The 72089-nt window shown below is 39.0% G+C and overlaps 3 protein-coding genes across 3 annotated transcripts; 1 reads left to right on the forward strand and 2 right to left on the reverse strand.

Annotated features, from left to right (window-relative positions):
* Positions 1-11910: 11910 nt before the first annotated feature.
* On the reverse strand, positions 11911-13796 carry LOC121987764 (alpha-1,3-arabinosyltransferase XAT3-like). The gene is made up of 3 exons (XM_042541495.1): positions 13620-13796; positions 13409-13483; positions 11911-13329 (listed from the first exon to the last, which is right to left on the reverse strand). The coding sequence occupies exons 1-3, from the start codon at positions 13750-13752 to the stop codon at positions 12125-12127; spliced, it is 1413 nt and encodes a 470-aa protein (XP_042397429.1). The 5' UTR covers positions 13753-13796; the 3' UTR covers positions 11911-12124.
* Positions 13797-14589: 793 nt separating this feature from the next.
* LOC121985493 (oligoribonuclease-like) lies at positions 14590-24747 on the forward strand. Its single transcript, XM_042538981.1, has 9 exons — positions 14590-14801; positions 15466-15583; positions 15704-15838; positions 16963-17039; positions 17583-17664; positions 17757-17812; positions 20797-20883; positions 22299-22389; positions 24382-24747. Exons 2-9 carry the CDS (start codon positions 15472-15474, stop codon positions 24504-24506), a joined length of 765 nt encoding a protein of 254 aa, XP_042394915.1. The 5' UTR covers positions 14590-14801; positions 15466-15471; the 3' UTR covers positions 24507-24747.
* A 2425-nt stretch (positions 24748-27172) lies between these two features.
* LOC121986960 (protein ROH1-like) lies at positions 27173-28477 on the reverse strand. Its single transcript, XM_042540882.1, has one exon. It carries the CDS (start codon positions 28475-28477, stop codon positions 27173-27175), a length of 1305 nt encoding a protein of 434 aa, XP_042396816.1.
* Positions 28478-72089: the final 43612 nt, after the last annotated feature.

The raw sequence follows: 72089 nt of genomic DNA on the forward strand, positions 1-72089 counted from the left end.
TCATTGAATGGAAGTAGATATTGCTTGGTAATCGTTGATGATTTTACTAGATACACATGGACTTTCTTTTTGAAACATAAGGACCAAACTATAGATATTTTTATTTCCTTTTGTAGAAGAACTGAAAATAAAAAATCGACAACAATTAAAACCATTAGAAGTGATCATGGTGGGGAATTTCAAAATCATAGGTTTTTAGAGTTTTGTCAAGAAAAGGGATATAGGCATGAGTTCTCTACTCCGAGGACCTCACAGCAAAATGAGGTTGTGGAGAGAAAGAACCGAGTCTTACAAGAGGCTGCACGAAGCATGCTCAATGAGTACTCACTACCGAGCTACTTATGGGCTGAAGCTGTGAATACAGCTTGCTATGTGCAAAATCGAGTTTTAATACATAGGTTTTTAGGAAAGACTCCCCATGAACTTTGGTTTGGGAAACCACCTACAATTAAACATCTTAGGGTGTTTGGTTGTAAGGTGTTTATTTTGAACACCAAGGACCATCTTGGGAAGTTCACGGCTAAGGCTGATCAAGGGATACTAGTCGGGTATTCTCTCACCAGCAAAGCCTATCGAGTCTACAACAATAGGACTAAATTGATTGAAGAGTCCTCTGATGTAGCTTTTGAAGAAATCCCTAAATCAAATGATCAATCAAGGGATGTAGGAGAAATTCAACTTGAACTTAGAAATCTAAGTTTGAATGATCAAAATGAAGAAAGAGTCGAGGTTGACTCTGATGACGATGAGCAAAGGCAACAAAGGGCTCCGGTTGATCCCTTGCCTGATATTGAGTCCTTGCCTGTGCCTAGTGAGACCATTCATGAGGCACCACCAACACCAAGACAATCTAGGATAACCACTAGTCATCCCCAAGACCAAATTATGGGAGATATCCAACAAGGGGTTAGGACTAGATCATTCTTTAGAAATGAGTCTAATGAAGTCGCATTGATTTCAGAGATTGAACCAAAATTAGTTGATGAGGCATTGCGCGATCCTGATTGGATCATAGCTATGCAAGATGAGTTAGGTCAATTTGAAAGGAGCCAAGTGTGGGACTTAGTTCCTAGACCTAAGAAGACCACCATTATTGGAACTAAATGGGTCTTCAAAAATAAGTTAAATCAAAAGGGAGAAGTTGTAAGAAACAAGGCAAGACTTGTAGCCAAGGGCTATAGTCAAGTCGAAGGTCTCGATTATGATGAGACTTATGCTCCCGTGGCCCGATTAGAATCCATTCGTTTGATGCTAGCTTTTGCTGCACATAGAGGTTTCAAGCTCTATCAAATGGATGTTAAATCTGCCTTCTTAAATGACTTCATTAAAGAAGAGGTCTATGTTGAACAACCCCCGGGGTTTGTGAATACCGAAGCTCCAAACCACGTGTACAAGCTCAAGAAAGCACTTTATGGGCTTAAACAAGCACCACGAGCTTGGTACGAAAGGTTGTCAACATATTTACTAGAAAAGGGTTTTGTGAGAGGCCAAATAGACCCAACACTATTTCTGCGTGGTGAAAATATTTTTGTAGCCCAAGTATATGTCGATGACATAATTTGTGGCTCAAATAACAAGGGCTATTTGAATGAATTTATTTCTCACATGGAAAGTGAGTTTGAGATGAGTCTAGTAGGAGAATTGACATTCTTCCTTGGACTTGAAATCAAACAAACTCGAGATGACATTTATGTCCATCAGACGAAATACACTCAAGAGATGCTTAGAAAATTCAATATGAGTGACTCTAAGGAAATGTCCACTCCAATGGCGACAAGCACTCGCCTTGACAATGATGAGAGTGGAAAACCAATTGATCTAACGCAATATAGAAGCATGATTGGTAGTCTTCTATATCTCACAGCTAGTCGACCAGACATACTTTTTGCTGTGGGCATGTGCGCTAGATATCAAGTCTGTGCCAAGGAATCTCATTTAATTGCAGTTAAGAGAATTTTGAGATATCTTAAGGGCACAATTCGAGTAGGTCTATGGTACCCTCGTACAGAGTCTTTTGACTTGATAGGCTATACCGATTCCGACTATGCTGGGTGCAAATTGGATCGGAAAAGCACTAGTAGGGGTTGTCAATTTTTAGGTTCATCTTTAGTTAGTTGGTCAAGTCGGAAGCAATATTGTGTGGCTCTCTCCACGACCGAGGCTGAATACATTGCCATGAGAGAGAGTGTATCACAATTGTTGTGGATGATTCACACTCTAGAGGATTATGGACTTTCCTATAAGGGTGTACAAGTGCTATGTGACAACATTAGCACGATCAACCTAACTAAAAATCCAGTCCATCATTCGAGGACCAAACACATTGAGGTGCGTCATCACTTCATAAGAGATCACGTAGCTAGGGGAGACATTGTGCTCACATATGTGGAGTCAAAGTCAAACCTAGCCGACATTTTTACCAAACCCCTTCCGGAGAATGAATTTAGTCATTTAAGGAGGGAGTTGGGAATGTGTTTGGCTCCTTAGGTCATTAGAACTTCACCATGATCAATAAGGACTATTAAAATGACAAGAGTAATTGGTACAATAATTTGGGCAACTTGGGAACATCTCACACAAACTATAAGGTTTAACAAAATATTTTTGTTTGCTAGAAATGGGGTGAGATGCTAGGATCAACCCAATTATTCAAAATGTATCATGCATCCCTTGAATAATTAGGTTGAAGAGACATTAATTGAGTATGGGGAAGGTCATTACATAATTCATGTGTATTTGGCTCCTAGATCTTACTCATATATTCCAACCAAGGAATCTTGGTTGGACTTTTGCCTAGAAATTTTCTAATCATGGTTGATGGTTGATGTGTTGATTGGTATTGTTGCTTGGTTCAAGTCATGACTTTGATTGATAAAACGATAGGGTGTTAAAGGAAATAATAACAACTTGGATATATTTTGACAAACTTGAAACTAAACATAACAAGGATCAAGAATTTCAGCTTTCGTGCCTTGCTTGAAAATTAAGACAAGTTGTTTATATTTTGACAAACTTGAACCTGATCATAGAAATGAGTTTTGAACTCTTAAGGACCAAGAAGACAGAACCCCATATGGTTGGAGTTAGTGTGAGGTTTTTGTTTGATAAGAATCTGAAACCTTAAGACTATAAACAAGTTCAGACCATAACTTTTAGGTAAGAGTTATGCTTGTAGGTTTTAGGCTCTGAACATGGAAGTTTTCCTAGAGAAACTTCCACGAATTATCGAACACAAGTTACTGAAATTACAGCTTTCAGTTACCGGAATTACAACTTTCAGTTACTGAAATTACGGGAGAAATCAGACACTGATCGGTCTACGGACCGATCAAGTCAGTCTAGCACGCTACTGATCCCTTTCTGATCGGTCTACAGACCGATCAGAGAGATCCCTGATTGGTCCGGAGACCGATCAAATCAATTCGGCACAAAAGCCACTGATCAATCTCTGATCGGTCTACCGACCGATCAGGAAGCTCGCTGATCGTACTGATCGTCTCCTGATCGGTCCGTGGACCGATCAGGATGTTCCTGGATCGGTCCAGGGACCGATCAGGAGGCTTCTGACACCTTCTGATCGGACAACCTTCTGATCGGACAACTGTCCGATCATTTCTTCACTGTACACCCATCTAAACCCTTAAAATCTCTCGATCCCTTCTCTTCCTCGTTCACGCGAACCCTAGCCGACTCTCCCCACCAGTCCTCCCTTTTCTCTTCTCTTTGCACGCCGAAGCTCCAGCCCTCGGAAGACCTAGCCTAAAGTTCGAATGGCACCAAGGTACCTTCTTACCTCTATAGAACTTGGCATTGTGTTTTCATTTCTCATCTTCTGTTGTTGTGTTTGTCTCGGTTCTTGATTATTGGTGGCTCCGGTGCTCACTCATTGCCCCATTTTATCCCATTGTATCCCCTTAGGAAGAAACCCACTGATGGTGAGGGAACCTCTAAGGAACCAACCAAGACATCCAAATCTAAAACTCCTGCTGCTCCTTCCCGACCCCAACCAGCTAGTTCCAGTAGATTCCCAAACCGCCAGTCTGAGCAAGCTTTTCAACAAAGGACATTCAAATTACTCCCTTGTAGGTCCGTGGATAGAAAATTCATGGACGAATTTTGCCCACAAGTGTCCGAAATCATAGCATACTACAAACTCGATTCACTAGTCTACTTGGAACGGGATATCAACTATGACTTGGTCTCTGAGTTCTATAATAACCTTCATGAGACTAATGATCAAGGTTTTAAAATAAGAGTTGCTAAGCGGACTCTTGATTTCAGTATCTCATCTTTCTTTGAGTATCTCAATTGTCGGAGGTGTTCCGGTGATGTCTTTTCGATATTTCCTGACTTACCAGATCAGTTACTTCCACCGTTTGATATCTCACCTGACGATATATATGAGTACTTCTTCAGACAGCCTAGACAAGGGCTAGATGAGCTAGATGTTGACTTCCCTACTTTTGCAGCCTTGAGATTATCTCCTCAAGATTACATTCTTTTTAAAATTGTCACGAACTGCCTTCTACCTATCACATCTAAACCATTATCTGAGATCCGATCATATCATTGTCTTATGCTTTATGGTTTGCGTCGGCGTCTCGATTTTGATATCATGTCGAACATCTACTCCTCGATCATATCATATTCTCAGCCTAGCGGCTTCACTATTTATATGCCTTATGGGCATATAATTACTGATTGGCTTGAGACCCTTCAAGTTGATGTCTCTAAGGGTAGAATAATCAAAATGGTCAGACAGGATTGCCGACTTGGGAAACGGGCATTTTCCAAGTCTGGAATCATAGGGCAACATGGGGATGTTCAGTGGAAGGATGGGAGAGCTTTAGGTGAGTTACCACGGGGACCTCCACGACAGGTTGCAGCTGCTCCTGTTGCTGCTCCTCCTGCTGACATTGGCGAGGCGGATCCAGACCTGCGCTGGCAGATCGCTGAGTTGGAGAGCCGATTTGATCGTCACGAGGAGATGGTGACTGCTGAGTTCGATGGACTACGCATACGGATTGACCAGCGCTACGATGACCTGCGCGGGCATATTGACCAGCACTTCGATCGGATGGATGGCACGCTACCCACCTCCGCAGTCTTACCCAGGCTATCCATCCTCCAGCGTGCCGCCTCAGGATTTCACCCTTCCTGCCGATGATGATGATGCTCCTCATGTTGAGGACGTTGATTGATATAGTCTGTGTGTCACCTTGTCTGTATGTATTTTGGATGTTATTTGTGAGTCTGACCTGGATGTTTGCACTTCTGATGCTACTCATATATTTATGCTACTCGGTTTTATATTTGCTTGCTCCTTATTATGCTTCATTTTCTATGTTTTTTTTAATATGCTGTTCCTATGCCATGATTTGATTGTATCTTTTGTCTTTCTTACTGTCATATTGTGACCTTAGAGGGAACTCTAGGTCAGTTAAAAGAATGCAGTATGGATTAAGGGGGAGCCTTTTTAGTTTTTGTCACCTCATTTGCACCTTTTCGGTGTTTGACAAAGGGGGAGAGGATACCTAAGTTTAGAAATGTATGAAAGCTTGATTTTAGGGGAGAGGATAACGGGAAGGATCTTGATTCCCGTCCTTGACTTGGTGGTGTATCCGTCATAGGGGGAGGATCCTGATTTCCCTAAAATTATGGGTATATGAGCATTTCTGATCTAAACTTATGATCTAAACTTAAATCGTGTTGTCAAACAACAAAAAGGGGGAGATTGTTGATACAGTCTGACCTGGATGTTGTTTTGCTGTTGACACTGATTTAAGTTTGTATCAGATAATTAACTCAGATTAATTACTAATCCAGGTTGACTAGGTTGACCTGATTGAAGCAGTTGGAAAGTCCTGGTGAGTGAAGCCAGGTGAAAACCCTAGTGAGTGAAGCTAGGTGCAAGTCCTGGTGAGTGAAGCCAGGTGAAAACCCTAGTGAGTGAAGCTAGGTGCAAGTCCTGGTGAGTGAAGCCGGGCAAGGGAAAATCCAGATGGATCAAGGGTGATCGGACATCTGGTGTTGAAAAGTCCAAGAAGGAAACTTGGCATGCGGAGTCAGAAAGGGTTCGGTAGCTCGTTCTCTAGGACCAGATGAAGTCGGAGAGGGCTAGAGAGCTCATTTCTCCGGACTAGGTCAGAGAGGGCTCGACCCAGACTGAGTCAAGAAGCTGGATCGGTCTGCAGACCGATCAGGAATTGATCAGTGGCTACTGAACGTTTACTGATCGATCTGCAGACCGATCAGAAATGATCGGTCTGCGGACCGATCAGAAATCGATCAGTAGCCCACTGTGATTTTACTGATCGGTCTGCGGACCGATCAGAAATCAATCAGTAGCCTACTGAGATTTTATTGATCGGTCTGGAGACCGATCAGGAGGCTTTAAGCACTGGGACGAGCGACATCTGATCAGTCTGGGGACCGATCAGATTAGTGCCTGATCGGTCGGCAGACCGATCAGAAGCTGCGCACCTTCGGAAAGAGCGACGCCTGATCGGTCTGGGGACCGATCAGATTAGTTCCTGATCGATCTCCAGACCGATCAGAGATGATCCAGAAAGCGTGGTTCGGTCTGCAGACCGACCCACGGTATTGTTTGCTTTGCATGCACTTTTTCTGATTGCCGTATTTGTATTCACCTATCTGTTTTTAACCATTTGCTGTGAGTCTTTCTAGCTTGCAGGTTGCAGGTCACATTCTCATGTTTGGATTCAAATTAAGCTTCATTAAGAGAAGGAAACAAGTACCCTTTTCACTGTAATTTGCTGCAACAGATGCATTTGAGGCATCAACGTTCTCTGACAAAATCTGATTACGATTGGGCTGCTCAGTTTGACCTCTAGCTATTGGTTCGTATCCAGAGACGCCAGTGATTTCCATTGGCATGGGTTCAGAGAATCAGAAGAGGAGGAGGTGTGATTGGCTACGCCTGGCTGGCAGCAGCGATTCTGCGCCAGTGAAGCAGAGAGACATAAGAAGGAAGAAGAGGAGTTCAGAAAGGGAATTCTGAATTCTCTGTCTTTTGTGATCAAGCCTTCGAGAAAGCAAGTTGGTGAAGCTGTGAGCTTTTTGCTGAGAAGGTTGATTGTGCGCTCTCTGCTCTGTTCTCTTCTTCGCGTGGCTGTAAGCTCATCTTAATATTTTTCTCAGCCACTGTAAGTCTTGTGCTTAAATCTATAATCATCTGAGACTTTATTGAGAGGTTGCTCCACCGAGAAGGAGACATCTTTAGCCGGATCTTGTCCGGGGTGTGATCTACCGAAAGATCAAGGAGTCGTCCTCCTTACGGACACGCCGAGGAGTAGGGGCAAGTTATCCCCGAACCTCGTATATCCTTGTGTCTGCTGTGTGTTTGTTTTCTTTCGTTTTAGTTTTTCTACTTCCGCTGTGCTGTGCTAACAAAGTTTTGAAGAAATTTCTGTTTAGTGTTTTTCAAAGAGGCTATTCACCCCCCTCTAGCTATCTAAGATCCCAACAAATGTTGGTACCCAAAGGTTTTTTTATGTGATCAAACAAGTTAGGTTAGGTCTTTTTATGTTTAACCTTGTGTCTAAGTGTACAGAAACTTAGGAGCACAAGGCGTTAAGCAAAAGACACAGCTAGCGAGAAGGACGACATGGGAGAGAGCCGACGGGCTCAGTGCGTCTGAGAGACGAGGTGTTGCGGAAGAGTATGTGGGCAGACGAGAAGGAGGTATGTGGCGTTTCCGAGAGACGAGAAGTCAGAGCGGAAGCTTGCTCGAGGAGAAAGCCGAAAGTTGGGTTCGGGTGAGCCATATTCCGGATGGCCGAAATTATCCAAGCAAGCGGAGCTGGAGCGGAAGACCCGGACCAAAGCAAGCAGAGCCGAAGTTGGAGGCCTTGAGAGAAAGTCAACAGAATGTTGACTTTTCCCTTCGGGGCGCCCAGAACCATTCCGGGCGCTCGGAGTAGTCCGGACGCTCGGAACCCTTCCGAGCTCCCGAAACCCTTCCAAGCGCTCGGAATCCAAGTTTTATCAAGATCAACATGGACTTTAATCGACACATCGGGGATAGAGTTCTATCCCACTCCAGACACCTGAAACCCTTCCAGGCGTCCCGAGCAAGGCTATATAAGCAACCTTGCTCCCAAAGCTAAAAAATAACAAGAAAAAGAGAAACAACACTTGTACACACTTCATTTTCTGTTTAGCTTTCTGTTTCTGAGCGTTCACTGCTGTAAAGAGGCTTCTTCACCTGAAGGAGAATTGTTAGTGCACTTTTTCGTCTTGGATTAACAGCCTCTCCAGTTGTAACCAAGTAAATCCGCTAAGTCTTTGTCTTTTAGTTTCTTAATTATTTTTATATGCAAGTGTTCTTTTAATCAAGTTATTTGTCCGAGAAAGGTTGTTTTGTTTGATTTATGCAGGGGTTATTCACCCCACCTCTAACCGACCGCCGATGGTCCTAACAAGTGGTATCAGAGCAAGAACGTTTCAGGAGGACTAACCGCCGATCGAAACACCGAATCGATGGCCGGATAGAGCATATACCCACCGAAGTTCGAGGGGGAGTTCGCGAGCTGGAAAAAGAGAATGCAAGTATTCTTTAAAATCGATTTTGAATTGCTTTTAATAATGGAGATCAATTTTGTAGCACCCGAAGGTAAGGAAGAATAACAGTGGATGAAGAAGGAGCAGACCGACTACGTGTCAAATGGCTAAGCAGAGTTCTATCTACTGAGCGTCCTACCGCTACAAGAAATCAATTGGATCAGCGTATACAACTCAGCAAAAGAGCTTTGGGAGAAGTTCCTTGAGCTACACGAAGGGACGTCCGAAGCCAAGCTCGCGAGATGAGACTTTCTTCGCAACCAGCTCACCAACCTTCGATTTTAAGAAGATGAAACCATTGCACACCTTCACTCGAGGATTAAGGAGCTCATCACCAGACTTTCGAATCTCGGAGAAAAGGTAAGCAACCGAGATTCGCTAAGGTACACTCTTAATGCATTCCTTAGAAATACAAAATGGGTATCATTAGTAGATGCCTACTATATCTCTAAGGATTTAGAATTTGTTACCTTATAAGAGTTATTTTCAACTTTTGAAGTCCATGAATCGAGATGTGCAGATTCAAAGAAGGAGGCGAAGCACAATATTGCCCTCAAGGCAAAGATGGATGAACTAGATTCAAAATCTTCTTTCGACGACGAGGAAACGACGATGATAGTAAATCAATTTAAAAATCATTTAAATATAGAAAATCTAATCATCTACAGGGTAGAAAGAGAAGAAAAATTAGATGTTGCCACTGCAATGAAGAAGGGTACGTTAAAGACAACTACCCTAAATTGAAGAACAAGGACAAAGGCAAGAACAAGAAGCTCATCCAAACGAACAAGCACAAAAACCTGAAGGCGACGTGGGATGAAACGTCGTCCGAATAAGAAATTGAGGTTTTCTCCAGACTTGCGTTAATGACAAGCTATCAAGATGACGAAAACGAAGCAAGCTCGTCCGAAATGAGAATCGAGAGCATCGATGAAGGGGGAGCGACATCGAAAGAAAGCAGCACTTTAGGGGGAGTTACGAATAACGGGATCGACAAGGTAAGTCAGGTACGATCTCTTCCTCCTGATAAATCATATAAGTTTATAAAATATTTATCAAAGAATTGTTGCAAGCTAGAAAAAAAATAAATAATTAAAATTAATTCTAACCAAATCTTGCCTATTAGAATATTTTGAAAAATTAAAATTAAAAAATAATAAATTGAAAATACAAGTAGAAAACTTGAAAAATCATACATGCTTAAATGTTAAAACCCAAAATTATAGTAGACTAAGCTGGTATCTTAGATTTCATAGGGGTCAAATTAAAAAAATTCCCAAAAGTTATGTATCCCTAAAATTTTTTATTAATCATATAGGAAGAAACCTATATTGGGTTCCAAAAACTTATATAAATTAAAAAATTTAATTAGACTTAAGGCTTTCAGTGAGAAAATTAAATATTTGAATTTCATTAAGAGGGTTTGTCTAGAAAGTGGTTGTTGCTCCAATAACTAAAAAGGTCAAGTGACTCGCCACAAACTGGAAGTCAATTAATGAAATAAAATGTCTAATTGATTAATTAAAAAAGTAATTAATTGTAATTAAATAATATTTTAAAGAGTTACTCAATTTTTTCGGTGTTTTTAACTTAGAATTTTTTTTAAAAAGACTTAAAGTTTTTTTTTTGAAGTATCAACTTTACTTTACCAAAATTATTTCTACAAAATTAGTTTTTGCAAACTTAGGAAATTATTGATATTTTTTTGTGATGTCAAAAATATTTTTTACTTAGAAAATTTTTCTAAAATTATTTTAAGTGCTATCAAATAATTTTCAAAAGTTTCAGAGTTTTTCAAAAACTTGATAAGTTTTTCAAAATATTGAAAATCAAATTTTTTTTAACTAAAAGCTTTCCTATTTTTTTTGAAAAATTTAACCCTTAGTTTTTGGTACTACTCCATTTTTTATGTGATCAAAGGGGGGAGAAGGGAAGATTAAGTCTAAGGGGGAGGTAGTTTAACCTTTTTAAATTTGCGAACTTTAATTACAAATTTATTGCTTTTACTTTATGTTAGTTTACTCTAACTTAACTTGAGTTGCTTACATCAAAAAGGGGGAGATTGTTGGTACCCCAAGGTTATTTTGATGTGATCAAACAAGTTAGGTTAGATCCTGTTGTGTTTAACCTTATGCCTAAGTGTACAGAAACTTAGGAGCACAGGACATCGAGTAAAAGACGCAGCTAATGAGAAGGATGACATGAGAGAGAGCTAACGGGCTGAGTGCGTCTGAGGGGCGAGGTGTTGCGGAAGAGTACGCAGGCGGACGGGAAGGAGGCGCGTGACATTTCCGAGGGACGAGAAGCCGAAGTGGAAGCTTGTTCGAGGAGAAGGCCGGAAGTTGAGTTCGAGTGAGCCCTATTTTGGATGGTCAAAATTACTCAAGCGAGTGGAGCTAGAACAGAAGACCCAGACAGAAGCAAGCGAAGCCGAAGCTGGAGGCCCGTAGAGAAAGTCAACAAAATGTTGACTTATCCCTTCGGGGCACTCGGAACCCTTATGGGCGCTCGGAACCCAAGTTTTATCAAGATCGACGTGGACTTTGACCGACGTGTCGGGGATAGAGTTTTATCCCACTCCAGGTGCCTGGAACCCTTTCAGGTGCCCCGAGCAAGGCTATATAAGCAGCCTTGCTCCCAAAGCTAAAAAATAACAAGAAAAAGAGAAACAACACTTTTACGCACTTCATTTTCTATTTAGCTTTCTGTTTTTGAACGTTCACTGTTGTAAAGAGGCTTCTCCGCATGAAGGAGAATTGTTAGTGCGCTTTTTCATCTTGGATTAATAACCTCCCCGGTTGTAACCAAGTAAACCGCTGAGTCTCTGTTTTTTAGTTTCTTAATTATTTTTATATGCAAGTGTTCTTTTAACCAAGTTATTTGTCCGAGAAAGGTTGTTTTGTTTGATTTGTGTAGAGGCTATTCATCTCTTCTAGCTGGCTAACGAGGGTCCTAATAGTTAACATATTTATAAATTTACACATATGGTCCAAGAAGATTTTTAAATTTTTGGGATCATAATTATAATTATAGATATCTAATGTTATCAATTAAATAAGTCATAAATTAATGTGATCAAATTTAGAATTAAAAAATTCGACTTAAGAACTCAATTGTCATGAATATAGTAGTGTGAATACCATATATATAATTTTTAATTTATTGAAAGGTCAAATTGAAAATAAGTAAACGTAGGTAATTATAAATATGAGTTATGGTCTAAATTTACAGTTTGACGATTTTATTTTGTACCTCCTCAAAAAAATCTGTAAATTGACAATCATAGCCTAAAATCGATTATGTTTATGATTTATTGAGAATGGAATAGAATTTAAAATTTTATGTTGAGATCTCTCAATCTATTTTTCCATCCTATAATACTCATCCAAGAGTTCCTCTATGACCCTAAGATACGTGGAAGAATGGTAAATTACAGTACCGAACAACATGCGGGAGAAAGTTATTCATTAACGACTAAGTTGACTAAACCAATGGGCTCAATGCAACGAGCTCAACCTCACTAGCAAGCAATTCATTCGTTTTAATGAAGATACCGAAGAGCTTCTAGCATGAAACCTCTGAACCTGGCCATGTTAAGCTTCACATCTTGCTTAACCAAATACACAGACCTTCTGAAAACCCACCCTTGCCTTGCAATTGATCTGGGCTCTTTCAGCACGGGATGGTCTCTAGGATACTGATCTATCAGTGAGCTCTCTTCCTCAGTTATACTGTAGTGCAAGTACTTGATCTTCAAATCCAGTGCAGGTTCACCAAAATCCACCCTCGATATATCGTCCATCTCCCCCAAAGGGACGACCTGGATGAGCACTGCGCCGATCGGGAGGAAGACGAGGTTAGCGAGTCCCGCACCATGAACCCCCATCATCACATCGCATGAGTTCACGAGCTGAGCGAATTCAGACAAGTTGGACTCCCTTTCAGTGTCTGTCACGACTACTTCGAAGTCTAACTCTCGAGCCACTCGAACAATCTCATCGACGTTCTTGAATCTCCTCGTCCTCGTTCTCGCGATGATCATGAGCCTAGGCTTCTTCTTCTTCTCTCGATCGGGTCCTCCTAGTTTTATCGCCCTTTGCCGTTTCAGCGCAAAGGAATCCCTCAGCAGTCGTCCGAAGTCGGGCATGGAGAGCTGCTGCCCTTCCGGGCTCATGGCGGCGCCCACGCTCATCTCTTTGTGGAACTTGAGGCCTACGATGGCACGAGAAAAGCATCGGACAGAATTGTCTTTGCTCAGGTCTATGATTCGGTGACGGGAGAGCCTTTTCAGTATTGAGTCGTACTTCTGAATCCACCACGGCGCGATGTCGAGCACCAGAAACTGGACTCCTCCGTCGAACTGAGACGTGGTTATGAACAGAGGGATCAGGACGTCGGTGAAGTCGTGGAATGCATTGCCCATGTAACCGCCAGTGGAGAAGATGATGGCCGGTGCGCTGCTTCTCGTGCTACATTCCGGTACGTGTGCGTGATCAGAAACGGATTTCACCGAGACTTCGGTGACATGGGACATCGCGTACGGGTCTTCCTTCCGAGGATGAGGCTTTATCAGCCATGAACCTCGCGACTCGTCGACGCCCTTTGGTCTCGCCACTAAGACAGAAGAGTTGGCACCGTGGATTCTGATGTCACCCTGCAGTTCGCAGACATTCGACCTTCTCTTCGAAAAATCACACAAGGGAACTTTCCCCTGCTTTAACTCTTGTTTCCTCCTCACCGATTCACCTGTAACAAATTCAAAGATTAAAGCAGCCATTTGCTTTTAACTCAGAGCTAGCTGCATAGTCAAACATCTGCCTTATACCTAATCGATGATCAAGACTGATCACTCCTGAAGGTGGTGTACCAGGAGCTGCATGATTCCTCAGCCAGGAACTTACTGTTGAAAAGGGAAAAGGGGAAAGGAAAGAGAAAAGAGAAAGACAAGGTTAAAGAATGGTGAAATAAAAACGAAAATTGTTTGCAAAAACATGCAGAACTAGCTAGCAGCATTTTGGTAGTTGTATGAGACTTACGTCTGGGGAAGATGATGGAATATCTCACGTACAGAGTTACCGAGATCAAACAGCATGAAGCGAGCAAAGACAAGTGCAGCTTTCGGTGTTTTCTGGAGCTGAGCCTCCTGCAGAACTTGTTTTCACATCCCATCTCACTTCAAGAAATGAAGAGAGTGAAAATTAGACAAAAGAAAAGGCAGTGGGGAGAAGTGGAACTTGGCTGGGTTGATATAGAACTACAGTTTGAAGGATGGTATCGAAGATTTTCAACCAACATACCTTTTCTTTGTTTTTTTTTAAAAAAAAAGAGTAGATGGAAAATCGCAATATCAGAAAATGTAAAAATTATGGTAGGTAGATGGAAGAACTATTATGTTTATGGCACCTCCTTCTTGTTGTTTTACTCAGAAGAACATGATTATTTTATTAAATAATAGTTTATTTGTTTTACTCAGAAGATGGATTACGAACGTTAAATAATAGTTTTACACAAGAAAAAGAAAATTGGGTGGTCTATATATTGTTTGGCAATTCACCAATAACAGTTAAATAAACCATGGAATGTTCTGATGTCTTTCTTACCCACATCAACTAATATTTTAAAACAAATTAATATCTGAAAGTTGCACTTGAAATTCTATTCCATCAGTAGTTAATTATACAAATGTGATATGCAATTGGAATTCTCATTTCATAATTTTTGTATATCTAATTAAACAAGTGAGAGGCCACTATCTCCACTACCAACAGCAAGACCAATTACTTTTTTTTCTCTCTCTCCAAATTTTTAAAATAATTTTTTCTCTTATTTTTGTTAACTGTAAAAGATAAATATTATCATTCAATGGTACTCTTAATATTAATGTATTATCATTCAGTCCGATTTTGGAATAATTTCATATTTATAGTTTTTTCCTTCGATTATTTTTTTACTCGATCAAATTTATTGAAAAAATGGCGGTTCAGACCGGCAGTTTTAGAATAAACCGGACCCACTACTTCGAGAACCCTTCTCGTGCGCCACTTCGATAGTTTTCTTGACACCGTGCTTCGGCGACGGCGGTCTTCTCTTCTCCACATCGCAGACGGAGCATCTCCCATCTCTCCCTCATTTCGGCGGGAGTGGATCTTCATGGGGAATTGAAGCTTCATGGACTATCCTCTCATTGGTCCCGATTCTGTGCAGATTAGAGGCTTTAGGTATTATTTTTTCTCAGTCTCAGAACAAGTGTTTTGTCTTTAATCTCTTCAGAAGATGGTTACATGCTTCTTTTTAGATCCATCTTTTGTCTATTTTGTTTTTTGGTATTGATTCGAGGCGTCTTCATCGCCTCCAAGGTTACTTTAGCCATTGATCTGGAGTAGGGTTGGCCCCTTTTTTTTGTCTATCAATCTGATTTTATCTGAGTACTGGGACTGGTAAAGTAATCTGGGTGTAATAGTAAATTTTGGTTAAACTTCTGTGCCTATGAAAACACAGAATGCGGTGGTGTGCTACTACACTCCGATTCCATTACGTCCTCCCAAAAGTAATACAATTTGTTTGCAGCTTGTTTTTCCCGGAAAATATTGTTTGGATCTTGTCATATCATTAAAAAAAACTCCATCTACTTTTGCGGGTTTATCTTTTGAGCATATCCATACCTCAATTTCGGAAGCTAGGACGCAGCTGTTCACACTTTTTCCTGCCGTTGGATGTCTTAACTAGCTAAACTTTTTTACTCCACGTGATTTTATGCTTGAACTTGCAAAAAAACAAATGTTGTTCTTCACATTTTTTGCTTCTAAAATTACACTTTTTCCTAAAACCATCAATTCCTACTCTTGAATTAAATATGCTTACTCTTCTTTATTGTCTAACGAGGTCGAGATGAACAATCTTTCAAATATTTTCTCTACTCTTAGAGTGGATGCTGAAGATGACAAAGAACAGATAGCTTCTCTCTCAGTAGCCAAAAGTGAAAAAAGGGCTGAAAATTCAGGTCTTTTCTTTGCTATACATGAACAAAATTGAGTTACTTTAAATCTGGAGAAATCAGTATTAGAATAGGTTTCTGGGATGCGTCTGTTTTCTGATGGAATTTGGTACTTTCACACCACAGATGTAACAAAGACTAAAAATCAATTTCCAAGGGAAAGTACAAGCACAATAAATGATAAGTTAGAACAACAAATGCTTCCATCACCTTCAGGAGACTACAAAATGCCTCTTGTATGGATTGACTTGGAAATGACAGGTATGAACTTTAATAATTGATATGTTGGAGGTTGGAAGGATAGACAATGATTAGTTGATTGGGTCTAATATGATAATTGTTGCTGGTGTTAACTATTAAGTACACTAACAGGACCAAGTAATGCTCTTGGATTTTGTTGTCCATTTGTGTATTTTGAATATTTATTTTCCTCTCATGGACAACTCTATAATTTTACTCCCATTAAGTTGGGCAAGTGTGGAACCTATCAGACAGTGGGACAATGATATTCTTCTTAGTGTTTATTCTAAGATTAGACAATAAAAGAAGCGGAATTTATCTTAATGTATTTGTAAGTTGACATAATTTTTCCATTTAACTATATAACCCCTATGTTCAAGTGAAATTCAAATGGAAGGTTATTGCTGGAAGGTTATTGCTGGAATATTTTGCTGTTTGTGCACTCATGTAAATGCTAACTACTAATTGTTTGTTTCATGCTCCACTTCTGTTGATTACATATGCAGTCCTTTCACTCACAACTATTCATTATCATAGAATTGATTGTTGTGTAAACTTTTGGAAGTTTTGACTCTATAGATCCCTAAAACATATTTATATTTTCCAGTCTGAATAATGAGCTTGCCTTCCTCACTGTTCCCAAGCCAAATATTTAGTTCTGTGTCAATGTGGAAAAAGTGAACAATAGAACTACATAACTAGAAAAATTTGGACAAGGGTGACAATATTTTGGACCAAACTAGTGGTAAAGTTAAACACTCAGAGCTTACAAGCTACCAATAGAGTAGATTGGTTTTGAGTCAATTTGGTTTAGCCTCAATTGATTCAAATGAATCAAATAAATTTTTTTACATTGTGGATCCAGCCCACACATGCAGTCCCACCACCTAAAAGGGAATCACATATCCAATATGCTATTCAGCCCGCATATGAGCCCCATCATCTGCATATCCAATTCGTCATGCGACACCCATCTAGATCCATCTCGCAAGACACATATTTGGCCCTAATGACTGCTCTTAGAAACCTATACGAAAAAGAAATCAATCCTCAGTCATAGTTAACAATGGCTCTTTTTTATGACCTACATACTGCACGGCCAGTCAACCATCCAGAATTTGATATTTTGCTACTTGTTCACACAGGTTTGGATATTGAAGTTGATCGGATATTGGAGATTGCATGCATTATAACAGATGGCAAATTAATCAACTCAATTGATGTGAGTTATTTCGTTGATCATGCATCTTTGTTTACCTACATGTATCATGTGTAAATTTTTGTCTATTTCAACTTTCTAAATGTATATACAAGTTTACCTACGTATTATCTATACAACTCTCTGAATGAAGGATCACCTACATGCAAATTAACGAGGTTTGGAAGTTGTGTTGTTGCCTTTCTGAATGTATATACAAGTGACACTTGACACTGGATTATTGATGCCTATATGCTTTTTGATATAAGTGTTTCTGTATTTGCCCTCATCGATTTCAATAACAGTATTGAATCTTTTCCATATGTACTAAATTATTGATCAACTGTTTTCCTACAAATGAGGAATCTCTGAGCGGCATTTGCTCCAGTTACAGATCTTGCTAACTTGGGTTTCATTGTTTTTGCCCTTCTTTTTTAGGATACTAGGATCTGTACTATTCTTACCTAATATGGTTGATTGAAGCATTTTCGTAGAACTGACTGATGGGTTCTACCTTCATTCTGTGAGCTTGTGCACTGAATCATTGTAACTTATTTCTTTATTTAGGGTCCAGATTTTGTTATTAGACAGACAAAGGAATGCTTGGATAAGATGGGAGAATGGTGTTGTGAGCATCATGCATCTAGTGGTATCTGCCCTGATGTCTTCCAGTTTGGTGCTCTTCCATTTTCTTCAACTAGAAGGGGGAAAAATTAGAAAGTTCATTTGCTTTTCTGGCAGGTTTGACAGAGAGAGTGCTGAGAAGTACACTAACAGAAGCAGATGCAGAAAATCAAGTATGAATTGGCCTTAAATGTTCTCCTATTGTTTGTATTCTTACCCATTCCAGGAACAAGTAAAATGAAGGAAGATGTAATTAAAATGCTATAAGTATGCATAAAACACTGCCAAAAATGTGCAGGTAGGGATTAACCATTTTTAGGGATGATTTCCTTTGGGCATATTTGATCTAGGAAACTATGACTCATATATATTGATTATATCAAAAATCAACAACCAACTTTTGTTTCCACTGTCAAGATTTAGCTTGAATCAAACAAAGAACTTCTTTAAAGGCTTTTAGACCTTGAAAGATGTAGTTGCATTGATCCTTTGTTGTATCATTACTGTATCAGGATAATGTTTGCATCATTCCATGCAATGGTGATATCCAACTGAAAAAGGATAGAGTGCTGTTTGGGCCAATCCATACCAAACATGTTTATGGATGATTGTTCTTGTACTTTGTTGATGATCCTTATGAATTGATTTATAATCCCTAATGATAGGTCAATTAGTAAAATCATGGTTTAAACTATTAACCCATGTTGAGGTTTCGGTCCTGAACCGGAATGATACAATTTCGATATGGTATCGTGCTGTGTCGACATAGTTTCGACATTTTTTAAATATAAAATATATTAACTAAAAAATAAAAAATTTAATCTAAATATTTAAAAATATAAAATATATATTTTTAAATATATATATATATATATATATATATTAAATTAATTGGATAATTTTATTAGGCTTTAATTAAGTCTATTTAAAATTTCCCAATCATAATTAGGAGTTAATTAAAATTATTAACCTAAAGTTTTTAATTGAACCTAAGTTAAAGCCTTGCCCCTATTTCATGCTACACCGGCGGCCTCCCTCCTGACCAACATGATGTTTCTGAAGGCGTCGTCGGGTCCGCGTGATGACTCTGGACGCATCGTCGGGCTGGCGCGCCGGTGTCGGTGTTGGTCCCGGTCTGTGGGCGGAACAGAATGTTTCGCCTGTACTGGGCGAAACAAAACGAGATTTGAAACCATGGTGTCTAAAAACACTAGCATGGCATGTTGTCAAGATTAGTATACTATTCCGTTCATCTAAAAGCCTTGTTCGATTTTTTTTTTCAAAAATCAAACATAACAAATTAAGAAGCAGAATGTCCTCCTAGGTTAGCTATTTGATATTTTCTCATCATTTATTTCTATTCAAGGCAAAGGAGATATTTTTTAAATATAAAATATATTAACTAAAAAATAAAAAATTTAATCTAAATATTTAAAAATAAAAAATATGTTTTTAAATATAATATTAAATTAATTGGATAATTTTATTAGGCTTTAATTAAGTCTATTTAAAATTTTCCAATCATAATTAGGAGTTGATTAAAATTATTAACCTAAAGTTTTTAATTGAATCTAAGTTAAAGCCCTGCCCCTATTTCATGCTACTCCGGTGGCCTCCCTCCTGACGAACATGATGTTTCCGAAGGCGTCGTCGAGTCCGGTGATGCTTCTGGACGTATTGTCGGGCTGGCACGCTGGTGTGCGCCGATGTCAGTGCCGGTCTTGGTTCCTGAGCGGAATGGAATGTTTCACCTGTATTGGGCGAAACAAAACGAGATTTGAAACCATGGTGTCTAAAAACACTAGCTTGTCATGTTGTCAAGATTAGTATACTATTCTGTTCATCTCAAAGCCTTGTTTGATTTTTTTTTTTTTTGAAAAAGCAAACATAAGAAATTAAGAAGCAGAATGTCCTCCTAGGTTAGCTATTTGATATTTTCTCATCATTTATTTCTATTCAAGGCAAATGAGTGTCTTGGCACAATAGTAAAGTTTGTATCATGTGACCTTGAGGTCATGGATTTGTCGCGGAAACAACCTCTTGCAAAATGCAACGTAAAGCGGTATACAATAAACCTAATGTGACCCTAAATCCTTCCTCGGGACTCGCACCGGCGGAAGCTTGGTGCTCCGGGTTTTTATTTTTTTAATTTGTATTCAAGGCCATATATTGTTTGCCAAACATGTGCTAAAATATTATTGCTTGACTGTAAACTTTTCCAACTTACTGACTAATTAGCTTTTCCCCATGACTATATATATATATGAGGCAGGCGTACTACCTATTATATTGTGGGATAATGCAGTAGTTGATACATTTCTATTCTGGACAACACTTCCTTTCAAATACTGGTTTAAAAAGCGAGTCTCAAGTGCACTGTTAAAAAAAACATCTTGTTTTTCCTATAACAAGCTCACACGAATCATTTGGATTTGTTTCTTGGATAGCAGTTCATCAGAAAATGCACATTTTTTACAGCCATCTTGTACCTTTTCATCTTTTCTTGATGGTGCCAACTGCCAATTGACCTCAAATTTTAGAGACACACAATATGTCACATGACACTGAAACTGAAACTTTACCGTTCTAGTCATCCAACACTAGAAGAACTGAATCATTTTCCCCATTGGGGTATTGCTCTTCTACCTGATTGGTGCCAACCGGCACAAAATTGAATCCCAATTGACATTCAAACTTTACCATTCTGACCTGCCATCAAAACCCGACTGGTATTTTAGAACTTTATAAGATTATAGCATATTAACAAATGTATATCCTGATCAACTAAACATGAGTCTAGGACTTCCATTTTGGTGGGTGACGCCTTTTACAGATACTGATTTCTAAAGTGCAAAAGTATGTCAGCTTTTGCAATAACTTCAATTGGTAGCTTGGTGTTGAACTGCCAATAGCTTATTTTTGTGTTGTTAATTGAACTGTTAATTTTCTGCCATATAATTTACATAGTACGCATGCTAAGGTACGAACATGGTTTATCATGATTATTTGGTCCACATGTATGTAAATCTTTCCATGTATTTGTATACTTTGTCTATATATGTCTAACTAGTGACTGCCTGCATACATTTTTGGAATTGGAACAATGCATGTTATCCTTTTTATACATCTTGATGGATGATTAATTGACCAATTGCAGGTTATAGACTTTGTGAAGAAGCATGTGGGCTCACAAACCCCTCAGTTGGCTGGAAATTCTATTTATGTGGATTTTCTCTTCTTGAAGGTTAGAACATCGCTTACTTTCCAATTCATGGATAATTAAACTCAGCGTATATGATAGCTTTATTTGACAATATCTTGGATCTCTGAGCTCTTCTGATGCCATTCAAAATCTCCACAGTTGTGAATGTTGGTCTCACAACATAATTTTTTTAGTTCTCTCAACTCTGAGCTGTGATTATTTAAAATTTTGAACTGTCTCCTGATTTATGGGTGATCCTAATGCTGATCTTCTTTGTTCTAATTTTGTATAATGTAAACCACCTTCATTAGTTCACAGACTCAAGTGGGACTAAACTGATTTATCACATTTAAATTGGTCTTTTCTTCTCTGTGTTCACTGTTCAGTTATGGATTTTCAGGGTAGAGTTATTTTATGAGTCTATAAAAAACTCAGCCTCACACAGCCTGATAAGGCTTCTTCCTTTCATTTCAAAATTTGTTGCTAACTTATATCCTTTGGCAATATGTTTGATGTTATTAACATGTCTTTTTTTAGTATTGGTTTGAAATTGCTTATGTAGAATCGTACATTTTAATTGATTTTTGCAAACCAATCAGATTCTCAACTCATTATCACTTCTCACTCCCATATTTTGTTTACAAGTGCTGTATTATTTTAAAATGTATTACTGATCTTCACTGTTGATAGATTCACATATTACCTTTAGCTAGAGTACTTTTGATATAACAGAACATGAGGTGAGAAGAGGTAAAATTATGCACCACCCTTTACCACCTTGCACTTGATGATTGAGCTCACCAAAAGCTACCTCATGCCTGACACTGCTTGAACATCCCCATGCTGCCTAATGCCCGAGCTTGTGGTGCTTGACGTCTGACCTCCTCTTGTTTCCCACCTGACACTTTCTATTGCCACTGTGTGCTAACCTTGCCTCATGACCTCCCCAACATGACCTTCCCTTGCTCCCCACTCGAGTTCAACCTTGCTTGTCGCCCCATGTCACCAAAAGGGAAGGAGTTTCTCTTCTAGGGACCATCCATGTCCGGCCATTTTTTGGTGCGTGTGATTTTGATCCAAAAAGTCTTTAGAGGAGAGTTCGCTCCTCTTCTAAATTTTAACGAGGAAAACAAGGGAGAGCTCCCTGAAAGTGGTGCTATTCTCTCCTCCCAAATTTATGCATGTAAATAGGGCCTTACAGAAGTGCTTAGACAGTTTGGAAATATTCCATTCTAGTTTTCTTTGGATACATCTTAGTGTAATTGAAGCTCAAGTGTTGTTCAACCTGGAAATCGTGTTGTTTTTTCTTGTTCTTATTAAACAAACTGTTGTATTAGATGTATCTGCCATTAGCTTGTCATATCGTGGAAATCTCGTTGGATTTTCTCTAATGCCATTGCTTTTTATCAGCAAAAGGAATTAGTTTATTTTCTAATCAACAAAATGTTATCTGACAGAAGTATATGCCTTCTCTGGCTGCCATATTTTCTCACGTGCTAGTCGATGTCAGCAGCATTGTGGCTTTATGCATCCGTTGGTTTCCAAAAGGTAATGCATCAGATACAATTTAACTCTTGTTTTATGCATCATTAATTTGAACATTTTCAATGCTTCTGAAAACATGATCTTTTATGACATGACAATAATCTTAAATTTCATTCTGTCTCAATGTTATAATAAACAGCTGATTTGTTCAGCTGGTCAAGATTGTCGTAATGCATATGCATGGTTCATTGCAAATTTCCTCTATATTTTGCTTCGTTAAATTTCTGTAAGCATAAATTCCTTTGGAGATAATAAGCAAATTAAATTGATAAGCCAATCAATAAATCCCAATGATTTCTCTCGTATCTCAACATATATTTTCATGCACCGTGGTATTAACCTCATCTTTTAATATATGAATATTATTTATTTATTAATATATGTATTAACATGTTTCAAATTTAATAAATAATTTCATACAATTGATTTATTATTATAATCATAAAATTAGTCAATACTCTGTTTGATATTTGGCAAATAAATTCAGATATTTAATATATAATTAGTAATGAATAATATACAAATTTATGATTTAAATATAAAAAACATAAACATTGAGGATTGTTACCTTTGCCATTTCATCGAATTGTGTTCCCTTAGGAAGACATTTGATAAAGGACAGCTCGGTGTATGAAGCTCCCGCCAATGTCGAGTCCAACCTTATCCTATTTTGCAAGAGGTTGTTTACTTTACCCGAACCGTGACCTCCACATCACATATCAACAACTTTACCGTTGCCAAGCCTCTTCTTAGGAAGAAATTTGATAAATGCTAAAAAATCTTTGATAGAATATTAGAATGGGAAAATTCATTAGATTGTTTCTAAGTCATCTTTGGCAATCAATCAACAATTCACTGTACTTTTCTTGCCTATACTTGATGAACTAGCATGCATACATACTGTCATGCATGTATAACATACATTTTTGATTAATGCCATGACGAAATGATCTTTATACAAATTCAAGAAGCTAAATAAAACTTTCAAGTGAAAGGAGTCGAGGACTCATGGGAATGAATTGCATACTTTATTGACCATGTATCACATTAGTAAGGTAACTTTGAGTAAGCAAAACAATTCTGGGAGGGAGAAATGTAAAGCACATTTACTAGTGCTAAGTAGTCTCCGAGGAATTTTGTATCAGCTCTACGTATTGTTGTCAAAAGTTTATTGAAAGAGCTTCTCATGCTGCCTTCTGTTGAAGAGTTTGCGTTTGTGTAGTATTTACTTGAAACACTAATCAAGTAGTTATCAGAATTTGATAAATTACAACCCCAGCAATTTGAGCATGGTTGTCATGAATTTATTCTTTATGCAACTCAACTGTGCACGTGTGGAAACTGCAATGGTAACATTGGCGGAACAACCAGTTTAATTTTAGGTGCTCTCCCTGATTGCAGTACATCAAACTTTCAATTGTGAATTCAAATGATAATCTATGGATGCCTAGGGATGCTAAGGGGCAGAGTTCCAAAGTTTTTGGTTATTCCATACCTATTAAAATATTCACTATCTGAACTTGTTTAAATATCTGGACTAATGATAAATGATAAAACCAATGGTATCCAAGTCAAATGAGTAAAATATCGTAAAACTTGTGGGTAAATATTTGTTTCGGATGATAAATGGATACCCAATTATATGAGTATCAAGTTAAAAGGGTAGAATATGTGGAGCATTCACAATTTTATGCCAACTCTTACTTGCTTTGTGACCAAAACGTCACGGGTTTGAATTCTAGAAACAAGGTTTTTGCAAAAAGCAAGGTAAGTCTGCGTACAATGAATCATTCCTTGGGATTCCACGTGACGAGAGCTTCGTTCACCGAACTGTCTTTCTTACTTGCTGAACCTGGAGGCACTAAAAACCCTCTCGGGGGTCTCCGGTTACTCAATTATCAGCTATTAATTGCCATTCTTATTAGGATGCGTTTCTTACTTTCCCTGATTTGGTTAAATTTCAGAAAAAATAAGATTGTCTCTTTAATGAAACAGAGAAAAAAAAGGCACCCAAAAAAGCCAAAAGCCATAGAGCTATGAATGACATAAAGGAGAGCATCCAGGAACTAAAATACTACAAGCAAGCCATCTTCAAAGCATCAAACAACGGCAAGCTGTGACACTTTGATGCTCTGTTTACGCCATGGGTTGGAGGAGAAAAGGTAAGTTATTGGTAAGTCAAGATGATTTTTCGATTGGCTGTATGTTTCCTTGTATCCTTTGGAAGAGTGTCGCTTTTTTCAGTTGGATGCAAATCTTCCCAGTTGAAAGTTTTATGCATGTTGACTTCTCTCGCTACCAGCGAACGTAAGAGAATGCTAATGTTTCCAAAGATGCTTTCTTTGGCTTCTTTTACTTAAACTAATGCCGCGATAGGAGCTAGTAGCATGGAATAAGAACCCTTTGACGTTGCTAGAAACGTGAAGTTTTTAAAAGATACGAAACATTAAAATATTCTAATTCATCGGTATTATCTGCCACGGAGTGTGATATTTATCACGTTACGTTTAATACTACTATGCATAACATGCATAACATTAAGGTTACGTTTGGTAGGATGTAATCTGCCTGGTAATAAAATCAGGATTACATTACAAAGTTGATTATTTTGTTTATTTTAACTTTAAACTTGTAATGTAATATAATCTTGATTACAAAAGGTAGTGAAGTTTTGTAATCTGGATTACAAAGTAAATCTTATGTAATCCGATTATATTATGAGGTCATTGTTTAACCAAAATTTGAATGTCGAATATACCCCTAGTCAGTCGACCGTCCGTCGGCCGCCACCCGTCTGTCGGTCGTTGCCCGTCGGTCGACGCTCGTCGGCCGTTGCCGGTCGTCGGTCGCCGGTCGTTGCCAATCGTTGGTCGTCGTCGGTCGTCGGTCGCCAGCCGTGGCCAACCGTGGCTGACCGTGGCCGACCGTCGCCAACCGCGGCTGGTTGTCGACCGTCGCCGACCACCACTGTCGTTGATCACTGGCCGGTCGTCACCGGTCACCAGACATAAGCTCCGACAGAGGTGCGGCAGTCGTCGGTAGAAGTTGCAGGATATTTTTGTCATTTTATAATAATATGAATTATATTTTTTATAAAAAATAATGGATATCAAATAAAAGAATGTAATTATCCTTGTAATCAAATATTACATAACCAAACAATCTAACATGCGAATTGCATCGGTGCTAACTTGAAAAAGAAAAAAAAACAATGTGAATCATACGGAGTGAAAAATTAGTTAACCATCAAATTGGAATTACCCATTACGTCTCTATATTTCTATTTGCAAATGCGGCTACTAAACTAAACGATTAAAATTCATCTTTTCTAGTAACTTTTTAATATGCGTATAACTGTATTAAATACTTAAATACATTTATTATTATTTTGAATATTTTCTCATTTAAAAATAGATTTAAAAATTAGTTTTGCATATGATGTTAAAATTCGCAATAAGAATATACATATATATGCATATATTTGAAATCGATATTTTATTTTTTTATTATTATAAATAACTTTTCTCATTTTATTGATTTTCAGATATGATTTTAGAATTTACTTAGTTGAATAATAATCAAATTAATATGAAAAAATAAATTCATTTTTTTTCATTTATATTCCTGATTCATTTGTATTTTTATACATCCATGGAATATGCATTAAAATTTTTATCATTACCAATAATGTCATTATTACATACTAATACAGAATAAGAATTATTAAATAAAATGGTTTGTCTTTGCTTCTAAATTTAGTTGTAGTAATAAACTGTTTCTTATTATGCGTTATTTAAAATAGCTAAATTTAATTTATATTATATTTTGGTTGTTGCAATAAACTCAACCAAGAACGATCAATTGAATTCATACCTCTCCAATCTGTTTATTTCCGGTTACCTCGGAAGATAATTCTTCTTATTTGAAATAGTTTACGATTGATGTAATATGTGCATAAAGCATTATCCAGATCTCTCAGTCCCGCATAGTTGCTTCAATATATTTTGGATCAATTTTCAATAAAAATATTTGGACGTCTAAGAGCACGCAGCAGCTCCAAAATATATAATTTAAAATAAAAAATTACTTTTTATTAAATTTAGATATCTAGTTTTCACTGCATTAGATGTATCCGTTTCTTCTTTTTGTTTTTCTCGAAGCTCTGGAGAAGTTGCTAAGGCGACTCTTCGAAATAATCATGGCAAGGATTCCCCCTTATCCCTTTGCGCACAACCATGTGAGTAGGGGACAGGGAAGCTAGGGCGTAGCTGTTCTTCTCGAAGGTTTCAGTTTTACTCCATGCTTTTTACTGAGGCCTCGAATCAGTAGGTTTGTTTTTGATTCGTTTCAACAATTCTTTTCATTGTAAAATTATCAGAGATTTCGTGGGCGTTGCGTAGATATTGGAACCTTTGGATGCATCGATTTTGGGTGCAGATGGTGGAGATCAATCGAATTACTTCGGTCGACAGAATATGATTTCCATCTGGAGCACTCGGAGCAGCGATGGCGGCGGAGGGAGTTGCGGCTCCGTTGCTTGCCGCGGCACGAAAAAGCTGGGTTTTCAGTGGATCCGGTGACCAATGGCCGGTTTCATAAACAGGAGCGACAGATTGTCTGCTAGGGACAGAAGAAGATGATCAAAAACCGGGAATCGGCTGCGAGGTCGATTCCATATTTGTTTTCAGCTTCACGCCTTGAGTACCAAAAAGGGCAAGTCACTCGATCATCTACATGTAAATTTTTATACAGATCATTCCGCTCGATTGTTTGTTTGCCTCAGTGCTTAATTTGCAGTATGAGCAGGAGGATTGAGAGTCTCTGTGCGACTGCGCACGATCCGAAGGAAGATCTCGCGCACCTGTCGCTCCAACAGATCGAGCCCGTCCTTCATGGCGTCGCAGATTTGCGCCAGCTCTTTCGCCCTCTCGCTCAGCTGCTGCTCCTCGCCTTTCGCCATAGGGAAGGTGCCGGTCTGCATCAGCTCCGCCATCTGCTGCGTGCACCTCTCGATCTGAAGGATCTCCTTCAGAAGCCCCGCCGAGTTCTTCCTCTCCCTCTTCTTCGACTCCTCCACGATCCGATCGTGGAGGTACGTGATGGCCGGCGCCCATGGGAAGGTTCGGGAGACGGCGAAGTGGACCTGGAGGCCGCGGTCCTGGCAGGGGATCGCCGCCACCACGGATGACATAGTGAAGAGGAGCACCGCATTCATGGTGTATACCGGCGCCGCCAGTCCCCCTGTGGCGGCCACCTCGTGGCCGCGCGGCGCCGCCAGGTTGCTCCCGATGGCTTGCAGCTGCCGCGCGGCGGACCACGAATGGGACACGCTCCAGGAGAGGGAGCGGAAGCCGGATACTTTGCGACCGGTGGTCTTGGGTGAGGAGGTAGAGGAGGAACCGGAGCCTCTGCTCCGTTCGAAGGAGCGGTTACGGCGGGATACGGTGGCGGAGCCGGCGTCCCTGTCGTCAAGCATAAGCACGGCGAGGTCCGCGAGCGCCTTGCGGGCGCGTCGCACCTGACCCTCGCTGATTCCTCCGCCGCCTCCGGCGGCGGGTCTGAGGGCGGTCACCACGATCTCGAGGTGCGCCCGCCACCGCCGAAGCTGCTCGATGCCGTCGCGCGCGGCGTTGCAAATGTCGAGAGCCTTGATGGCGCGGTCGTAGTAGTCCGCGACAAGGCGGTCCAGGGGCGGCCGTGCCACGGCCGCGCCGCGGTCTAGGAGGAGCGCCCGGAACTCCTCGTGGCACAGCAGGAAGCCGTGGAGGAGCCGGCGGAGCCAGGCGATCGACAGCAGCCCATCCCCCTCAGCCCCCGCGGCGGCGGAGAGATCCACCAAGACGTCCTCGATGCAAGATTGGAAACCGAGCAACAGCGCATCCTGCCCCTCGCCGCCTGCGCCCGACTCCATGGTCTGATCCCCGCGGAAGTGGAAGATGGAGCGGCCGAGGGAGGCGAAGGCGACCGAGGAAGATGAAGCCAATAAATTCTTGGCGTGCATCGTCGCGTCCACTACACCATTCGATTGGCGCAAAAGGAAGGAGAGAGGAAGGAGACAAGACGGCGTGAGGAGGCGCCGCCTTTTATACATCGAGACGGGACGTCAACCCCGGCACTCGCGGTCGTGGCAGACGAGAGTACGCGGACCATGAACGCGGCACGGCGCGTCCGCCGTCCGCGTATCTTCACCGTGGATCTGTACGGACGGATTACAGAGATTAAAGACGACAATTAACAAATAAATTCTAAATAAAAATCCATTAGCAGATTTTTTTTTGAAAGTCAAACTGCCGTAGAATCCGTCGCCATTCAAATCGTTTTACCGAATAAAATAGAACCAAATCTATGACTTGAAATTTGAAGGGATACCTTGGAAAAGTTCAAGTCTAAAGTCCGTTCAAGGTCTCTCCCATTCCTAATTCTCAAAGTTTAATCTCTATAATATGATTTAATTGAATGTAGACTTTTTCTTTTTCTTAAAAAAAGGACAAAAAAAATGGCATCTGATGTCTCGTGCAATTCCACTGTCTCTCTGTTTAACCAATCCGTATGTGAGTTCTGAAAACAATTAACCCCATCAAGCTTGTCTGCATTGATACATGTTAATTATTGAAATATGATTCATCTTGTTATGTCTTCATTGTCTGAGAAGAAGACATTCTAAAAGATTATCTATCTCTGGTCTCCATCTTCCATCTTCCATCTTTTAATTCACCATCTGAAATTCTGAAGAAGAATGCAGCAGCATCAGTCCAATTGCCACTGATTAAACCATTAAAATGTCTCTCATTTTCAGTTTATTTTATTTTGGTCAAATGTGGCAGTAGGTGTAACCTCATATCAGCCCCCCCACGAGAATCCTTCCACCCACACTGGACAAGCCACGTGGAACTCAATATATGGAGTTTTAGATTAAGTAAATCTTATTATTATCCTCAATAGAAAATCCAAGTTTACTTCCAATGCAAATATTTTAAATTAAACTGAGCAATATTTTACATTCTAGTCCCTTTACTTTATTTTCCTATGTTCAACACTCTCTCTATAGGCATGTTAGTATACACACAGCTGGAGAATAAATCCTCTATTTCTATATTACATTCTATTCGTCACATATTCGTTCAGATGCTATGATTTATCTTCCTCATGATGGCCTTGGGTCGGGGGCACTGGGGGCGAGCGTTTCACCTTTTTGCCACAATGTTAGTCTACATACCCCCTAGACGGTAGGTGTGGACGACCCTCATATGTCAGGGTGCTAGATCACTTTCGGATGCCCAATCAATTTGACTGCGAGAGATACTTGTTGGGATATTCTGAGAGCTAGATGAGGGTGAATAGCTCGTCTCACTGCGTTGATGATAATTTAAAACAGAAAACATGAAGCAAAGCTCCATCAATACTAACACGAAGATTTACTTGGTATCCACCTTAAAATGAGGTGACTAATCCAAGGATCCACACTCGAGCACACCCTCCACTATGAAAATAACTCATTCTCGAAATAATATGAAGGTGGAGAAATCTCGTACAACTGAACAATAAAGATACAACTCGAAGCACGATGTAAATATAAGAATACAAATTAAAACCTCCTCTTACTTGATCTCTTATTGAAGAAGATGTGTTCCCGAGGCTATGGTACCGTGGTAGGGTATTCAGGTTGTCACCTAGGCACCCGCGGTTCGATCCTCAGCTATGGCGTATTTATAGGAATTTTTTCTCCAAATGGGAGGGGGCACAATGAAATGATGCTGGACTTCTGGGCTAACCACCGTGTGCGCTTTCTGATTTATCCTGGTGGTAGGTGGGAAACTTTCGTGGGGTCGGGTCGGTCATCCCTAAGGATAGTCAATGAGGTTAACTGAGATTATCAGAAGATGCCTCTAGACCAGTTGAAAAGTGTAGCAACATTTGTCTTCCAAGCTCAAAATCTGGCAAACAATAGTGGAGAAGAATCGTGTGAGCGTTGTTGCGTTTGAACCTCGCCAATAGCTTTATTCTTCGCGATTTATAATTCCCAATCGATTGGGTTTACTTCTAATCGATTGCCACATCAGATCCAAGTGATCACAATCGTCCAAAGCTCACAACCTGCGTAATGGTCATAATCCAGTCGATCGGCTGATCAATTGGAGGAGCTGGATGAATCAACTGATCAATCCAAAGTGCCTTTGTGTTCTCGCGAGAAGTCCCATAATTGATTAAGCACCTTCCCAATTGATTCCATACAACATGCACTGTGCTTTGTGAAAAACCTCTCTCAATCGATCAACTGATCGATTGAGAGTGCTCTGGATCGATTGCCCAATCGATCTAGAGACTCTCTGTTCTCTCATGAATTCCTCTCGATCGATCACCTGATCGATTAAGCTCCTTACAACAAAAACGCACTGCCCAATCGAGCCATTGATCGATTGGGCTCTGGCCCAATTGATCACCTGACCAACCCAAACTTGCTTAACTCAAGTCTAGGGTTTCCATGTCCAACATCCGGTCAACCGTGACCTGCTGGGACTTCTCATTGCCTAGCATCCGGTCAACCTTCACCTGCTGGAACTTCGTCACAAAGTGTCTAATCAATCCTTTGACCCACTTGAACTTTCCTTCTCGTGCCAAATGTCTAGTCAACCATGACCCACTTGGACTTATCATCTCGTGCCAAGTGTCTGGTCCTCCATGACCCACTTGGACTTCCAAACACCAGATGTCTAGTCAGTGTTGACTCACCTGGATTTTCACATGTTTGACTTCACTCACCAGGATTTTTCACCACCTGGCTCACTCACCATGATTTTCCTCTGTCTAGCTTCACTTATTAGGGTTTTTCACCTGGCTTTACTCACCATGACTTTTTCCACTGGCTAGCATCATTCGCTAGGGCATTTCACCCGACTTCACTCACCAAGACTTTTCTCACTGCCTAGTTTTACTTACTAGGACTTTTCACACTACCTAACTTCACTCACTAAGGCTTTTCACAACTGCCTAGTTTCACTCACTTGAACGTTCCAATTGCCACCAACCTTCCTGTTGGTCTTGCCCTTGCCTAACCTCCCATTAGGATTTTTCAGTCAAGTATCCGATCAACCTTTACCTACTTGACTCTTCTAGTCAATCACTCATATGGACAATTGTACTTGCAATCTCCATATATTGTTAAACATCAAAACTCAAGCATTAAAACTAAAGCTTGAGTCAACTCAAGGTTAGTCAACTTGGTCATCCTTGACCTAAGAGAAATTGTACCAACAACACCCACGGTGGTCGTTCATGGGGCTGTGCAAGATATGATTCCTATGGGCGACCACTGTGAGAGCCTCTCAAAACTAAATTGATTAGGACGCCCGAAAATGATCCAATATTTGTGTGTATAAACCCCTCAAAAAATTTTTGCGCTTAATACTATAATCTAACCTTTAAATTCTAAAGACAAAACCCTAAATAACATACACATAAGCCAAAAAAAAATAATTTTAAAAAATAAAATGCACAGTCACTCACTACAAACATGATTATATATATATATATGTATCACATACCAATTTCCCATTTTATCCCTATCAGTTAATTATTTATCAGTCAAATCTATTTAATTCTGTGCTGAAACGTCAAAATTTTGATAAAATCAGTTGACTGATTTGTTTTTTATTTTTTATCAAAGTCAATTTTAGATAAAATTAGTTGATAAACCAAACGAGCTTGGATTGACATGAAACTAGTTCTTGTGTGTGTTGGTTGCTACTCGGAACACCGTTCTGTTTTCCCTATACAAAAAATTGTACAAACATAGAACTTTACCTAGCTACCCATGTGTTCTACTGAAGTTAAACTTGGATTACAAACGATGTTTAACATTATTAATCCAAATTGCTCTTCAGAAGTTAAACTTGAATTGGAAACGATACTTAATATTTTTACTCCAAGTTCAATCCATGTATTTTTTAGAAGTTAAATTATATTACAGAAGTTAATTAAATATCTATTTCAAAGATTGGCTTCCAGGTTAAACATGGCGATGTACTTGGCCTTCTTGGGTATGAGATCATCCACCACTTCTTAGACAAAACCTTTCAAAGAAAACGAATATTTAACTTCTTACAGTAACCCTAGGTTTAACTAAAGAGACCTCAATAGAAGCACAAGATCAAAACACGAAATCGAAAATCTAAAAACAATAACCTCTTGTGTTGGTATTTCAGAATCCATACAAAGAACACAAACTAATTAATTTGAAGCGAAAACAATTAATTAGTTATACCTTTCTTTGTAAACAAAGATCTCTTGATCTTCTGTTGTATTCCTCTTCTCCTCTTGGACGTCGTGTGAGCGATGATCTACCAAGACAACTCCACCCGAACCACTTCTTTGCCTCCAAGAAAATTGAGCCACCAAGGGATGCCAAAATAGGAAATTTTCTTTTCTTCTTCTTCTCTTCCAAGTAACCGACCACCTTCTTCTTCCTTTCCTCTATACCTCCGGCCACAATGGGATCTAAGATGAGCTCCAAGCAAGGCCGCCGACCCTAGGTTATGGAAGCAAACCTGTCGGCCCTAGCTTGGATGGAATCCTTTTGTGTCGTCGGTTGCAGAAGGAAGATGAGTATTGTAGCCGGTCCTTAAGGAAGGAGATGAGGGAAGGGCCGACCACCAAGGGATTAGGAAGAGAGAGAATTTAGGTTGTGTTTTTCATGAGACACCCTCTCATTCTCTTTTATAATCCTTGGTCATGGCAAAAAAGGAAAGTTTTAAACATAATTAAAACTTCCTTATTTGTAGCCTCCTGTTAAAAAGAAATTTTAACAACAATTAAAATATCTCTTTTCTAAATTTCCTATTGTACATGACAATAAATGAAAGTTTTAAAATTAATCTCTCTCTTTTAAAACATGTAGACAACTACAAAAAGGAAAGATTAATTAAAATTTCTCTTTTTAAATTATGGTTACAAAATAGGAAAGTTTTATCAAAAAAATTAAAATATCTCTTTTAAACATTATAGATAACTACAAATAAGGAAAGATTTTAACAAAATTAAAATATCTCTTTAATCTTTTGTAGATAGCTATAAAAGGAAAGATTTTAAAATTTTAAAACTCTCTTTTAAAACTATGAGTATGGTTATAAAAGGAAATTTTAAAATTAAAATTTCTCTTTTAAATCCCTTCATGAATGATTACAAAAGGAAAGATTTTAACAAAAAATAAAATCTTCCTTTAGTTCTAATGGTGTGGCCGACCCCATGCTTGGACTGTTGGACACTAAGCATAGCTTGGCCGACCACCTCTTGGGCTCTAAGCTAATGCTTGGCTGGCCCCCTTTGCTCCAAGCAAGGATGTGGTCAGCCCATTACTTGGGTAAGAAGTGGACTTGGTGGATACAAGACTTTATAGAGGTTACAACAGGGACCGAGAGGAGAAATTGATTTTGGTCTCCCGATGAGCTTGAGCTTCCTGTGTTCGCCCCGAACACCCAACTCAAGTTCATCAACAATAACTCATACCACTAAAGAGTTATTATTGAACTAGCGCACCAATCCCAAATTACATTATGAGCTCCTTCTTATCATGAGTGCGTTAATCTCCCTGTATTTAAGATATCGAATGCTCACTAATTAAATGAGTTACTGACAACTCACTTAATTGATATCTAGCTCCAAGAGTAGTATCACTCAACTTTATTGTCATGTCGGACTAAGTCCACCTGCAGGGTTTACATGACAATCCTTATGAGCTCCTCAAGGGAACATCATCAACCTAGATTACTAGGATACAATTTCCTTCTATAATCAACAACACACCATATAAATAATATAATTTCTAACTTATCGGGCTTATTGTTTTAACGAACTAAATCTCACCCATTGATAAATTAAAGAAATAAATACTAAGTCTATGTGCTTGTTATTATATCGGGATTAAGAGTACACACATCCATAATAACAGAGGTTTTGTTCTTTTATGCAGTCAGTATAAAAAAAACAACCTCAAATGGTCCTGCTCAATACACACATAGTGTGCTAGTGTAACTTTATAGTCAAGATAAACTAATACCAAATTATACTACAACCATTCTAATGGTTTGTCCCAATCCATCTTGGTTGTGAGCTACTATTTATAATTTATAAGGAACTGATAACATGATCTTCTATGTGACACCACACACCATGTTATCTATAATATAAATTAAATAGACAACTGTATTTAACATAAATACAGACATTTGACCAATGTGATTCTTTTTTCAAAATAAATGTTTACAAAAAGCTAGGATTTTAGTATACATCCTAACAGTATGTTCATCTACCTTTCTTAATTATATTCATGCCCTCAAAAGTTAATTTGACTCAATATATTGAGAGTAATAATTTTTTAAACATGAATATATTTAAAAAATTTAATTCGTATTCAAAAAATTATTGCTTTAACCCGCACTACTAAATCCAAGACCTAGTCTTGGAATCTTTGTTGTTTATTTTTCTGTGTGTGAGATTCATTTCTCAAATGGCCCATCAAGAAGGCTATAGCACAGCCCGACCACCGCTCTTCTCCGGGGAAGACTTTGGCTACTAGAAGGACCGAATGGAGTCCTACTCCAAACTCAGTTTGAGGTATGGATGATCATCAAGACCGGCATCTTGCTCCCACTTGACAGCACAGGAAAACCCGTGTCATGCGAAAACTGGGAACCTAGCATAATAGAAGGTAGAAGGCAATGCAAAAGCAAAGTGTATCCTTCAATGCGGCCTTACAAAGGAGAAGCTAAATCGAGTCGGCCCATTCTCAAGCGCAAAAGAGTTATGGCAAAAACTGATCGAGCTACACGAGGGTACATCAGACACGAAGGTATGTAAGAGGGATCTCATTTTTAACAAATTATATAATATAAAGTAGCAGGAGGGTGAAACGACAAGCCAATTGCATGCATGCATCCAAGACCTCCTCAACCATCTCCACGCAATCAGACAAAAGGTGGAAAATAGAGACATAGTCAGGTATTCACTCAATGCTTTTCCGAGGAATACCTTGTGGGCATCCATGGTAGATGCTTACAAGGTATCCAAGGATCTCTCTTCAATCAAATTAGATGAATTATTTTCAGAATTCGAATTGCACGAACAGATTAATACATGTCCGACCAAGAATGGTATAGCTTTGATTGCAGGTACAAGCAAAGCACGCGAACCAAAAGCAAGACGTAGAATCGAACCAGAGTCAGAAGAAGAACGGGATTCAGACGATGACGACGACGAGATCACAACCAAACTCATCAACTTGGTAAGAAAGCTCTACAAAAAGAAGAAGGGCTTCAACAAGAAGGACATCAAGAAGGTGATCCAGTCCAAGGAGGTTCAACCAAGTTCAAAGGTGAAGTTTGAAGTAACCTGCTATAGCTACAACTAAAAGGGGCATATCAAAGTCAACTGTCCGAATCAAAAGGATGCAAAGAAGAAAAGAAAGAAGAAAGCTCTGAAAGTAACTTGGGATGAGTCCTCAACGGAAGAGTCCGATGAAGAGCACGAATAGACGAGCTTCCTTGCACTGACGACCCGGGATCAAATCAACGAATCCGAAAGCAAGAATGAATCAGAAGCAGAATCAGAGAGAAGTCATGGATCCGTATCCATTTCCAAAGGGCCTAACCCCGATATAAGTATTTCTCGATTGCATAACCTAGTCAATTATCTTATGCGTAAATTAGCTAGATCTTGTTGGTGCGGGAAGCATCTGACGATCGAACTGGTGTTTTGATTATGTCAAAGGGTTCAAGTTAAGTTGATTTATTATCTAATGTATGTGAATGAGGTTGTAGGAAAGTCCTAACTGTGGTTAGACAGGTGGAAAACCCTAGGGGGTGGTAACCCTAGGTGGTGGAAAACCCTAAGGGGCGATAACCTTAGGTCATAGGGGGTGGTAACTCTAGGTGACAGAAAATCCTAAGGGGCGGCAACCTTAGATCATAAGGGGTGGTAACCCTAGGTGGCGGAAAATCCTAAGGGGTGGTAACTCTAGGTCCTAAGGGGTGGTAACCCTAGGCAAAAAGTCCAGTTGGTCTGGAGGATCGAACTGGCAATAGGTATGATCTCCTGAGTGGAGTAAGTGAGGACGTGTTCCCCGCAAAGGGAACAGTAGGCGTCGGTTCGACCTAGGATTTCCGGTAGGAAATTCGAAGTCAGAAACGGATAGCTAAAACCTGTCAACTCATTTGTTTTATTTACTATTTGTCTAACTCTGTTTTGCAGGAAACTAACATTTCTACCGGGTCAGACTTAGCCATGATTAGTCGACTAAACGACCTGATTGGTTGACCAAACCGCAGCACAAAATGACCAGATTTCTAGATTGCAGACCGGATTCAACCGAGGGATCGGCCGACCGAACCTGTGGATCAGTCGACCGAACCAAGGATGGGAGTTGACCAGATCGAAGTCGGGGGGATCGGATCGGATGAGGAGGTCATCTGATCGATCGACCAAACCTGTGGATCAGTCGATCGAACCAAGGATGAGATCAGATCGGATGAGGAGGTCATCTGATCGGTCGACCGAACCTTGGGATCGGTCGATCGAACCAAGGATAGGACTTGACCAGATCAAAGTGGAGCAAGCAGATCGGATGAGGAGGAGATCATCTGATAAGTCGACCGAACGTGGGTATCGATTGACCGATCCGCTTCGGGTCAAACCTGATCTCGAGCTTTGAGGATCTGGATCAGTCCTGCAGAGGCTATAAAAGGAGCCTCGGGGAGCAGCTTCAAAGAGAGACGAAAAATGAACAACCTATGCTCTTGTACGCTGTTCTGAACGCTGTTACTATGCTCTACGACTCTGACAACTGACGACGACTTTCTTCATCTGTTTGTACTGTCGGTATAATTCTTTATTCAGTACTTATACTTTAAAATTGTAAAAGATTTACGGATTGATAATGATTGCCCATCGAAAGTGATCAACGATCGCGGGCCTTGGAGTAGGAGTCGCCCAAGGCTCCGAACCAAGTAAAAATATTTGGGTCTTCTTGTGTGTGTTTTATTTTTCATTGCTTTACTCGAACGTTTTCAAAAATGATAAATGAAAGCCACGAGCACTATTCACCCCCCTCCCCCCTCAAGCGCGTCTCGATCCAATAATTGGTATCAGAGCTAGGCCGCTCTGAATTGGTGAAACCATAAATCGAGCAGGGGTTCCTTTTTGAAAAGCAAAATTAGATATCGTTTTGTTAAAAAATAAAACCTTACATCTTTTATTTTTTCCCTCCAAAACTATTTTTAAAAACTTCAGTTTCATCTTTTCACCATTGGTCGATATTACCGAGATATCGCATTTTCAAAAACTTTGTAATATTATTTTTTAAAATATTTTTTTAATATTTTATTAATATTTTTTAAAATTAGTGAATTATTATTTTTATCATTCTCCCGCACTATTAATCCAAGACAAAGTCTTGGGATATTTGTTTCTTTTTCCTTTTTGTGTGCGAGATTCATTTTTATGGCACTCCAAGAAGGTTATAGCACTGCCCGCCCACCGCTCTTCACCGGAGATGACTTCGGTTACTGGAAGGGTTGGATGGAGTTGTACCTTCAGATTAATTTTGAAGTCTGGATGATCATCAAAACCGGTCTGGTACTTCCAACCGATAACGCCGGTAAACCAATATCGTGCGAGAATTGGGATCCAACTCTAATAAGGTAGAAGCAAACGCCAAAGCAACGTATACACTTCAGTGCGGCTTAACCAATGAGGAGCTGAACCGCGTCAGCCCTTTCTCAAGTGCAAAAGAATTGTGGCAAAAGCTTATTGAGCTACACGAAGGTACTTCCAATACGAAAGTAAGTAAGCATGATTTAATAGACAAATTATTTGAGCAGACTAATACTACTTCGGCCGAGGAAGGTGTCGCGTTGGTTGCAAGTACAAGCAAGACAAAGAAAGCTAGAAAGAAGAAGGTGTTGAAGGCAACATGGTCCGAGTCATCAGACGAATCCGAATCCAACGAAGAAGAACAAACGAGCTTTCTCACTCTACTAGTACAAGAGAACATCGTCGAACCTGAGTCCGAGTTCGAGTCTGAAATCGAGAGCGAATCAGATACCGAGTCCGAGCGAAGTCAAGAATCCGTATCCGTTTCTGAAGAGCCTAACTCCACTGTAAGTTCTCTATTCGCCGATACTCAAGTTGACGAATTACAAACGTTAGTTTCTTACTTGTTAAAATAATTTGCTAAATCCAACATCCAGGTCAAGTCACTCCAAAAGGAGGTAACAACCCTTTAGGAAGTGACTAACTCGAGTCCTTTGACTGAGCCAGTTCAAATTGGAAGTGCAACTTAAGTCCAACAACTTGAGGAAAAAAATTCTAATTTGAAAATTCAAGTCAAAGAATTTAAAGTCACGTTGGAACAATTTACATTGGGTTCCAAGAATCTTAATCTGATTCTTGGAAAACAGCGAGCCGTTTACAACAAATCCGTACTTGGATTTAAGACCAAACACAAATATAAGTCTTACTTATCACTTGTAAATAGAAATAATAGAAACTTAGTCCAAGCATGGATCCCCAAGTCAAACCTGACTAATAAAGTCGGACTTGGTCAATATTGGGTCCCCAAGGATCTAGTCCATTACCTTGATAGATCATATCGCGGCTATGATCCAGGGGGAGCCAATAGAAAAACTATCTTGATAAATAAATAAAATCTCTTGATGTTTGCTTATTTTCTTTTTCTTTTTATAATATGCATGTTTAGATTAGGATAGATTAAGGACATAGGCATAATTTATACTTATTTAGTTAAACCTAGGGGTTTCAAAAAGGAAATTAAATATATGATTTCTTTGAAAGACTCTGTCTAGAAGTGGTGGATAATCCTATACCCAAGAAGGGCTAGTGCTTCGTCACAGCCTGGGAGTCGATCCTTGAAATATGTATTTAATTGACTAATTGGAAAACCTAAGTCCAACTCAAATGTAAATTAATCCATAGGTATAATTTAAATTAAAAGATAACCATCTCACAAAACTATATAAGATTCCCTGATTTATAACTAAGAATCGAGTGAGATGGACCTAGGATGAACTTAGTCGAATTTATTTAACCTAAGTTAATTTAATCTAATTAATCAACCTTAATCAATTTAATAAATTTAACTTAATTAGTTTTAATCTTACTTAATATTATAATCATAATTAATTTCATAATTATTTGAAAAAACATAATTAATTTCATAATTATTTTTTAAAAAACATAATTAATTTCATAATTATTTTAAAAATCATAATTAATTTCATAATCATTTTAAAAATCATAATTAATTTCAAAATCTCAATTTATTTGAAAATTATTTTAAAAATTATAATTAATTTCAAAATCTCAATTAATTTGAAAATTATTTTAAAATCATAATTAATTTCAAAATCTCATTTAATTTTATGAATAATTTTAAAATCTTAATTAATTTCAAAATGTCAACTATTTCTAAATCATAATTAAATTATGATTAATTTCAAAATCATTATCTACAAAATTAGAAATTTTCAAATCATAATTAAAATTTCAAATTATTAATTATTAAATTTTTAATTTTCAAATCATCAAATAATTAATTTTCAAATTATAGTTAATTCAAAATCTTAATGATAATTAATTCTAAAAATCTCAATTAATTCTTAAATCATATTTTCAAATTATGATTTAAAACTGAATTAATTATATTTCCAAAATCTTCAAAATTTTAAATGTTTACTCATTTGAAATTCAAACTCACTAAATTTTCAAACTTACCTCAATTTTAAATATTGATAAGAATTAAATAAAGTTAACTCCGTCTCACACTCACTCATAAGCTGAACATGCTTGATAACCTAGAATGGGTGGGATGGAAATTTAGGAAAATCATATGTAAAAATTACTATGCTTCGACTCTAGGACCCTAAGAATTTATTAATGCATTAATTAAGGGGGAGTGAAGGGAGTCAAGTTTTTTTTTAAGTTAAAGATTTCTTTTTAAAAGGAGTTCATTTGTTTTTTTAAATAAACATCAAATATTTCATCAAGTTCAAATATTTTTGTATCTAGAAAAATAAGTTTTTGAAAAAGTTTTTTTTTCTAAGTTTCTATGTACTTAACTAAGTTTTTCTTAAAAATATTATTAAAAGCTAAGTGCTTGATAAAGTTTTTTTAAATATAGAAATCATTTTCTTAGCTAAATATTTTTAGAAGAAAATATTTTTAAAGGCTAAGTATTTTTCAAGGTAAGTACTTAACTAGGCTTTTATGAAAAATTCCTTTAAACTAAGTACTTAACTAAGTATTTTATGAAAATCCATTTTAATCCAAATACTTAATTGAGCTTTTATCAACATCTTTTTATCAAATTTTTTTTGCTAAGTTTTTATAATTTTCTTTAAGGATTTATCAAAGTCCTTTAAAGTTAAGTTTTTAATCAACTTCTTTTGACAGCTAAGTACTTGACAAAATAATTATTTTCAAAGTATTTTCAAAACTAAAAATTTAGCTAAGTTTTCTTTGGTAAGGCTCTGACAGTTTCAATACTTACGTTTATCCAATTTTTTTTAAAAAAGGCTAAGTATTTTCAAAGAATTCCTAATTTAACTAAGTTTTCAAAAGCTAAATTTTGCTAAGTGCTACCCTTCAGGGGAGCTTAAAGTTAAATAGAATATTTTTCTATTTTTCTCTCTACTTATTCTTTTTTATTTATGTCAAATGGGGAGAGAAAAGTCAAAGTTAAATAAAATTAAGAATTAAGAATTTAAACATAAGGAGGAGCATAAGTTTTACAAATTTTTACATTCATGCTCATGTTTAACTTTCTATATTTACTGTCATATTTTTTTGCTTAACTTTGAACCATGTTGCCATAATAAAAAAGGGGGAGATTGTTGGTGCATGAAGCATCCGACGATCGAACCGGTGTTTTGATTATGTCAAAGGGTTCAAGTTAAGTTGGTTTGTTATCTAATATGTGTGATTGAGGTTGCAAAAAAGTCCTAACTGCGGTTAGGCAGGTGGAAAACCCTAGGGGGTGGTAACCTTAAGTCCTAAGGGGTGGTAACCCTAGGTGGTGGAAAACCTAAGGGGCGGTAACCTTAGGTCCTAGGGGGTGGTAACCCTAGGTGACGGAAAACTCTAAGGGGTGGCAACCTTAGGGCCTAGGGGGTGGTAACCCTAGGTGGTGGAAATCCAAAGGGGGGGTAACCCTAGGTGGCGAAAAACCCTAGGAGGTGGTAACCCTAGGTCCTAAGGGGTGGTAACCCTAGGAAGAAAGTCCAGTCGATCTGGAGGACCGAACTGTCAATAGGTATGCTCTCCTGAGTGGAGTAGGTGAGGACATGTTCCTCGCGAAGAGAACAGTAGGCGTCGGTTTGACTTAGGGTTTCCGGTAGGAAATCCAAAGTCAGAACCGGACAGCCCGAAAGCTGTCAACTTATTTGTTTTATTTGCTATTTGTCTAACTCTGTTTTGTAGAAAACTAACATTTCTGCAGGGTCAGAATTAGTCATGATCGGTCGACTGAACGACCTGATTGGTCGACCGAACCACAACGTAAAAGGATCATATTTCTATATTGCAGATCGGGTTCAGCCAAGGGATCGGTCCACCGAACCTAGGGATCAGTCGACCGAACCAAGGATCGATGGGAGTTGACCAGATCGAAGCCGGGGGGATCAGATTGGATGAGGAGGTCATCTGATCGGTCGACCAAACCTTGGGATCGGTCAACCTAACCAAGGATAGGACTTGACCAGATAAAAGCGGAGCGAGCAGATTGGATGAGGAGATCATCTGATCAGTCGACCGAATGTGGGTATCGGTCGACCAATCCGCTTCGGGTCAAACCTGATCCCGAGCTTTGAGGATCTGTATCAGTCCTGCAGAGGCTATAAAAGGAGCCTCGGGGAGCAGCTTCAAAGACAGACGAAAAACTGAACAACCTGTGCTCTTGTACACTGCTCTGAATGCTGCAACTACGCTCTACGACTCCGACAACTGACGACGACTTTCTTCATCTATTTGTACTGTCGGTATAATTCTTTATTCAGTACTTGTACTTTAAAATTGTAAAAGATTTATGGCTTGATAGTGATTGCCCACCGAAAGCGATCAACGATCGCAGGCCTTGGAGTAGGAGTCGCCCAAGGCTCCGAAGCAAGTAAAAATACTTGGGTCTTCTTGTGTGTGTTTTATTTTCTGCTACTTTACTCGAACATTTTCGAAAACAATAAGTGAAAGCCACGATTACTATTCACCCCCCCTCTAGCGCGTCTCGATCCAACAGATTTAACGTTTGGATCAAATCACTTCTAAAAGAGGTAACAACTCTTAAAGAAGTGACTAACTCCGAATCCTTGACTAACCCTATTCAGACTGAAACCTCAACTCAAGTCCAAAAGCTTGAGGAGGAGAATTCCAGCCTAAAAATTCAAGTCAAGGATTTGATGATCACGTTGGAACGGTTTACACTGGGTTCCAAGAATCTTGATTTGATTCTTGGAAAATAAAAGGTCGTATACAATCGATCCAGATTAGGATTTAGGACAAAAAAGAAATACCGTTCATATCTATCTCTTGTTAATAGAACAAACAAGAAACTAGTCCAAGCATGGGTCCCCAAGTCAAACTTGGTTAATCAAGTTGGACTTGGTCAATATTGGATCCCCAAGGATCAAATTCATTACCTTGATAAACCATATCGAGGCTATGATCCAGGGGGAGCCAATAGGAAGACCATTTTTAGAATTGTTTGGTGATTATTGCTTATTTCTTTTACTACAACTGCTTAGATTAGGCTAGATAAGGACCTAGGCATAATTTACACTTGTCTAGTTAGACCTAGGGATTTCAAAAGGAAAATTAAATACCCAATTTCTTTGAGCGACTTTGTCTAGAAGTGATGGATGATCTCATACCCAAGAAGGTCTAGTGCCTCGCCACAGCCTGGAAGCTAATCTTTGAAATGTGTATTTAATTGACCAATTGTAAAGCCTGAGTCTAACTCAAATGTAAATTAATCCTTAGACATAACATAAATCAAAGATAAAACTAAACGATCTCACAAAATCCATAAGGATCCCTGGTTGATAATTTAGAAATGGGTGAGATTGACTTAGGTAAAATTTAGAAGTGAATTAAAATAATTTTAAATTAACAAATTAATTTTAAACAAATAAATTAATTATAACCTAATCAATTCCATTTTAAATAAACAATTAATTAATTTTAACTTAATTAATTTTAACTTAATTGTCATTTAAATCATTTTAACTTAATTAAATAATTTTAACTTAATCACTTAAATAATTTAACTTAATAATTTACTTAATAAATAATCTTAATATAATTAATAAATAATCTTAATTTAATTAATAAATAATCTTAATTTAATTAATAAATAATCTTAATTTAATTAGTCAATTAATCTTAACTTAATTAATAAATAAATTTAACGTAATTAATAAAAAAATATACTTAAATCTAACCAATTCCTAACTAAAACTGTTTAACTCAATAAAACCATCTCATAATCACCCATAGGAATACCATGTTTGATAACCTAGCCTGGGTGAGATGAAGCATTAAGAGTTAATTTCAATCCAACTATCTTTCTATCCGTCAAATTGAACCAAATCAAATACTTTATGTGTAAGAACATAAAGATTTGAATCAATGGATGCTAGATAGTGGATGCTCCAGGCACATGACTGGAGATAGATTGAAATTCACTAAGTTGAAATTGAAGAACCTATAGTCTGTCACATTCAACAATGACGGAACACTTAAGGTAATCGAAACAGGTAATATCCAACTAAGTTCCAATTTCTATATTCGAAAAGTTTTATTGGTTGATCGATTGAATTTTAATTTACTAAGTATTAGCCAATTTGTGACTTAGGATACATAGTCACATTTTCAAATCTGAATGCTTAATTAAAAATGTTGAAAATCTGAACATCACACTTAAGGATATTAGGAAAAAGAATATCTATTCAATTGATCTACCAACCTCCTCACTTAAGTGTCTATTGACACAACAAGAGGAAACTAAGTTGTGACACAGAAGACTGGGTCACACTCACACCAGACTCATTTCAAAAATGAGTCAAAATGGCTTAGTTAGAGGCTTACCCAAATTAAAATTTACCGAAAATTTAATTTGTAATGCATGTCAACAAGGTAAACAAACCAAGAATCCAATTCACCACTCAAGGACTAAGCATATAGAAGTTAAAGACCACTTTGTAAGGGATCATGAGCTAAGGGTGACATTGTGCTTAACTATGTTGAGTTCAAGTCAAACCTGGCTGACATTTTCACAAAACCCTTATCTGAACTCGAGTTCAGTGCACTTAGAAGACAAATAGGGATGTGCTTATAGAATAGGGTTTTTTTTTAATTCTTCATTTGCAATTTCAAAATACTTTGAATTCAAATTCTAGGAAACATATTATTCAAAATTCCAATTTTTATTAGTTTTCAAAATTTGGACTTAGCTTAGGAATTTACCCCATAGAAAGTATCTACCGCTAGTTTTCAGCCAGAGCATCTCACAAGTACACTCGAATTACCTTGCTTGTGTATGAAAACACTTAGAATGATGTGAGATGTATAGGGTACTGTCTACACTTCAGAATGCTTATATCTGTACATCACAGTAAGTCTGGGCAATAAATACCAAATTCACATTAATCAAGTTAAGTTGTCCTATTTTAGTCAAATCTAACTGGATAACTGACTTAACTTGACTAACCAAGTGAAAGCTATTGCTTTTTATGCAAGTGGCTAGTAGCTAATGGTTAGACTTTTGGCTAAGGAAACTTAGTATTTAGTTTGAATTTTTAATTACTCATGCTTGGACTTTAGGACTTTGGAAAAGAAAACTAAGTTTTTCTTTAACAAAATTGTCTTACTCTTTTTTGGTTCTAAGTGAAAGTGGACTTAGCTAAAGTTATACAAATTGATACTATTTAAGCTAAGTACTTTTCAAATTTTAACTAAGTAAAATTCCTTTTTGAAACCCTAAAGTGTTTCTTTTGAAAACTTCCTTTTTAAAAAATATTTTTAAAGTTTTATCAAATATTTTTTTTAACTCAAATTTCGTTAAGTTACTTTTCAAAATCAATAAACTTTCCCTTAGCTAAACTACTTTTTTTAATCTAAAGCTAAAACAGATTATTTTTAAAAGAAAAAAATTTAAAAAAAAACTATGCTTCCTATTAAACTTTGTGATTTGTTTCCTTAACTTTTGATAAAGGTTTCTTTAATCTATTCATTCACTTAGCTAAAAATTCTTACAAGAAAATTTATTCTAAAAGCTAAGTATTTATCAAAATGGTTTAAGTATTTATTCAACCTCCTATTAAACTAAGTTAGTTTTAGCTAAAGTTTCTGTTCTCATATTTTTTAAAAGCTAAGTTTTTATAAGTTAAACTTTTATCACTCTTAAAACTTAGTCTTTATCAATTTATTGACAAAACAATTTTTTTTAGCAAAGTGTTGTCAAACAACATTTTCTTACTCCTTCCCTCACAAAGCTTTTTTGATATATGACAAAGGGGGAGAGTACAAGAAAATTCAAATCTAAAAGTCAAGTATAAGAAAAAAAAATTAAAAAAAGGGAGCTTTTTTTTTAAGGGGAAGCTTTTCACTTAAATTTATTTATGCTTGCACTGTTATTTAAATTCAGTTATGCTTGCGCTATTCTTAAATTCTTTATAGCATTATTCTTTATTCTTTATGTCTTTTTACTTAACTTTGAATTTGTGTTGTCATAATCAAAAAGGGAGAGATTATTGGTACGGGAAGCATCCGACGATCGAACATGAGTTTTGATAATGACAAAGGATTCAAAGTTAAGGTTATTTGTGATCTAATGTGTTTGAATGAGTTTGCAGGAAAAGTCCTAAGGTATCTTAGGCAAAAGTCCTAGCTGCGGTTAGGCAGGCAGAAAAACCTAGGGGGGTCACCCTAGGTCCTAGGGGGTGGTAACCCTACGCGGAAAGCCTTGGCGGGTCGAGGTCTTCAGGTAAAAGTCCTAGAGTGAGAAACTCTAGGTGAAAATCCCGGTGTCGTGGATCGGGTGGAAAGTCTGGGCGGGTCGTGGAACGGACGTCCAGCGGAAAGACTTGAAGACTCAGGCGCTGAACAAAAGCCCAGTCGATCTGGAGGATCGAACTGGCAACAGGTGTACTCTCCTGAGTGAAGTAGGTGACAGTAGACGTCGGTTCGACCTAGGGTTTTCAGATGAAAATTCAAAGTCAAAATCGGGCAGTCCGATAACTGTCAGACATTTATGTTTATGTAATTATTATGTGCTAACTTTGTGTTGCAGGGTATGCTTGATATTTTAGGACTAACATATCTTGCAGGGACAAAAGAGCAAGTTTTACCTTGGATGAACAATACTCGAGGTACCCTCCAGGGAGCTTGGAGGCGCCTCGGGTGCAAGGCTGAGGAGTCTACGCAGCTGAGCTGGAGGCGCCCTCCAAAGGAGCTGGAGGCACCTCAGACAGTCTTGGAGGTGCCCTCAAGGGCATTGGAGGTGTCCTCAAGAGGATAAGCTGCGGGAGTTGTGGATCTTATCCACGCTGCGAATTCACCGGTGATGGAGGTGCCCTCAAGGGCCTTGAAGGCGCCCTCCACGGGCTATATAAGCCTGTCTCGAGCAAAGGCTTAGAACAACATTGAAAACGCAATTTTTCTTCAGCGCACTGCTAACGAGACAATCCGGTTGAGCTATAACAAGACCTCGACGACCCGAAGCTGTGAAGTTTCAATTTCTTGTTGTCAATATAGTTTTTCAGTAAAGTATAGTATTATTGTAATAATCTCTTGTAATATTTGTGAGCTTATAGTTGTTATCCAAAGTAAATGCTCAACGAGCGTGGGCTTTGGAGTAGGAGTCGTCCAAGACTCCAAACCAAGTAAAAACACTTGGTGTCTTTCTGTGTTTGTTTTATATTTCCGCTGTATTTACTCTTTGTTTTTTCAAAATGAAAAGTGAAAGCCACGAGCGCTATCCCCCCCCTCTAGCGCTTTTCGATCCAACATTATGATCATTTACCTAGGATGTCACTTGTTGATAAGTTCCCTTACCACACCTATTCGTAAATGCCATTGTATTTAATTACAAGGAATTTAAAATAATGCATGATGACTTATGACATACATCAAAATGAGTAATTTTCGAAAGAAAAATATACTATAGCTACATGATGTATGTATGATATGAGATGGTATTTTTATTATATTTTTCATAATAGAATGAATGTGAAATATAATGTCATGACATATGATGGGCAAACAATCATGGTAGGTTAGCATAAATAAATATACATAGATTTGTTAGTGTAATCGACCTCTAGGGTTTCGATGTACGATCCAACAAGATTATCCAAGTATCTCTAGATCTTGGCAAACTTAAAATTAATCCTAGATTGCCCTCATTTTCTTAAGAAAATGCCAAAATTCTAACGACATTTCTTGACTCTTTCTTATTGTGCCAATGTAAATTAACTCTAATTCCTCAAGTTTTGGTACATTTTACTCTTCAAAATAGTAAATATTTAATCCTCCTCATTTTCAAGGAGTACAACTACCTTGAAAATACTCTCCAAGTGTCAACTTCTTCAAGGTTGGGTTACTACCTTTCCAATTAGAGTTGACACTCTCTAAACCCATCCAGGATGTAGAGAACATACTCTTAGGAATCCAAAACTGATTGGTGCTCCTTGGATATGCTAGGTATTCAATAGGGATAACTTTCCTTGATACCTTTCTAATGACCTTCCTAGGCTTCTTATAAGCTTTGGTCATACTAGACTCTTCTAGGTAAACTCCAGGGATAACTTCCCTTGTGACCTTCTTAGTGACTTTTCTAGACTTCTTAAAAGCCTTAGTCACGTTGGTCTTTTTAAGGTTAATTCTAGGGATGACCTCCCTTGTAATCTTGGCTTGACCTCTAGATCTAGAGTTGGTTTCATAACTATATGAAACTCTATGATAAGAGTCCACATCCTTCTTAGCCTTAGATTTATATCCCAAATCTTTATGGTCATTGGACGACTCTTGTGTTCCTAAACCTAGGTTTTTATTTTTGGACCCTTGTTTTTCATTTGTGATTTTCGTAAGAGTCCTCTCTAATTTGTCAAGTATTAATCTCAAGAGTTGATTTTCTTTCCATAATTCCTCAACCTTAGATTTTTCATTAAAACCTTGATTTTTCTTTTTCTTAGGCATGTATCTAAAATTCTTAGAGTTATTGCCTAAGTTGTTATCTACCTTTCTAGTCTTAGGTGGGGTGACCCTTGCATGAAACCCTACATATTTTTCCTTAATCCTATCATGCTTCCTAATTTCATGATAAATAGCATTAAAATGATAAAAGTTAAAACTAGCATGACTTTTATTATGATTTAGAGGAATAAGTTTAATAAATGATACCTTGGGGTTGCTCTTGAGAGCCCCCCCTTGACTTGTGCTTCCCCCTTTGATCTTGGTTGATTTTCTCCCCTTAGGACATTGACTACGATAATGTCTTTATTGATTGTACAAGAAACATACGATGTGTTTCTTGTCTTTACGTACCATGGAGTCAACCTTTTTGGGCTTCTCCTTTCCCTTCGATGCCGGTTGACTCTTCTTCTTGGTCAACTTAAGGCACTTACTCTTGTAATGTCCTTTCTCCCTATACTCAAAGCAAATAATATGATCTTTATTCTTACAAATTGAAATCTCTATACCTTTATTTGTAGGGGTGACACTTTCTCCATTTGATCTAGATGAAGAGACTTCTTCTTGATCCGGCATTGATGCCCCATGCCTCCCCCCCTCAATCCTTGAGGTGGAGGCTTCTCCATCTTCATCCTCTTGTACATGAAACAAAGAGTATACTCCCTCTTTACCTTTTTTATTGCACTCCTTTGAGGATGAAACTTCTTGGACTTCTTATTCTTCCGATGTTAAGCACCTCTCAACCTCGGAGTCCTCTTCTTGTTGATCCAATGAGTTACCCTCTTTGAATTTTTCTTGACTTGATATAGTGGAGGATTCTTCATGAATCTTCGCCAATTTATTCCAAAGCTCCTTGGCATCCTTGTAATCTCCAATTTACCTCAAGATGTTGCTAGGCAATAAATTGACCAATAGCTTGGTCACTTTGTCATTGGCCTTGCATCTTTAGATTTGCTCCTTGCTCCATTTGTCTTTCTTGATGAGCTTGTCTTTGCCATTTTTGGAGTTTCAAAACCTTCCATTAGAGCAAACCATTGATCTATCTCCACCCTGAAGAAATTCTCAATCCTTGACTTCCAAAGATCGAAGTTTGTCATTGTAAATGGTGGAGACACTCTTGTATCGAATCCGAGTCCATCTCAAAATTCCATCTTGAAGTTGAGCCTTTAATGAAGTCTTTGACTTAATGAAATTTGGGGCTCCAACTTCATCTTCCTCTAGCTCATTTCCCTTTCGGTGATGAGTCAGGTAAAGAGTGGCATCACTTTAATACCACTGTTGGGTCACTTCGAGAGCTAGAGGGGGGAGGGGGGAAGGGGGGTGAATAACTTGTCTCACTTGTTTGCTTGCTTCGGTGTTGTTGATTTATAGCGGAATAAACTCAAAGCAAACTCTCCAATGCTAACACATAAATTTACTTGGTATCCACCTCAAGAAGAGGTGACTAATCCAAGAATCCACACACACACAAACACTCTCCACTAAGAAAAATACTCATTCTTGGAACAATCTAGAGGTGGAGAAACCTTGTACAATACTCACACAACAAGATAAAACTCAAAGCAAGAAGTAAATATGGAAATCCAAAATAAAACCTCTTCTTGCTTGATCTTGTGTAGCTTGAGGATACCTCTTGACTCTCAGAAGTGCAGCAACACTTGTTCCCAAGATGCTTCAAGAACTGGCAAAAGAAATCATGAGCTCAGTGGAGAATATTGGGAGAGGTCTACGGAGAAGAAAGCTCGCCAATGACTTTATACTCTGCTCCCCTAGGGCTCCCAATCGATTGAGCCTGCTCCCACTTGATTATCACGTCAGATCAGCGTAATCCCAGCTGTCCAAAGCTCGTTATCTGCCCAACGGTCATATCCCAATCGATCGACCAATCGATTGGGTGTAGCTGGATCGATCAGCTGATCGATCCAGAATCTTTCTATGCTTTCACAGAAAGCCCCAGAATCGATTGACCCATCGATTTCGACTTTTCCTCGCGTCACTGCGAGAAACTAAACCCAATCAATCGACTGATCGATTGGAGCAACCCAATAGATTGGCTGATGGATTGGGGAGCACACTACTCTCTTACACGAATGATCTCCAATTGATCAGCTAATCGATTAAGCTCTAGTTCAATCGATCGGCTAATCGATTGACCAACCCTAACTTGACTAACTCAAGTCTAGGGTTCCCATATCCAACATTCGGTCAACTGTGACCTATTGAGACTCGCCCATGCCTAGCATCTGGTCAAGCTTGACTTGTTGAGACTTCGTCACCAAGTGTCCGGTCAATCTTTTGACCCACTTGGACTTTTTTCCTCGTGCCAAGTGTCCGGTCAATCATGACCCACTTGGACTTTCAAACACCAAGTGTCCGATAACCCTAGACCCACCTAGATTTCCACGTGCTTGACTTCACTCATCAGAACTTCCTTACTACCTAGCTTCACTCACCAAGATTTCTATCTGCCTAGATTCACTCACTAGGGCTTTCACCTGACTTCACTCACTAAGATTTCTCATCTGTCTAGCCTCACTCATTAAGTTTTTCACCTGGCTTCACTCACCAGGATTTCCTTTCTACCTAGCTTCACTTACTAGGACTTTCCTTTTGCATGACTTTACTCACCATGACTTTTCCACCAAGTATTCGGTCAAATACTGACCCACTTAGATTTTCATCTTCTGCCAACCTTCTCGTTGGACTTCCCAGTCAAGTATCCGGTCAACCTTAACCTACTCGACTCTTTTTCATATTAAATTGGTTAACCTTGACCAATCTCCCTAAATAGATGATTACTCCTGCAATCTCTATACATTGTCAAAACAATTTTCATATATTATCAAACATCGAAACTTGCACATTACGACTCAAACTTGAGCCAATTCAAGCTTAGTCAACCTGGTTAACCTTGACCTAGGGAAATAGCACCAACAACGCCTGGTAAAGTTTTTCTTGCATTTGGTGAACATCTGCCTTACCATGTTCACCAGTTGCTCTTCTTCGTCTAATTTTGATTCAAATTCAGTTTTTACTTCGGGTTTAGCTCCCTTCGATGTGCTTGCAAGAAATGTAATTCCTTTCTCGACCTTTGGGCTATTAGTTTATTCGTGCAGCTCTAATTCATAAAATAATTTATTTAACTTTAATTTTGAAAGATTCCTCGAAACCTTATAGGCATCCATGATTGATGCCCATAGTGAGGTTCAAGGGAACAAGTTCAGAGCATACCTGATAATGTCACGATTCTCAAGTTGATGTCTGATCATGTGCAAGCCATGAAGGATATCCTTGATCCTTGCCTGTAGTTGGCTTGTGGTTTCTCTGTCCTGTATTTTAATGTTAAATAATGAATTCAATAGTAGATCACGCTTTGTTACCCTTGAGTCGGTGGTTCCTTTGTATAGTTCTATGAGCTTATCTCATAGCTCCTTTGCATTCTCATGAGGGTCGACTCAATTGAGTTCTTCTTTTATGAGTCTGCATTGAATCGTGTTTAACGCTTTTGAGTCGATCTGAGCTTTCTTCTTATCTTTTGTACTCCATCTTTCATGATCAAGTGATACTTTTGTTGCTTTATCTACAGGCACCCAGTACCCTCGTCGGATGGTGAACCATTGCTCGATGCCCGTCTTCAAGTAAACTTTCATCCTCTTCTTCCAATACGAAAAATCATTTCCGTTGAAGAGAGGAGGATGAGTAGTGTTGAATCCCTCAAGTTGGCCCATTGATTACTGAAGATAGAAAACTAAAAAGAGGTACCAAGATTTAGTCTTGGATTAATAGTGCTTAAGAAGAAAAAAAATATATATCGACGACTCGAGTGGAGTTGCACTAATTTTGAGTAAAAATCGAACGAGAAATAGTTATTTGAAGAGGTAAATTTTACCAAGTCAAATAAATTATGAAAAACCAAAATCCGAAAAGAGAAACGGTTCCCCTGGCTTGATTGTGGCTGCATCAATTTAGAGCAGAACCTGCTCTGATATCACTTATTAGATCGAGACACACGTGAGGGGGGGGGGGGGGGTGAATGATGTAGTTTTCAAAAAAAATTCCTTTTCACTTTTGAAATCAAAGTATACGCAGTGGAAAAATACAAAAACAAAAAGCAAGTAAAAAGACATATTTGGTTTTATTTGGTTCGGAACCTTCGGTGACTCCTACTCCAAGACTCAGGTCCCGCGAACCTATCAATGGGTAATCCACTAATAACCTCTTCTGAAACCGCCGGAAGAGGGGATCAAATACAAAAAAAAGATTAAAAGAGTGTAACATGCTACACTTTTCGTTTACAAAAATTAAGTACAGAACTTAAGCTTTGTTATCAAACACTTTTTGTAGATAGTCGGCTCGAACTCGGTGTTTGGATGGCTTCTTGATAGTAGTCGAGCTTAGTCGAGTCATAGAAAGGCAGCAGGAAGAAGCCAGAGCAGTCAAAATGTCAATCGGATGCATAGAAGTTCGTGTATCAGTTGTTCTTGAATGCTTGGTTGAGACACTCTTATAAAGAGTGTGGAAGGTACCTTCTATAAGCAAAATCTATCCTGAACTCGTTGCTCCTTATCATTGACTTATTTTGAATTCTATTCATTGGAAGGCACCTTCCATAGCATCGAAAGTGCCTACCATGAATAGTACTAAAGACGCCTTCCAATGCTTGAAGACATCTCAGGTACTGTTCACCCGAGACCTTTTTGCTCCTTTTGCCATGTAAGTTAGGTTAGTCCAACACGATAATATCTAACTTGTAAAACAAAATTAGCATAATAATAATATGATTAAATTATGATTTAGACCCTGTCCTCCAGACTAGGATCTAGTTAGGATCTCAATTTAGATTTTTGAAATGGACCTAAATTGGATCGACGCTTGCTGTCCTCTCTGTTGGATCGATGTGTTCGCTAGAGGGGGGTGAATAGCGATTTACAAATTTTCGTAGAGTACGCAGCGGAAATTAAAACAACGAAAATAAAAAAGGACAAAGACACCAAGAATTTTACTTGGTTCGGAGCCTAGGTCGTCCTACTCCAAGGCCTGTGGTCGTTAACCACTTTTGGTGGGCAATCACTATCAATCCGAAAATCTATTACAATTCTAAAGTACAAGTGCTGAATAGTGAAATAAAATACTGATAATACAAAAAGGATGAAGAGAACAAGTTGTCAGTTGTCGGAGCAGCTGAGCGTAATTGATGCATTCAGAGCAACGTACAAGAGCACATATGTTTTGTTCGAATTGATTGAATAAGGCTGCTCCCCGAGGTCCCTTTTATAGCAACTGTGAGACTGATCCAGATCCTCGATCCTCGTGATCAGCTTTGACCCGAAGCGGATCGGTCGATCGATCCCCGGTTCGGTCGACAGATCAGATGATCTCCACCTCATCTGATTCGCTCGCTCCACTCCGCTCCGCTCTGGTCAAATCCTATCCAAGGTTCGGTCAACCGATAAACAGGTTCGGTCGACCGATCAGTCTTCTCTGATCCGATCATCTCGGTCCACTCCAGTCGATGATCATCCTTGGTTCGGTCGATCGATACCAAGGCCCGGTCGACCGATCCCCTGGTCGAACCCGGTCCATCCGCTGGAGCTTTGACCAGCCGTTGCTTGGGGGTTCGGTCGACCGATCCAGAGATTTGGTCGACCGATCCCGATCAGTTCTAACCCTGCATAAAAGTGTTAGTTTCCTGCAAAATAGAGTTAGAACAGAAAAAAGAATAGTGATTAGATTCCGTCTCACCGAGACCGGAATCTAGTCAAGATCTCGACTTAGAGTTCCGAAATGGCTCTAAGTCGGATCGGCGCCTAAGTTTCCTTCCCGGGAACACGCCCTCACAGTCACTCAACTCCAGTGACATACCTTCACCCACATGCCAGACGTCCGGTCAGCCCTTCGACCCGTCTGGACTTCGTGCCAGCTATCCGGTCAGCCCGTCGACCTAGCTGGGCTTCGTGCCAAATATCCGGTCGGCCCATCGACCCGTTTGGACTCCGTGCCAGCTATCCGATCGGCCCGTTGACCTAGCTGGGCTTCGTACCAGACATCGAGTCAGCCCGTTGACCTATCTGGACTTCTCCTGCACACTCAATCAAAGTGTTAGACAACAACAAAACTAACTTAACCTAATTTTTCATTCATCAAAATCTGAGTTAGACCATTAGTGCTAACCGCACCAACAATCTCCCTCTTTTTGATGGAATGCCAACTTGATTAAGTTAGTAAAAAAAATATGCAAGTAAAAAAAATAATTATAGGGTTTTTAAGTTAGTTTGTGATCCTGTCCGAACGCTGAATCAACGGACGCTGGGCACGTGGCGCTCTCCGAGTTGATGGCGTAGATCTCTGACCGACCGTATGGAGCTCCGGCGAACCTGCAAAGAAGTCGGGCCGGGAAGGGGTTCCCGGCGACGACCCTCCGACGCTCAAGTCAAGTGGACGAAGAATAAGAAAGTGGCTCCCAGGATCAGAGATTTCATACCTCCGGTGAAGTCTAAGGGCTCTTATATAGAGCTATGGGAGCTTGGTGCACACAAACCGAGGTGTACACGTGTCCTATACCATACCGCAGCATGGGCTTGTCAGAAGAGCATGTCTGACGTCATACTGCTACAGTCTGAGCGTCTCCTTGATGGGATAGCAGAACCCTTTGTCGTACGATACTGAGTATGGCCTGGTCCTCGAACATGCCTGTTGTCAGCAACAGGGGTTACTAAGATGACGTACCCGCTGTCCCATACTTTTTGACTTCCTCTTCCCGGATCGACCATCAAGCCGCTCGGCCAGAATATTCGCCTTTGGTCTGGCGTAGGTGGTCGTCCGTCCAGGAAGGTTCAGGGTCGTCGCCTGCTCGGCTCTCATAGCCTGACACCCTGGCCGAACGGGTAACTGCTCGACCTTTACTCTTGCTTTGCACTGCGGCCGAGCGGACTATCCGCTCGGCCATATGCTCTTCTTTCCTGCACTGGAAATCTGGGCTCACGGCAAGATGGTTGTTCTCTCGGATGAAGGTCATTGCCTAGTGATCAGCATGTCCCGGCCACTCGTCGAGCCCCCTTTGACTGTTGACCTCCACGTGTCGTTGACCTTGCCCTGATGAGGGCCCTCCGGCCTTATCACCAGATCAGTTTGTATTTTCAATTTTAGTTTAGCTAACTTAACCACCTAACCCTCCCCCTTTGGCATTCATCAAATAGAAGCATGGATCAAGTAATCATAAATACAAAGGAAAATTAAAAGATACAGGCATAAGTCAGATTCACTTGGGAGAATTTGAATGATTAAAGATTGTTGCTTAAAGAAAACCTTTTCAAAATAGCGAAGTTTGAAACAGACTTGTTAAACATAAGTAAGATTTTCGAAACCAAGTTGATAGTAATTTGAACAATCTAGATTTTCAAAACTAAGTAAAATTAAGTCAACTTTTAAGCTGAATTCAATTTGCAACATTTTCAAAAACTGATTTTAACTTTTAACTTTTGTGAAAATGACTAAGTTTTTAAAAGAAACTATGTTTTGAAAAACATAAGTTTTACACAGATAGTTTATAAAAGTAAGATTTTCAAAACTTAGTTAATAAAAACTCATTTTGCAAAATTCAGATTTTCAAAACTAAGTAAAGTCTCATTTTCAACATCATAAGTGAGGTCAACTTTTAAGCTAGATTAAAATTTCAAAATTAAGGACAACGACCTTGAAAAACTTAGATTGTGAACTTAAGTTCTAATTTTTGTAAAATTTAACATTCAAGTCAAACTTAAGTAAAATCAAATTTTCAGAACTAGATTTTCAAATTTGATTTTCAAAACTAAGTTAAAATTAATTTTCAAAATCAATTTTCAAAGTAAAGCCTAGTTCTTAACAAAACTTAATTTTATAAGAGTTAGTTTTCAAAAATAGGTTTAAGAAAGCATTTTTCAAATACAAAAACATTTTAAATAAAGGAAAAATAAGTAAATTGATTTCTCCCCCTGAATCTGACATTAAAAATAAACAACTGTCTAACCAATTAGTTACTTACCAACTATCAGAAGATAGCAGCTTTCACTTGGTTAGTCAAGTTAAGTTCATTGTAATCAGTTAGTGTTTGACTAAGCTTAATAACTTAACTTGATTAATATATGTTTAATATTTAACACCCAGACTTATAACGATGCACTGAAATAAGCATCTTAAGTCCAGGCAATTGGCCTATGCATCTCACCCCTTTCTAAGTTTGTCAATCACAAACAAGGTAAGCCTAGGTGTTGACGAGATGCTCAAGTACTAGTCCTATGGGTACATGCTTTCTAAGGAATTTGAACTAATCTAAGGCTAAAACTGTTTTTAAAATTCTAAAAATAGGAAGGTTTTGAAAGCATTTTTATTCTAGAATTTAAAATAACCATTTTTGAAAACAATTTTAAAATTTTGGAAATCCTAGTCTATTAAGCACATCCCTAATTTTCTACATAGATTACTAAACTCACTTTCAGGGAGGGGTTTGGTGAATATGTCAGCTAAATTTGACTTGGACTCAATGTACTTGAGTCCAATGTCACCTTTAGTAACATGATCCCTAATAAAGTGATGCCTAATTTCAATGTATTTGATTCTTGAATGATGCACAAGATTTTTTGTTAAGTTAATTGAACTAATATTATCAATTAAAACTTTTACATTTGTAAGATTTAAGTTAAAATCTTTTAGGGTGTGCATCATCCATAACAGTTGTGCAACGCACTCTCCTATAGCTATATATTCTGACTCAATTGTAGATAAAGCAACACAATATTGCTTTCTACTAAACCAGCTGACAGGTGATGGACCAAGTAATTGACATCCTCCACTTGTGCTTTTGCGGTCTAATTTACAACCAGCGTAATCTGAGTCAGAATATCCTATTAAGTCGAAGTTGTTAGTTCTAGGATACCAAATTCCTACATTTGTTGTTCCTTTAAGGTATCTAAAGATTCTTTTGACTTGAGTCAAATGAGATTCTTTAGCACAGGTTTGATATCTAGCACACATACTAACTGCAAATAGAATATCAGGTCGACTTGCAGTTAAGTACAGTATGTTGATACAGTCTGACCTGGATGTTATTTTGCTGTTGACACTGATTTAAGTTTGTATCAGATATTTAACTCAGATTAATTACTAATCTAGGTTGACCTGGTTGACCTGATTGAGAAAGTCCTAACTGGGATGTTAGGCAGTTGGAAAATCCTGGTGAGTGAAGCCAGGCAGATTGGAAATCCTGGTGAGTGAAGCCAGGTGAAAACCCTAGTGAGTGAAGCTAGGTGCAAGTCCTGGTGAGTGAAGCCAGGCAAGGGAAAATCCAGATGGATCAAGGGTGATCGGACTTCTGGTGTTGAAAAGTCCAAGAAGGAAGCTTGGCATGCGAAGTCAGAGAGGGCTCGGTAGCTCGTTCTCTAGGACTAGATGAAGTCGGAGAGGGCTAGGGAGCTCGTTTCTCCGGACTAGGTCAGAGAGGGCTCGACCGGATGAGTCAGAAGGCTGGATCGGTCCGCACCGATCCGGTGAAACTTGGACACCTGATCGGTGCGGTGACCGATCGAGAATCGATCGATGGCTCGGCGATTGCGATCTGACCGATCGAAAATCTATCGATGATCATCGGATTTTACCGATCGGCGGACCGATCGAAATCGATCGAGTGTCTCGTGATTTCTTGATCGGTCTGCGGACCGATCGAAGATCGATCAGGGATTTCCTTGATCGGTCCGGAGACCGATCGGGGCCGTAAGCGCTTGGGAAGAGCGACATCTGATCGGTCTCGGGACCGATCAGATTAGTGCTGATCGGTCCGCAACCGGGAACGTCCTGATTGGTAGGGACATCGATCGGTGCCGGGACCGATCAGATTAGTTCTGATCGATCGCCAGACACCGATCAGCGAAGCGTGGATCGGTGCGGAGACCGATCCAGTATGATGCATCTTTTTCTGATTGCCGTATTTGTTTTCACCCATTTGTTTTTAACCATCTGCTGTGAGTCTTTTTAGCTTGCAGGTTGCAGGTCACACTCTCATGGTTGAATTCAAATTAAGCTTCATTAAGAGAAGAAGACAAGTGCTCTTTACACTGTGATTTGCTGCAACAGATGCATGGCGAATCTGATTGCGATTGGGCTGCGCTGAGTTTGACCTCTACTCATTGGTTCATATCCAGAGATGCCAGTGATTTCCATTGGCATGGGTTCAGAGAACTAGATGAGGAGGAGAGGTGATTGTCTACGCCTAGTTGGCAGCAGCGATTCTGCAGGCAGCGGTCATTCGAGCCAGTGAAGCAGAGAGACATAAGAAGGAAGAAGAGAGGTTCAGAAAAGGAACTGATTCTCTGTTTCTTTGCGATCAATCCTTTGAGAAAGCAAGTTGGTGAAGCTGTGAGCTCCTTGCTAAGAAGGTCGTTGTGCGCTCTCTGCTCTGTTTTTCTCCGCGTGACTGTAAGCTCATCTGATTATTCTTCTCAGCCACTGTAAGTCTTGTGCTTAATTCTATAATCAACTGAGACTCTGTTGAGAGGTTGCTCCACCGAGAAGGAGACATCTTTAGCCGGATTTTGTCTGGGGTGTGATCTACCGAAAGATCAAGGAGTCGTCCTCCTTACGGACATGCCGAGGAGTAGGGGCAAGTTATCCCCGAACCTCGTATATCCTTGTGTCTGCTGTGTGTGCTTTTCTTCTTTCGTTTTCGTTTTAGTTTTCAACTTCCGCTGTGCTAACAAGTTTTTCTTTAAGAAAGATTTTGTTTAAGTTTTCAAAGAAGCTATTCCCCCCCCCCCCCCCCCCCCCTCTAGCCATCTAAGATCCCAACAAGTGGTATCAGAGCAAGGGGCTCTTTGATTCGGATTAACACCCAAAAGAGCAAACAAAGATGGCTATGAAGGAAGGCTTTAGCACAAATCGACCACCCTACTTCGAAGGAGCAGATTTTCAATATTGGAAGGGCCGCATGGAGTATTACCTCAAGACCGACATTGCCATGTGGTTCTCAGTCAAGGAAGGTTTCACACCACCAAAGGATGAAGAAGGTAAGGAACTCGATTCGTCAAGGTGGTCTACCGAACAACTCCGCAAAGCACAAGCCGATGCCAAGGCTATGGTCACCTTGCAATGTGGAATCGCCAAGGACCAACTCGTCAAGGTAGGTCTGTTCTCGAGTGCAAGAGACCTATGGAACAAACTCATCGAGCTCCAAGAGGGAACTCGAGATTCTCGGATTGCCAAGAGGGACATATTCTTGAATCAGCTCCAAAATCTAACCATGAAGGACAATGAAACGGTAAGTGAACTTCATGGGAGATTCAAGGAGATCATCAACGGTCTACACTCTGTGGACGAACGAGTGGAGAATCGCGATCTAGTAAGGTACACTCTTAAATCTTTTCCTAGGAATGTCTTGTGGTCATCTATGGTAGATGCCTACAAGGTATCCAAGGATCTTTCCATTGTTAAACTAGATGAATTTTTCTGTGAGATGGAACTTCATGAGCTTGCTAACAAAGGTCAAAAAGAGAAGGGTACTGCTTTATTTGCGGGACCAAAGAGCAAGGATGGAAGAAGGAAGAAGGAAAAGAAGAAGGAAAAGGAGATTTCCTCATCCACCTCTTCCTCCGAATCCGATGATGAAAGTGGGTCATCATCAAGTGAGATGGCGAACTTCGTAAGAAGGATTATGAGAAGAAGCCGAAGATACAAAGGAAAAGGTAAAACTAATGATCAAAATTTTGATAAATCTAATGTTATATGTTATGAGTGTAGCAAGAAAGGACACATTCGGAGCGAGTGTCCGAAATTAAAGAGGAAGGAGGAACGAGCCAAAAAGAAGGAGGAAAGAGTCAAGAAGAAGAAGGCTCTCAAGGCCACTTGGGATGAGTCCTCATCAAGCTCATCGGAGGAAGAAGAGAAGATGGAAAAGAGCACACGACAATTAGCACTCATGGCAAGGGAGGTTTCGGACTCCGGAAGTGAGGGAGATTCGAGCGACGCTTCAACCGCGGCTTCATCATCGTCGGATGATGAAGAGGTAACCTCTTCTCATATAGAAAAGTGTTATAAGACTATCACTCACTTATCTACACTGCTTAAAAAGTCAAAAACAGAAAATAAATTGTTAAAAGAAGAAGTAAAAACCTTAAGGACCCTTAGGGAAGATGAGGTCGATGACCTACATCTAGAAGTCCTTGAGGATGAGAACAAGGCTTTAAAGGGTGAGGTTGAGAAACTCAAGAAAATGCTTGAGAAGTTCTCAACTAGCTCTAAGACTCTAGACATGATTCTAAATGCCCAAAGGGCAGTCTACAACAAGGCCGGGCTATGGTATCAACCCAAGGAGTCGAGTTTCATTTCTCTAATGTCTAGAACTCAAAATAGTAGATCACATGTTTCTAGGGCTCATGGAACTAGGAAAGGTATGACCAAGGTATGGGTTCCTAGGTCTTTCGTTGTAGAAGCATTAGGTCCCAAGATTTGGGTACCTAAAACCTCTATCTTCCGTGTCTTGTAGGCATTAGTCGAGGGGGAGCATCTATCAACTTGGTTTGTTGATAGTGGATGCTCCAAGCACATGACCGGGGACAAATCACTGTTTACAACCATTCAAAACAAAAGTAGAGGTAATGTGTCTTTTGGTAATAATGGTAGCCTTAAGGTTGTAGGAGTTGGAGACATTCATATATCCGAATGTCTCCATATCAAGAATGTCCTTCTAGTCAAGGGGATGACTTTTAATCTCCTAAGTGTCGGTCAATTGTGTGATACGGGTTACACAATTGAATTTCATTCAAGTCAATGTTTGGTTAAACACATTGACACACTTGACACGGTACTAGTAGGCACAAGGGTTGATAATATTTATCAAGTATCGTTTAAAAGTGCTACTAATGCTTTGATTAAGTGTTTCATGTCGAAAGAAGAAGAGTCTTGGCTATGGCATAGAAGGTTGGCACATGTAAACATGAAGAACATCCGGAAGTTGGCCAACCAAGGATTAGTGCGAGACTTACCCAGCATCAAGTACCACAAGACCAAACTATGTGATGCATGTCAAAAGGGTAAGCAAACAAAAGTTGTTCATAAAGGTAAAAGCACCGTAAGTACATCTACTGCTTTAGATTTATTGCACATGGACCTATTTGATTGCAGTAGTGTAATATCATTGAATGGAAGTAGATATTGCTTGGTAATCGTTGATGATTTTACTAGATACACATGGACTTTCTTCTTGAAACATAAGGACCAAACTATAGATATTTTTATTTCTTTTTGTAGAAGAACTGAAAATGAAAAATCGACAACAATTAAAACCATTAGAAGTGATCATGGTGGGGAATTTCAAAATCATAGGCTTTTAGAGTTTTGTCAAGAAAAGGGATATAGGCATGAGTTCTATACTCCAAGGACCTCACAGAAAAATGGGGTTGTGGAGAGAAAGAACCGAGTCCTACAAGAGGTCGCATGAAGCATGCTCAATGAGTACTCACTACCGAGCTACTTATGGGCTGAGGCTGTGAATACAGCTTGCTATGTGCAAAATCGAGTTTTAATACATAGGTTTTTAGGAAAGACTCCCCATGAACTTTGGTTTGGGAAACCGCCTACAATTAAACATCTTAGGGTGTTTGGTTGTAAGGTGTTTATCTTGAATACCAAGGATCATCTTGGGAAGTTCACGGCTAAGGCTGATCAAGGGATACTGGTCGGGTACTCTCTTACCAGCAAAGCCTATCGAGTCTACAACAATAGGACTAAATTGATTGAAGAGTCATCTGATGTAGCTTTTGAAGAAATCCCTAACTTAAATGATCAACCAAGGGATGTAGGAGAAATTCAATTTGAACTTAGAAATCTAAGTTTGAATGATCAAAATGAAGAACGAGTCGAAGTTGACTCTGATGTTGATGAGCAAAGGCAACAAAGAACTCAATCTGATCCTTTGCACGATATTGAGTCCTTCGAGTGAGACCACTCATGAGGCACCGCCAACACCAAGGCAGTCTAGGTTAGCCACTAGTCATCCCCAAGACCAAATTATGGGAGACATCCAACAAGGGGTTAGGACTAGGTCATTCTTTAGAAATGAGTCTAATGAAGTCGCATTGATTTCAGAGATTGAACCAAAAATAGTTGATGAGGCATTGCACGATCCTGATTGGATCTTAGCTATGCAAGATGAGTTAGGTCAATTTGAAAGGAGCCAAGTGTGGGACTTAGTTCCTAGACCTAAGAAGACCACCATTATTGGAACTAAATGGGTCTTCAAAAATAAGTTAAATCAAAAGGAAGAAGTTGTAAGAAACAAGGCGAGACTTGTAGCCAAGGGCTATAGTCAAGTCGAAGGTCTCGATTATGATGAGACTTATGCTCCCGTGGCCCGATTAGAGTCCATTCGTTTGATGCTAGCTTTTGCTGCACATAGAGGTTTCAAGCTCTATCAAATGGACGTTAAATCGGCCTTCTTAAACGGATTCATCAAAGAAGAGGTCTATGTTGAGCAACCACCGGGGTTTGTGAATACCGAAGTTCCAAACCACGTATACAAGCTCAAGAAAGCTCTTTATGGGCTTAAACAAGCACCTCGAGCTTGGTACGAAAGGTTGTCAACTTATTTACTAGAAAAGGGATTTGTAAGAGGTCAAATAGACCCAACACTATTTCTACGTAGAGATGGTGAAAACATTTTTGTAGCCCAAGTATATGTCGACGACATAATTTGTGGCTCAAATAACAAGGGCTATTTGAATGAATTCATTTCTCACATGGAAAGTGAGTTTGAGATGAGTCTAGTAGGAGAGTTGACATTCTTCCTCGGACTTGAAATCAAACAAACTCGAGATGGAATTTATGTCCATCAGACAAAATACACTCAAGAGATGCTTAGAAAATTCAATATGAGTGACTCTAAGGAAGTGTCCACTCCAATGGCGACAAACACTCGCCTTGACAATGATGAGAGTGGAAAACCAATTGATCTAACGCAATATAGAAACATGATTGGTAGTCTTCTATATCTCACAGCTAGTCGACCAGACATACTTTTTGCTGTGGGCATGTGCGCTAGATATCAAGTCTGTGCCAAGGAATCTCATTTAATTACAGTTAAGAGAATATTGAGATACCTTAATGGCACAATTCGAGTAGGTCTATGGTACCCTCGTACAGAGTCTTTTGACTTGATAGGCTATACCGATTCCGATTATGCTGGGTGCAAATTGGATCGGAAAAGTACTAGTGGGGGCTGCCAATTTTTAGGTTCATCATTAGTTAGTTGGTCAAGTCAGAAGCAACATTGTGTTGCTCTCTCCACGACCGAGGCTGAATACATTGCCATGGGAGAGAGTGTATCACAATTGTTGTGGATGATTCACACTCTAGAAGATTATGGACTTTCGTATAAGGGAGTGCAAGTGTTGTGTGACAACATTAGCACAATAAACCTAACGAAAAATCCAGTCCATTATTCAAGGACCAAACACATTGAAGTGCGTCATCACTTCATTAGAGATCACGTAGCTAGGGGAGACATTGCACTCACATATGTTGAGTCAAAGTCAAACTTAGCCGACATTTTCACAAAACCCCTTCCGGAAAATGAATTTAGTCATTTAAGGAGGGAATTGGGAATGTGTTTGGCTCAATAAGTCATGTTGACCACATCATGATCAATAAGGACCATTAAAATGATAAGAAAAATTGGGAAATTAATTTGGGCAACTTGGGGACATCTCACACAAACTATAAGGTTTAACAAATTATTTTTGTTTGCTAAATATGGGGTGAGATGCTAGGATCAACCAAATTATTCAAAATGTATCATGCATCCCTTGAATAATTAGGTTGAAGAGACATTGATTGAGTATGGGGAAGGCCATTACATAATTCATGTGTATTTGGCTCCTAGATCTTACTCATATATTCCAACCAAGGAATCTTGGTTGGACTTTTGCCTAGAAATTATCTAATTATGGTTGATGGTTGATGTGTTGATTGGTATTGTTGGTTGGTTCATTTCATGACTTTGATTGATAAAACGATAGGTTGTTAAAGGAAATAATAGCAACTTGGATATATTTTGACAAACTTGAAACTAAACATAACAAGGATAAAAAATTTCAGCTTTCATGCCTTGATTGAAAAATTAGGACAAGTTGTTTATATTTTGACAAATTTGAACCTGATCATAGAGATGAGTTTAGCAAAAATATGTTTTGAACTTCTAAGGACCAAGAAGACAGAACTCCATATGGTTGGAGTTAGTGTGAGGTTTTGTTTGATAAGAGTCTGAAACTTTTGGATTATGAACAAGTTCCGGCCATAAGAAATCATATTTCGAATATATTAGTGTTTGGTGATTCCTAAGTTCTAGGGTATGTCTTAGGGAAGTTATGAATTCTTGAGTTCCGGATTCTTCAGACTTCATGGCTCAGTATTTCAGTTACTGAAATTACTGAAATCGGGTTATCAGACACTGATCGGTCCACAGACCGATCAGGAAAGTCTGGATCGGTCTGTCGACCGATCCAGAACGAAGCCAAACTCTCTGTTTGGTATTTGATCGGTCCAGTGACCGATCAGCGCACGAAGAAAGCCCCCTGATCGGTCCGAGCACCGATCAGGATGATCCCTGATCGGTCCACTGACCGATCAGGTGTCGCCGATTCACTCGGGTGGATCTGATCGATCAGGATTTCTCCTGATCAAACAGCCGTCCGATCAGATCACACTGTGCACTATCCCCTCATTAAATCCTCTCGACCTCCTCTCTTCCCGATCTTCTTCCTTCTCAAAACCCTAGCCGACCGACTCATAACCTAGCCGACGCCCCTCTCTTCCTCCCGTCTTCTCGACCCATCGTCTTCTAAAAGCCGAAGGTCACAATGGCACCGAGGTAATCTCTCGATCTCTACTATTTATTGTCTTTGGCAGGTCATGTTATCATGTTCTTACTGTCACTGTGGTTTGTGCTCGGTGGTTTGCCCATGACCGGTGCTCTTTCCTTGTTCCCATTGTCCTAATTGTTAGGAAGAAACCCACTGGTGGTGAGGGAACCTCTAAGGAACCAACCAAGAAATCCAAATCCAAAGCTCCTGCTCCTTCCCGACCTCAACCATCCAGTTCGGGAAGATTTCCCAACCAACAGTTTGAACAATCCTTTAAGGAAAGGACCTTCAAGTTGCTCCCATGTAGATCAGTCGATAAAAAATACATGAATGAGTTTTGTCCAGCGATTACGGAGACCATAGCCTACTATAAACTTGATTCCTTGGTATATTTAGAGAAGGATATCAACCTTGACCTAGTTTCTGAATTCTATAACAACCTTCATCAGACTCTTGATGGTAGTTATAGATCAAGAGTGGCTAAGCAAACCGTTGATTTCAGCTTAATTGGCTTCTTTGATTATTTAGGCTGTCGTTTGTGTTCGGGGACGGTGTTCTCATTCTATCCTGTTTTGCCTGAACCCATGCCTCATCCTCTTGATGTCTCATCTGACTCGATTTATGAGTACTTCTTTGGACATCCGAGATCGGATGGATTAGATGAGTTAGATGTCGATTTTCCTACATTTGCAGCTCTTGGCCTTTCTGCTCCTGATTACATTCTTTTCAAAATTGTCACAAACTGTCTTCTACCTATTACTTCTAAACCATTGGCAGAGATTCGACCGTATCATTGTCTGATGCTTTATGGGTTGCGTAGGCGTCTTGACTTTGATATCATGTCAAGTGTCTATACTTCTATCATATCCCATAGCGCGCCAAGCGGTTACACCATCTATATGCCTTATGGGCATGTAATTACCGATTGGCTTGAGACCCTGGGTGTTGACATCTCTAGGGGGAGGATGGTAAAGATGGTTAGGCAGGATTGTCGACTTGGGAAACGTGCATTTTCCAAGTCTGGAATCTTAGGACAGGCTGGGGCAGTTAGGTGGAAGGATGGGAGGGCACTAGGTGAGTTATCTCGACGACAGGTTGCTCCTGTTGCTGCTCCTCCTGCTGCTGACGATGGAGAGGTCGATCCTGATCTGCGCTGGCAGATCGCCGAGCTGGAGAGTCGCTTTGATCGCCACGAGGTGATGATGGCTGCTGAGTTCGATGGACTACGCATACGGATTGACCAGCGCTACGACGATCTGCGCAGCCAGCAGTTGGTGACTCAGCAACTGCTTCGAGGGTGGATGGCCAGATACCCACCTCCGCAGCACCACCCGGACCATACACTTTCGAGCAGCAGCATCCCGCCTCCGGAAGATATTCCTCCAGCCAACACTGGAGATGTTCCTCGTCTTGAGGAAGATGACTGATACTTTTTGATGATCATATTGATTGTATGTTTTGGATGATGGTTGCTAGATACTTATGCCTGACCTGGTTGTATGCTACTTACTGTTATGCTACTCATTCTTCCTTATATATTTGCTGTTCTTTTCTTGGTTGTTACTATACTCTTCATATGTCTTTTATTTCTTTATTCATTTACTGTCCTAAAATACACTTAGAAGGAATTCTAGGGGGATTAAGCAGAAGACAGTATGGATTAAGGGGGAGCTCTTTAAGTTATCTTACCTTGTTCGCTCCTTTTCGGTGTTTGACAAAGGGGGAGAAGATAACTAAGTTTAGAAATGAATGAAAGGTTGATTTTAGGGGAGAGGATGACTTTGAGTTTTTTTGAATCCTCTTACCTAATTCGCACCTATTCGACTAAGTTAAGTTAAGTGATGAATTGACTTCATCGAGTTGATATGAAAAAGGGGGAGAAGATAACTAAGGTATATCCATCTTAGGGGGAAGATCCTGATTTCCCTAAAATTATGAAAATAAGAGCATTTCTGATCTAAACTTAAATCGTGTTGTCAAACAACAAAAAGGGGGACATTGTTGATACAGTCTGACCTGGATGTTGTTTTGTTGTTGACACTGATTTAAGTTTGTATCAGATATTTAACTCAGATTAATTACTAATCTAGGTTGACCTGGTTGACCTGATTGAGAAAGTCCTAACTGGGATGTTAGGAAGTTGGAAAGTCCTGGTGAGTGAAGCCAGGCAGATTGGAAATCCTGGTGAGTGAAGCCAGGTGAAAACCCTAGTGAGTGAAGATAGGTGCAAGTCTTGGTGAGTGAAGCCAGGCAAGGGAAAATCCAGATCGATCAAGGGTGATCGGACTTCTGGTGTTGAAAAGTCCAAGAAGGAAGCTTGGCATGCGAAGTCAGAGAGGGCTCGGTAGCTCGTTCTCTAGGACTAGATGAAGTCGGAGAGGGCTAGGGAGCTCGTTTCTCCGGACTAGGTCAGAGAGGGCTCGACCCGGACTGAGTCAAGAAGCTGGATCGGTCTGCAGACCGATCAGAAATCGATCAGTAGTCTACTGTGATTTTACTAATCGGTCTGCAGACCGATCAGGAGGCTGTAAGCGCTTGGGAAGAGCGACATCTGATCGGTCTCGGGACCGATCAGATTAGTGCCTGATCGGTCCGCAGACCAATCAGAAGCTGTGCGCATTTGGAATGAGCGACATCTGATCGATCTGGGGACCGATCAGATTAGTTCCTGATCGGTCTGCTAGACCGATCAGCGATGATCTAGAAAGCATGGATCGGTCTGCAGACCGATCCACGGTATTGTTTGTTTTGCATGCACTTTTTCTGATTGCCGTATTTGTTTTCACCCATCTGTTTTTAACCATCTGCTGTGAGTCTTTTTAACTTGCAGGTTGCAGGTCACACTCTCATGGTTGAATTCAAATTAAGCTTCATTAAGAGAAGAAGACAAGTGCTCTTTACACTGTGATTTGCTGCAACAGATGCATTTGAGGCATCAACGTTCACTGGCGAATCTGATTGCGATTGGGCTGCGCTCAGTTTGACCTCTACTCATTGGTTCATATCCAGAGATGCCAGTGATTTCCATTGGCATGGGTTCAGAGAACCAGATGAGGAGGAGAGGTGATTGGCTATGCCTAGTTGGCAGCAGCGATTCTGCAGGCAGCGGTCATTCGAGCCAGTGAAGCAGAGAGACATAAGAAGGAAGAAGAGAGGTTCAGAAAAGGAACTGATTCTCTGTTTCTTTGCGATCAATCCTTTGAGAAAGCAAGTTGGTGAAGCTGTGAGCTCCTTGCTAAGAAGGTCGTTGTGCGCTCTCTGCTCTATTTTTCTCCGCGTGGCTGTAAGCTCATCTGATTATTCTTCTCAGCCACTGTAAGTCTTGTGCTTAATTCTATAATCAACTGAGACTCTGTTGAGAGGTTGCTCCACCGAGAAGGAGACATCTTTAGCCGGATTTTGTCTGGGGTGTGATCTACCGAAAGATCAAGGAGTCGTCCTCCTTACGGACACGCCGAGGAGTAGGGGCAAGTTATCCCCGAACCTCGTATATCCTTGTGTCTGCTGTGTGTGCTTTTCTTCTTTCGTTTTTGTTTTAGTTTTCAACTTCCGCTGTGCTAACAAGTTTTTCTTTAAGAAAGATTTTGTTTAAGTTTTCAAAGAGGCTATTGACCCCCCTCTAGCCATCTAAGATCCCAACACAGTAGGCTACCTATCGCACTCCTATAGTATTTTAAATCAACTGGTTTACCATTGGGGTCATCATCTAGGATTGTGTTTACTGCCATGGGTATTTTTATTTCTTTAGTATTTTCTATTCTGAATTTTCTAAGTAACTCCTTAGTGTATTTTTGTTGATAAATATAGTTTCCTTCATTTGTTTGTTTAATTTGTAATCCTAAAAAGTAAGTCAATTTGCCTACTAAACTCATTTTAAACTCGTGTTCCATTAAACTTGTAAATTCATTTAAGAATTCTGAATTGGCTGACCCAAAGATTATATCATCTACATATATTTGAGCTATAAAAATATCATTTTTTATTAATTTAACGAATAAGGTTGGGTCAATTTGGCCTTGGTTGAACCCTTTAGAGATTAGGTAAGAAGTTAGTCTTTCATACCATGCCCTAGGTTCTTGCTTAAGTCCATATAAAGCTTTCTTTAATTTAAATACATAGTCAGGGTGTTCTAGACTTTCAAACCTAGGTGGTTGTCCTACGTATACTTCTTCTTTTATTAGTCCATTTAAGAAGGCAGACTTAACGTCCATCTGATACAATCTGAACCCTTTGTGAGCTGCATAACTAAGTAGCATCCTAATGGACTCTAATCTGGCTACTGGGGCATAGGTTTCATCATAGTCAAGTCATTCTACTTGACTAAATCCCTTAGCAACTAGCCTAGCTTTATTTCTAGTAATTTCCCCAGTTTCACTTAATTTGTTTCTGAATACCCATTTTGTTTCTATTATTTTCTTATTTTTGGGTGGTGGTACTAAGTCTCAAACTTCATTACGCTCAAATTGAGCTAGTTCTTCTTGCATAGCTATGACCCAGTCTGGGTCAAGCAGGGATTCAACTACGGCTTTGGGTTCAATTTTAGAGATTAATGAAATTTGACTTAGGTTTCTAAAGGATGACCTAGTCTGAACCCTTAGGTCTGGGTTACCAATTATTTGGCTAGTTGGATGATTTGGGTTGACTCTAATAGTTCTAGGAGATTGACTCTCTTGAGGTTCTTCTTCCTCTTCGTGATTTAGAGATTGATTGGTTCCTTCAGGATTGGTATTTTCTTGAACAAATTCAATTGGTTGAAGTTGAGTTTGTTCTTGGTTTTGTTTGGATTCTTCAAATTTTACATTAGTAGTTTCTTCAATTCTTAAGGTAACCTTATTATAAACTCTGTAGCCTCTACTGTTTAGGGAGTATCCTACAAAGATTCCATTTTCTATTTTAGATGTGAATTTTTCTAGGTGTTCTCTTGTATTTAAAATGAAGGCTGGGCACCCAAATACTTTAAAGTATTTTATATTGGGTTGTTTATTATAGTATATTTCAAAGCAGGTTTTATTATGTGTTTTGTTTAGTGTTTTTCTATTTTGTACGTAGCAGGCTGTACTAACAGCTTTTGCCCAAAAGTACTTAGGTAGGTTGTATTCGTTCAACATTGTTCTAGATGCTTCAAGTAGAGTTCTATTTTTCCTTTCTACAATTCCATTTTGTTGGGGAGTTTTGGGGCACGAGAATTCGTGATGATAGTCGTTTTCGAGACAAAATATATTAAAGTTATGATTTTTAAATTCTCCCCTATTATCACTTCTAATTCTTTTGATTTTAAGATCTTTTTCATTTTCAACTTGTTTACAAAAGTTTGTAAATATTTCAAAAGTTTCATCTTTATTTTTTAAGAATTTGACTCAAGTGAACCTAGAGTAGTCATCTATTATGACTAGACAATATAGACTTCCATTTATTGATTTGACCCCATGGGAGTCAAATAGATCTAGCTGTAGAAGTTCTAATATTGAGTTGGTTTGTGATTGATTAGTTGGTTTGTAAGTAGATTTTATCTGTTTACCTTGTTGACAAGCATTACATATGGTTGAGTCTAAGTTAGGTAACTTTGGTAAGCCTCTAACTAATCCATTTAATTTCCTTATATTTCTAAAAATTTGTGTGTGACATTCTTCTATGTCATAACCAAGTTTCTTCTTTTTGTGTTAAATAACACTTAACTGAAGAAGTGGTTAAGTTAATTGCATAGATGTTGTCTTTTTTAAAGCCTTTTAGACTTATAGTAGGATTATCTAGATGTTTGATTAAGCATTCTGTAGATAAAAATTTAACTTTATACCTAGTGTCACATAATTGACTTATACTTAGGAGATTATATTTAAAATTTTCAACAAGTAAGACATTTGTAATAATAAAATCTATTTTTAATTCAATATTACATATACCAATTACCTTGAGTTTGTCATTATTTCCAAAGACAATTGTTCCTAGACTCTTGTAAGTAAGTTGGGTGAACTTGATATGATCTCCAGTCATATGCTTGGAGTAACCACTGTCCAAAATCCACCTAATTTTCTACAATAGGTAAGAGTTAAAGTTAGTCTAATTTTATTCTTTTAAGATTATTTTCAAGGTTGGCCACTTTATGTGAAAATTTGAGTTAATTTTCAAACGAACAGAATTAAAGTTTAATTTTAAAATAAATTTTTAAGTAAAAAAAAATTAAGTCTAATTTTAAACTAAATTTTTTAAGTTAAAAAAAAATAATTTAATTTTAAAATTAATTTTTAAGTAAAAAAAATTAAGTTTAATTTTAAAATAAAATTTTAAGTTAAAAAAAATTAAGTTTAGTTTTAAAATAAATTTTTAAAAAGAATTTAAGTTTAAAAATAAAATTAAGTTTACTGTAATTTAATTTTCTTTGACTCAATTTAATTTAATTTAATTAGGTTTGATTTCATTTAATTTTAATTCGATTTAATTTAATTTAATTTAATTTTATTTCTATTTAATTTAATTTGAAATTTAATTCGATTTAATTTAATTTGAATTTAATTTAATTTGAATTTGAATTTGATTTAATTTAATTTGAAATTTAATTCTATTTAATTTAATTTGAAT

The sequence above is a fragment of the Zingiber officinale genome, chromosome 5B (assembly GCF_018446385.1).
Source record: "Zingiber officinale cultivar Zhangliang chromosome 5B, Zo_v1.1, whole genome shotgun sequence".
Lineage (NCBI taxonomy): Eukaryota > Viridiplantae > Streptophyta > Magnoliopsida > Zingiberales > Zingiberaceae > Zingiber > Zingiber officinale.

What these genes read in the sequence shown, in the direction of transcription:
- LOC121987764 (XM_042541495.1), bottom strand. Translation starts at nt 13,752, where the DNA reads ATGGGATGTGAAAACAAGTTCTGCAGGAGGCTCAGCTCCAGAAAACAC. An exon ending in TTCCATCATCTTCCCCAGAC is followed by an intron (nt 13,484 to 13,619) that starts GTAAGTCTCATA and finishes CCTTTTCAACAG; the next exon opens with TAAGTTCCTGGCTGAGGAAT. An exon ending in CAGTCTTGATCATCGATTAG is followed by an intron (nt 13,330 to 13,408) that starts GTATAAGGCAGA and finishes AATTTGTTACAG; the next exon opens with GTGAATCGGTGAGGAGGAAA.
- LOC121985493 (XM_042538981.1), top strand. Translation starts at nt 15,472, where the DNA reads ATGAACAATCTTTCAAATATTTTCTCTACTCTTAGAGTGGATGCTGAA. An exon ending in GATTGACTTGGAAATGACAG is followed by an intron (nt 15,839 to 16,962) that starts GTATGAACTTTA and finishes TTGTTCACACAG; the next exon opens with GTTTGGATATTGAAGTTGAT. An exon ending in AAGCAGATGCAGAAAATCAA is followed by an intron (nt 17,813 to 20,796) that starts GTATGAATTGGC and finishes GACCAATTGCAG; the next exon opens with GTTATAGACTTTGTGAAGAA.
- LOC121986960 (XM_042540882.1), bottom strand. Translation starts at nt 28,477, where the DNA reads ATGTATAAAAGGCGGCGCCTCCTCACGCCGTCTTGTCTCCTTCCTCTC.